Source organism: Oncorhynchus tshawytscha, linkage group LG18, assembly GCF_018296145.1.
Source record: "Oncorhynchus tshawytscha isolate Ot180627B linkage group LG18, Otsh_v2.0, whole genome shotgun sequence".
In the NCBI taxonomy this organism is placed as follows: Eukaryota; Metazoa; Chordata; class Actinopteri; order Salmoniformes; family Salmonidae; genus Oncorhynchus; species Oncorhynchus tshawytscha.
In genome coordinates, this window is record NC_056446.1 from 39,784,019 (window position 1) to 39,856,107 (window position 72,089).

The 72,089-nt window shown below is 43.7% G+C and overlaps 3 protein-coding genes across 13 annotated transcripts in view; 1 reads left to right on the forward strand and 2 right to left on the reverse strand.

Annotated features, from left to right (window-relative positions):
- abcd4 (ATP-binding cassette, sub-family D (ALD), member 4) overlaps positions 1-8,355 on the forward strand; it is a 13,307-nt gene extending 4,952 nt beyond the window's left edge. For 4 of the 8 annotated variants that reach the window (XM_042301057.1, XM_042301055.1, XM_042301061.1 and 1 more), the window contains 12 exons: positions 5-99; positions 312-433; positions 1,632-1,723; positions 1,825-1,914; positions 2,568-2,713; positions 5,391-5,539; positions 5,881-5,917; positions 6,069-6,118; positions 6,558-6,610; positions 6,779-6,855; positions 7,208-7,323; positions 7,790-8,354. In XM_042301057.1, coding sequence (XP_042156991.1) covers positions 5-99; positions 312-433; positions 1,632-1,723; positions 1,825-1,914; positions 2,568-2,713; positions 5,391-5,539; positions 5,881-5,917; positions 6,069-6,118; positions 6,558-6,610; positions 6,779-6,855; positions 7,208-7,323; positions 7,790-7,858 — 1,096 coding nt within the window. In that variant the 3' untranslated portion in view covers positions 7,859-8,354. Of the gene's footprint in view, positions 1-4; positions 100-311; positions 434-1,631; positions 1,724-1,824; positions 1,915-2,567; positions 2,714-5,390; positions 5,540-5,880; positions 5,918-6,068; positions 6,119-6,531; positions 6,611-6,778; positions 6,856-7,207; positions 7,324-7,789 lie in introns of those variants that run through there. The other 4 variants (XM_042301058.1, XM_042301059.1, XM_042301056.1 and 1 more) reach the window with 3 other exon arrangements.
- Positions 8,356-10,673: 2,318 nt separating this feature from the next.
- On the reverse strand, positions 10,674-36,998 carry LOC112236688 (acetyl-coenzyme A synthetase 2-like, mitochondrial). 4 transcript variants are annotated; one of them, XM_042301051.1, is made up of 14 exons: positions 36,920-36,998; positions 33,430-33,526; positions 32,453-32,652; positions 32,012-32,187; positions 29,829-29,981; positions 28,375-28,522; positions 27,674-27,811; positions 24,269-24,361; positions 17,823-17,935; positions 16,986-17,112; positions 16,722-16,849; positions 14,213-14,276; positions 12,263-12,384; positions 10,674-11,454 (listed from the first exon to the last, which is right to left on the reverse strand). In XM_042301051.1, the coding sequence occupies exons 3-14, from the start codon at positions 32,568-32,570 to the stop codon at positions 11,278-11,280; spliced, it is 1,557 nt and encodes a 518-aa protein (XP_042156985.1). In that variant the 5' UTR covers positions 32,571-32,652; positions 33,430-33,526; positions 36,920-36,998; the 3' UTR covers positions 10,674-11,277. The 4 variants fall into 4 exon arrangements, with proteins under 4 accessions (XP_042156985.1, XP_042156988.1, XP_042156986.1 ...); XM_042301054.1 differs by lacking the exon at positions 36,920-36,998 and adding an exon at positions 36,009-36,262; XM_042301052.1 differs by lacking the exon at positions 36,920-36,998 and adding an exon at positions 36,003-36,262.
- A 2,229-nt stretch (positions 36,999-39,227) lies between these two features.
- LOC112236685 (visual system homeobox 2-like) lies at positions 39,228-47,569 on the reverse strand. Its single transcript, XM_024405282.2, has 5 exons — positions 47,129-47,569; positions 46,735-46,819; positions 45,473-45,596; positions 40,934-41,114; positions 39,228-39,888 (listed from the first exon to the last, which is right to left on the reverse strand). The coding sequence occupies exons 1-5, from the start codon at positions 47,451-47,453 to the stop codon at positions 39,506-39,508; spliced, it is 1,098 nt and encodes a 365-aa protein (XP_024261050.1). The 5' UTR covers positions 47,454-47,569; the 3' UTR covers positions 39,228-39,505.
- Between the last annotated feature and the right edge of the window lie 24,520 nt (positions 47,570-72,089).

The following is a 72,089-nucleotide window of genomic DNA, read 5'->3' on the forward strand; positions in this document are numbered from 1 at the left end:
ACAGAGCTGGCAAAGTGGAACACATGAGGACAGACAGGAGACTGCAGACGCTGCTGCGCTGCCAGAAGAGTCTGATGAACAAAGAACTCTGGCTGTACAGTAAGGACACACACACACACACCACACACACACGTACGTCTGATTGATTGTCTTAAAAAAAAATAATAATAATAATTCTCCGTTCATCTGAAATCGAGACCTCTAGAATTGTCCTAGTGCAAATGGTAGGATCTAAACTCCTCTCCTCTCTTTTCTCCTCCTCCTCCACCCTATTCTCTCCTCCTCTCCTCTGCTGTCCTCTCCTCTCTCAGTTGGAGTGAACACCTTTGACTACCTGGGTGGTATCCTCAGCTACATCATTATCTCCATCCCCATCTTTTCGGGTGTTTATAACAACCTCAGTCCAGGGGAGCTCAGTGCCCTCATCAGTAAGGTACAGTAGTCCAGGTGGAGCTCAGTGTCCTCATCAGTAAGGTACAGTAGTCCAGGTGGAGCTCAGTGTCCTCATCAGTAAGGTACAGTAGTCCAGGGGACAGTGTCCTCATCAGTAAGGTACAGTAGTCCAGGTGGAGCTCAGTGTCCTCATCAGTAAGGTACAGTAGTTCAGGTGGAGCTCAGTGTCCTCATCAGTAAGGTACAGTAGTCCAGGGGACAGTGTCCTCATCAGTAAGGTACAGTAGTCCAGGTGGAGCTCAGTGCCCTCATCAGTAAGGTACAGTAGTTCAGGGGACAGTGTCCTCATCAGTAAGGTACAGTAGTCCAGGTGGAGCTCAGTGCCCTCATCAGTAAGGTACAGTAGTTCAGGGGACAGTGTCCTCATCAGTAAGGTACAGTAGTTCAGGTGGAGCTCAGTGTCCTCATCAGTAAGGTACAGTAGTTCAGGTGGAGCTCAGTGTCCTCATCAGTAAGGTACAGTAGTCCAGGTGGAGCTCAGTGTCCTCATCAGTAAGGTACAGTAGTCCAGGTGGAGCTCAGTGTCCTCATCAGTAAGGTACAGTAGTCCAGGGGACAGTGTCCTCATCAGTAAGGTACAGTAGTCCAGGAGACAGTGTCCTCATCAGTAAGGTAGGCCATTGTTTTTCCCCCTCTCTCTCCACAGTTTACTTGTTGTCTTCCATGCCCTCATTACTGTCATTACCGCCTCTATCCTCTGGGTGGCAGTATATACCATATGCTATACATTAAAAAGGTTGTCTCTAAGTCACTGTATGTAATGTCCTGTCTTGGAGAGGAAGAGAACAGCAGGTTTACAGGTTCATAGAGATCCTGAACTAGGGGACCGTCAATACTTTCTCTTATTCTGCCTTGCAGTGCCTGACCACACACAGTCACAAATCTCTCTCTGCTCTCTCTCTCTCTTCTCTCTCTGCTCTCTCTCTCTCTCTCTCTCTGCTCTCTCTCTCTGCTCTCTCACCTCTCTCTGCTCTCTCTTCTCTCTCTCACCTCTCTCTTTCTCTCTCTCTCTGCTCTCTCTCACCTCTCTGCTCTCTCTTCTCTCTCTCTGCTCTCTCTCTCGCTCTCTCTCTCACCTTTATCTGCTCTCTCTCTCACCTCTATCTTCTCTCTCTCTCTCTCACCTATCTGCTCTCTCTCACCTCTCTCTCACCCCTCTCTCTCTTTCTCTCTCTCAGAATGCCTTTGTATGTATCTACTTGATAAGCTGCTTCAGTCAGCTAATAGACCTGTCCACCACTCTGTCAGATGTGGCTGGATACACCCACAGGTAACATTACGCATACTGATCAACCGTGTCTGTGTGTGTGTGTGTGTGTGTGTGTAGTAACACCCAGAAGCTTATTGTCATGCTGTGTGTGTTGTGGGCAGGATAGGAGAGCTGAGGGAAGTAATGGATGATATCTTGAGGACACGTTGTGACTACGACCCTGCATCAGGAGATTCCTACGACTTTGACAGGTAAAACAACAGCAGTATGTTCCGTTAAGCAGGCTTCCATGCTCCAGAGTACTCTAACAGGCTGCAGTATGTTCCGTTAAGCAGGCTTCCATGCTCCAGAGTACTCTAACAGGCTGCAGTATGTTCCGTTAGGCTTCCATGCTCCAGAGTACTCTAACAGGCTGCAGTATGTTCCGTTAGGCAGGCTTCCATGCTCCAGAGTACTCAGAGCACAGGAATGAGTTTTAAAGGTAGGACTACGAGTGCAATCACAAAGCGGAGAACGCTGAAAGGAACATAGCAAAAGATTTTCTCCCCTCTCCTATGTTTGGCATTTTTACATGTTAGTTATTTTGCAGATGCTCTTATCCAGAATGACATACAGGGGCAATTAGGGTTGGGGTGCCTTGCTCAAGGGCACATCGACCTTTTGGTTACTGGCACAATGCTCTTAATGCTCACAATGCTCTTAACCACCACTAACCGCTACCTGCTAGGCTACCTGCTAACCGCTAGGCTACCTGCTAACCACTAGGCTACCTGCTAACCACTAGGCTACCTGCTAACCACTAGGCTACCTGCTAACCACTAGGCTACCTGCTAACCACTAGGCTACCTGCTAACCACTAGGCTAACTGCTCCTCCTCTTCACCTCCCCTCCCCTCTCCATCCAGTGACAAGGTCCACAGTGGTCCAGTAGATACAGCCTTCATCCTGGACTGTGTGTCCTACAAGAGTCCCTTCTCTGAGCAGCTGCTGGTTGAAGAGCTGAGTATCAAGATCAGCCAGGGCTCCAATCTGCTGGTGGTGGGAAACACAGGTAGGTAGACAGGTATAATATACAGGTAGGGATAGACAGGTATATTATAATATACAGGTAGGGGTAGACAGGTATAATATACAGGTAGGTAGACAGGTATATTATAATATACAGGTAGGGGTAGACGGGTATAACATACAGGTAGGTAGACAGGTATAATATACAGGTAGGTAGACAGGTATAATATACAGGTAGGTAGACAGGTATAATATACAGGTAAGTAGACAGGTATAATATACAGGTAGGGTGGGACAGGTATAATATACAGGTAGGGTGGGACAGGTATAATATACAGGTAGGGTAGACGGGTATAATATACAGGTATAATATACAGGTAGGGGTAGATGGGTATAATATACAGGTAGGGGTAGACTGGTATAATATACAGGTAGGGGTAGACGGGTATAATATACAGGTAGGGGTAGACGGGTATAATATACAGGTAGGGGTAGACGGTATAATATACAGGTAGGGGTAGACGGGTATAATATACAGGTAGGGTGGGACGGGTATATTATAATATACAGCAGGTATGGATAGACTGGTATATTATAATATACAGGTAGGGGTAGACAGGTATAATATACAGGTATAATATACAGGTAGGGGTAGATGGGTATAATATACAGGTAGGAGTAGACTGGTATAATATACAGGTAGGAGTAGACTGGTATAATATACAGGTAGGAGTAGACTGATATAATATACAGGTAGTGGTAGACAGGTATAATATACAGGTAGGGATAGACTGGTATATTATAATATACAGGTAGGAGTAGACTGGTATAATATACAGGTAGGAGTAGACTGGTATAATATACAGGTAGGAGTAGACTGGTATAATATACAGGTAGGAGTAGACTGATATAATATACAGGTAGTGGTAGACAGGTATAATATACAGGTAGGGATAGACTGGTATATTATAATATACAGGTAGGGTAGACTGGTATAATATACAGGTAGGAGTAGACTGGTATATTATAATATACAGGTAGGGGTAGACTGGTATATAATAATATACAGGTAGGGGTAGACTGGTATAATATACAGGTAGGGGTAGACGGGTATATTATAATATACAGCAGGTATGGATAGACTGGTATATTATAATATACAGGTAGGGGTAGACAGGTATTATATACAGGTATAATATACAGGTAGGTAGACAGGTATATTATAATATACAGGTAGGGATAGACTGGTATATTATAATATACAGGTAGGAGTAGACTGGTATAATATACAGGTAGGAGTAGACTGGTATAATATACAGGTAGGAGTAGACTGATATAATATACAGGTAGTGGTAGACAGGTATAATATACAGGTAGGGATAGACTGGTATATTATAATATACAGGTAGGGTAGGCTGGTATAATATACAGGTAGGAGTAGACTGGTATATTATAATATACAGGTAGGGGTAGACTGGTATATTATAATATACAGGTAGGGGTAGACTGGTATATTATAATATACAGGTAGGGGTAGACTGGTATAATATAATATACAGGTAGGGGTAGACTGGTATATTATAATATACAGGTAGGGGTAGACTGGTATATTATAATATACAGGTAGGAGTAGACTGGTATAATATACAGGTAGGGGTAGACTGGTATATTATAATATACAGGTAGGGGTAGACTGGTATAATATACAGGTAGGAGTAGACTGGTATAATATACAGGTAGGAGTAGACTGGTATAATATACAGGTAGGAGTAGACTGATATAATATACAGGTAGTGGTAGACAGGTATAATATACAGGTAGGGATAGACTGGTATATTATAATATACAGGTAGGAGTAGACTGGTATAATATACAGGTAGGGGTAGACTGGTATAATATACAGGTAGGGGTAGACTGGTATATTATAATATACAGGTAGGGGTAGACTGGTATAATATACAGGTAGGGTAGACTGGTATAATATACAGGTAGGGGTAGACTGGTATAATATACAGGTAGGGTAGGCTGGTATATTATAATATACAGGTAGGGGTAGACTGGTATAATATACAGGTAGGGGTAGACTGGTATATTATACAGGTAGGGGTAGACTGGTATAATATACAGGTAGGGGTAGACTGGTATAATATACAGGTAGGGGTAGACTGGTATATTATAATATACAGGTAGGGGTAGACTGGTATAATATACAGGTAGGGGTAGACTGGTATATTATAACATACAGGTAGGGGTAGACTGGTATATTATAACATACAGGTAGGGGTAGACTGGTATAATATACAGGTAGGGGTAGACTGGTATATTATAATATACAGGTAGGGTAGACTGGTATAATATACAGGTAGGGTAGGCTGGTATAATATACAGGTAGGAGTAGACTCGTATAATATACAGGTAGGGGTAGACTGGTATATTATACAGGTAGGGGTAGGCTGGTATAATATACAGGTAGGAGTAGACTCGTATAATATACAGGTAGGAGTAGACTCGTATAATATACAGGTAGGAGTAGACTCGTATAATATACAGGTAGGGGTATTTTGTAAATGACATCGCCGAAGTCGAGGATCGGTAGGATAGTCAGTTTTACGAGTGTGTGGAGATGGCCGCAATGCTGCTGCCCATGTTCTCACAGATTACATAACAGGACAGATACAAAGAAGAGTCTAACTAAGTCTATGGCTCATCCCGAAACACAGGCACTGGGAAGACCTCCCTACTGAGGGTCCTGAACCGCCTGTGGGAGGCCGACAGCGGCTATGTCCAGATGACGACGTGTTTCGGTCCCAGGGGAATCCTCTTTCTGCCTCAGAAACCCTACCTGACAGACGGAACACTCAGAGAACAGGTAATTACTATATTACCCAGAGACCCTACCTGACTGACGGAACGCTCAGAGAACAGGTAATTACTATATTACCCAGAAGCCCTACCTGACTGACGGAACGCTCAGAGAACAGGTAATTACTATATTACCCAGAAGCCCTACCTGACAGACTGAACACTCAGAGAACAGGTAATTACTATATTACCCAGAAACCCGACGGAACGCTCAGAGAACAGCTCGAAAACATGAATTTGTTTGTTTTGTTCATTCCTACTTTGCTCACAACCCTACTCACCAGTTGAGGAAGATCGCACTAGTGTAACAAAATTTAACTAACTCGTTTTTTTTTCTCTCTTCAACAGGTGATCTACCCTCTGAAGGAGATCTACCCTGTATCAGGTATGGTCTTGTAAAAATGGCCTTCTCAGGGACACATTTTGACATTAAGAGAAAGTGTCACGAGGAGGCAATAGTAATCCATATACCCCCCCCCAAAAAAAAAAATAATAATAACTTAACTGTTAAAGCCATGACGGTTGTCTTTTCACAGGGTCAGTGGACGATGAGAGAATCATACAGTACCTGGAACTAGCTGGAGTGGTACGTTTATATTAACATACTTTTTTATTATGAGCAGAGTAGAAATACTGGTCTGCAATAGAGCAGAAAAGTCAATAAAAATAACATGGTAGTCTAACTGGTAAACGTCTCTACATAACATGTCCAGGAGTGCAACATTGAAAACTTGGACTTTAAGCAGAATTTTTTGTTTTACCTTTATTTAACTAGGGCAAGTCAGTTAAGAACAAATTCTTATTTACAATGACAGCCTAGGAACAGTGAGTTAACTGCCTTGTTCAGGGGCAGAACGACAGATTTGTACCTTGTCAGCTCTGGGGTTTGAACTTGCAACCTTCCTGTTAACTAGTCCAACGCTCTAACCTCTAGGCTACCCTGCCTCCCCACTTACAGTTTTACTCTGTATATTTTTCCTAAATTTACGCTATTCTAAGGATATGACCCCTCTCTGATGTTCTAGTCTAGTCTCCTGAAGAGGACAGGAGGACTGGATGAGCCTGTAGACTGGAACTGGTAAGGAACAAACAAATGTGGTCTTGACTTTCTGGTACCCGTAGTTACTACAGTACATCTATACAGCCACGTCCAAAATGATGGGAACCATTTGACAAAGATAAAAGACTCTAAAAGTCTCTCTCTCTCTCTCTCTCTCTCTCTGTCTCTCTCTCTCTCTCTCTGCAGGTATGATGTTCTGTCTCCAGGGGAGATGCAGAGGCTTTGCTTTGCCCGACTCTTCTACCTGCAGCCTAAATACGCAGGTCTGTTGCCGACCCACGTTACCATCGATGCTGACCATATGATACAATGTATCTAAGTGTGTAATGACTACATTAGAACTACGGTGGAGATCAACTCTATTTCAACTTTTGGTTGATTCAAGACATCAAATACAAAAATCAGTGAATAAACAGGAAATTTAACTTTTTTTTTTTTTTTTTTTGTCAGTGTTGACTGAGGCTAGTGCTAACTCCGTGTGTGTGTGTGTGTGTGTGTGTGTGTGTGTGTGTGGCTGTGTGTGTGTGTGTGTGTGTGTGTGTGTGTGTGTGTGTGTGTGTGTGTGTGTGTGTGTGTGTGTGTGTGTGTGTGTGTGTGTGTGTGTGTGTGTGCCAGTGTTGGACGAGGCGACCAGTGCCCTGACAGAGGACGCAGAGGGGCAGATGTACCGAGGCTGTAAGCAGCTGGGAATGACCCTGGTCAGCCTGGGACACCGCAGAAGCCTGGAGAAGGTACACAAGTTGACATAAGTATTATGTAGTGCTTGTTAATGTGTTATGAAGTGCTTATGTATGTGTTATGAATATGTTATGAAGGGTTAAGAATTTGTGTCATGAAGGGATATGAATGTGGTATTTATGTGTTATGAATGAGTTATGAAGGGTTATGATTGTGTTATGAAGGGATATGAATGTGGTATGAGTTATGAAGGGATATGAATGTGTTCTGTTATGAAGGGTTATGAATGTGGTATGAAGGTTTATGAATGTGTTATGAATGTGGTATTTGTGTTATGAAGGGTTATGAATGTGGTATTTGTTATGAAGGGTTATGAAGGGTTATGAATGTGGTATTTGTTATGAATGTGTTATGTGGTATTTGTTATGAAGGGTTATGAATGTGTTATGAAGGGTTATGAATGTGTTATGAAGGGTTATGAATGTGTTATGAAGACCCTTCTGACTGTTCCCCCTCCAGTACCATGACGTCTCATTGAAACTTTGTGGAGAGGGACGCTGGGAGCTGACCAAGCTTAAACAGGAGTGATGCTTGAAACAATGACTGGTCACAACCAAACCTTAACACAACCAAAATGTAAATGACCACAACCCAACCTTAACACAACCACAATGTAACTGACAATCACTTATTAACCAAAACCAGTGTTAATTTTGGCACTCTTTTACATTTAGTCTTAGTCATTTTGACTAAAATATAATAAAATTTTGGTCACATTTTTGTCATTTGAATAATAAATTAGTCTAGTTTTTGTCAAAATGGCAAAGATTGGTCCATTTTAGTCAACTAAATGCCTTATCATTTTAGTCATATTTTAGTCACGTCACATTTGTAAATATACAATGCCTTCAGAAAGTATTCACACCCCTTGACTTTGTCCACATTTTGTTGTTTACAGCCTGAATTTAACATGGATTATATGTAGATTTTCTATGTCACTGGCTTACACACAATACCCCATCATGTCAAAGTGCATTTTTTTTAATATTTTTTTTTACTAATTAATAAAAAATGAAAAGCTGAAATGTCTTGAGTCATAAGTTTTCAACACCTTTGTTAATGCAAGTCTAAATCAATTCTGGAGTAGATTAATAAGCCACATAATAAATTGCATGGACAAAAACATGATGTTTGAATGACTACCTCATCTCTGTACCCAACACACATACAATTATCTGTAAGGTCCCTCAGCCGAGCAGTGGATTTCAAGTACAGATCCAACCACAAAGACCAGGGAGGTTGAAGTCAGGGATCTGTGCAGGCCAGTCAAGTTTTACCCACACCGATGCCTGGCAAAGAAGGGCACATTTATTTGTAGATGGGTAAAAAAAAGCAGTCATTGAATATCCCTTTTAGCATGGTGAAGTTATTAATTACACTCTACATTTACATCTTATGCAGAGTGACTTACAGTTCATTCATCTTAACTTAAGCTATAAAGTATGTGGACTCCTGCTCGTCTAACATCTCATTGCATAATCATGAGCATTAATATGGAGTTGGTCCCCCCTTTGCTGCTATAACAGCCTCCACTCTTCTGGGAAGGCTTTCCACTAGATGTTGGAACATTGCTGCTATAACAGCCTCCACTCTTCTGGGAAGGCTTTCCACTAGATGTTGGAACATTGCTGCTATAACAGCCTCTACTCTTCTGGGAAGGCTTTCCACTAGATGTTGGAACATTGCTGCTATAACAGCCTCCACTCTTCTGGGAAGGCTTTCCACTAGATGTTGGAACATTGCTGCTATAACAGCCTCTACTCTTCTGGGAAGGCTTTCCACTAGATGTTGGAACATTGCTGCTATAACAGCCTCCACTCTTCTGGGATGGTTTTCCACTAGATGTTGGAACATTGCTGCTATAACAGCCTCTACTCTTCTGGGAAGGCTTTCCACTAGATGTTGGAACATTGCTGCTATAACAGCCTCCACTCTTCTGGGATGGTTTTCCACTAGATGTTGGAACATTGCTGTGGGGACTTGCTTCCATTCAGCCACAAGTATTATTGAGGTCGTGCACTAATGTCGGGGTGATTAGGCCTTCAGGCTCGCAGTCGACGTTCCAATTCATCCCAACGGTGTTTGATGGGGTTGAAGTCAGGGATCTGTGCAGGCCAGTCAAATTTTTCCACACTGATCTCGACAAACCATTTCTGTATGGACCTCACTTTGTGCAAGGGGGGCATTGTCATGCTGAAACAGGAAAGGGCCTACCCCAAACTGTTGCCACAAAGTTGGAAGCACAGAATCGTCTAGAATGTCATTGTATGCTGTAGCGTTAAGATTTCCCTTGAACGCAACCCCAACCTAACCACAATATAACTGACCACCACTCAACAGAAGACAACCACAATGTGCCTGCACCACTCTCCAAGTCATACTAACTAGTATTGGTAACTAACATCTCTCTAAATGCAGCTCTTTATATATTTTTTTATTTTTATATTGTGGAATATAAAGTGAACAGGTTAATGTGATGTATGATCGTGTCGTTTATTTTTTTAAATTGGACATTAAAATGTGTATTTTTAATGAGACAGGAAGTGACCAGTAAAGAATGCTGCTTATTGTTGCTTTATTACTCAAATTATAATCTGTATAAAACAAAGTTAAATGATATAATCTGCTTTTGCATCATGCACTAAAAACAGAAGTTTTTTTAATTGGACATTAAAATGTGTATTTTTAATGAGACAGGAAGTGACCAGTAAAGAATGCTGCTTATTGTTGCTTTATTACTCAAATTATAATCTGTATAAAACAAAGTTAAATGATATAATCTGCTTTTGCATCATGCACTAAAAACAGAAGTTTTTTTAATTGGACATTAAAATGTGTATTTTTAATGAGACAGGAAGTGACCAGTAAAGAATGCTGCTTATTGTTGCTTTATTACTCAAATTATAATCTGTATAAAACAAAGTTAAATTATATAATCTGCTTTTGCATCATGCACTAAAAACAGAAGTTTTTTTAATTGGACATTAAAATGTGTATTTTTAATGAGACAGGAAGTGACCAGTAAAGAATGCTGCTTATTGTTGCTTTATTACTCAAATTATAATCTGTATAAAACAAAGTTAAATGATATAATCTGCTTTTGCATCATGCACTAAAAACAGAAGTTTTTTTAATTGGACATTAAAATGTGTATTTTTAATGAGACAGGAAGTGACCAGTAAAGAATGCTGCTTATTGTTGCTTTATTACTCAAATTATAATCTGTATAAAACAAAGTTAAATTATATAATCTGCTTTTGCATCATGCACTAAAAACAGAAGTTTTTTTAATTGGACATTAAAATGTGTATTTTTAATGAGACAGGAAGTGACCAGTAAAGAATGCTGCTTATTGTTGCTTTATTACTTCTCAATTCATAATCACTCATCCAGGCACCTAAGAAATAGAGCACGAAGAATAGCATGCAATAATCAAGACCATTTTACTAACTTATTTTTATTTTTTTTATGTTCTCATATCAAAACAAATGTTTTTTTGGTCACATACACATATTTAGCAGATGTTATTGCGGGTGTAGCGAAAATGCTTGTGTTCCTAGCGCCAACGGGTGCAGTAATATCCAACAATTCACAACAATACACACAAATCTAAGGTTCTCCCAGCGTAGTCCACATCCCCGTAGTTTGTGGAATGGATGTGGACGCAGGGTTACCGAGGTCTATTCAACGTGGTTAAACATTCAGACCGTTGCCCATAGACATAATGTATGCAACTGGTATGATGATTCTCTAATGGTCATGACAGAAGCATCTGTGCTACACAATACATTTGAATCTGAATGTTCTATAACTTAAAGGGGCACTTCACCAATGTTTAACCTCATATTCATTGTCTCCAGCACCATATCATTGAAAACTGTTTTTTTTTTGTTCTGTCGTCGTCCCCCCCAAAAAATATAAATTGGTGGTGTCCCTTTAATACCCTGTTACTGCTGCTTGCCGTCGCCACAGAGACGTCGGTGACCGCTGATGACCTCGTGTACGGAGTCAGGGTCGTCTAGCGTGCTGAGGTCCCCCAGCTCGTCCGTGTTCCGCTCTACGACCTTCCTCAGGACACGACGCATGATTTTTCCCGAGCGAGTCTTCGGCAGACACCTCACCACCTACAGAGATAAAAGCCACCGTTTTGAAAACTTTAAAAGTGTATCTTTCCTTCCTCCCTTCATTAAAAAAAAAAAAACGTTTTGAAATGGGGAGGGTACTACTTTAAGTTTACCAGAACACAGCTTTTCGTTTTTTTCTGTTGCAAAAACATTTTTTTTTTGCTACAGTGTGACCTACTTAACACAACCCAGCTAGCTGTTTGTGCCTGTTAATGTTATAAGTCATGTTCAGGACAGTCTTGTGAGACTTTAGGACATTGTTTATGACCTAGGCAAATCAAATGTTATTGGTCACATACACATGGTTAGCAGATGTTAATGCGAGTGTAGCCAAATGCTTGTGCTTCTAGTTCCGACCTTGCAGTAATTTCTAACAAGTAATCTAACAATTTCACATCAACTACCTTATACACACAAGTGTAAAGGAATGAATAAGAATATGTACATATAAATACATGGATGAGCGATGGCCCTAAGGCATAGGCAAGATGCAGTATATGGTATACAGTACAGTATATACATATGAGATGAGTAATGTAGAGTATGTAAACGTTATAGAAAGTGGCATTGTTTAAAGTGACTAGTGATACATTTATTACATCCAATTATTAATTATTTAAGTGGATTGAGATTTGAGTCAGTATGTTGGCAGCAGCCACTCAATGTTAGTGATGGCTCTTTAACAGTCTGATGGCCTTGAGATAGAAGCTGTTTTTCAGTCTCTCTGAGGGAAGGTTCAGAGAGTTCAAAGATTGAAAGTATCACAAGTGAAAGGACCCCACTAGACTACCAGTATTAGTGGTACTACCTGAATGAAGTCTGGGCAGGCGTACTTGGCGATGCTCCTGGACACCATCTCTCTGAGCTGCTGAGCTAGAACATCCTCTTCAACCATCACTGCCTTCTTCAACACCACAAACACATACACACCTGGTCAGAGAAGAGGACAGTAGATCACCTATATGGCCGTAAAGGCTGCGTTTACACAGGCGGTCCAATTCTGATCTTTTGCCCAATTATTGGCAAAAAAAAAGGTGATCTGATTGGTCAAAAGATATCTAGAATATCTGTTTGTTGTTTACTATTGTCTAGCATATGACATGCTACATCATTTGCACAAGGTCACTTAAAGGTTATGTCAAGTTCACGTACAGTTGTTTGGATCAAGGTGGTGAAATAACGACGTCAACTGTATATTTGTTCTTGACAGGGTAGGGGAGGGGCGAATTACTTGTAATCTGATTACAAACTGCAGTCAGGTAGGGGAGGGGCGAATTACTTGTAATCTGATTACTAACTGCAGTCAGGTAGGGAGGGGCAAATTACTTGTAATCTGATTACTAACTGCAGTCAGGTAGGGGAAGGGCAGATTACTTGTAATCTGATTACAAACTGCAGTCAGGTAGGGGAGGGGTGGATTACTTGTAATCTGATTACAAACTGCAGTCAGGTAGGGGAGGGGCGAGATTACTTGTAATCTGATTACTAACTGCAGTCAGGTAGGGGAAGGGCAGATTACTTGTAATCTGATTACAAACTGCAGTCAGGTAGGGGAGGGGCAGATTACTTGTAATCTGATTACAAACTGCAGTCAGGTAGGGGAGGGGCGGATTACTTGTAATCTGATTACCAAAAAAGATCAGATTACTTTGGAAAAACTAGAGGATTACTTATTGGATTCATTTTAAATTCAGAAAGGATGTTTGCTAAAAAAAACACCTTTCTGTTTTCTCAGTGACGTTCAATTCAGCACTGACAAAAGGCACAAGTTTAAGTTTGTTTCACATGAGTGAGTCTGACCACCAATCAGAGACCACTATGATGACACACCAGATGATGACCACCTATCAGAGACCACTATGATGACACACCAGATGATGACCACCAATCAGAGACCACTATGATGACCACCAATCAGAGACCACTATGATGACCACCAATCAGAAACCACTATGATGACCACCAATCAGAGACCACTATGATGACACACCAAATGATGACCACCGATCAGAGACCACTATGATGACACACAAAATGATGACCACCAATCAGAAACCACTATGATGACCACCAATCAGAAACCACTATGATGACCACCAATCAGAGACCACTATGATGACACACCAGATGATGACCACCAATCAGAGACCACTATGATGACCACCAATCAGAGACCACTATGATGACACACCAAATGATGACCACCGATCAGAGACCACTATGATGACACACAAAATGATGACCACCAATCAGAGACCACTATGATGACACACCAGATGGTGACCATCAATCAGAGACCACTATGATGACACACCAGATGATGACCACCAATCAGAGACCACTATGATGACCACCAATCAGAAACCACTATGATGACCACCAATCAGAGACCACTATGATGACACACCAAATGATGACCACCAATCAGAGACCACCATGACCACCATGTGTTTAAAGGATCCTTTTTTGTCTTCTTCTAATGCCTCTTAAGGGGAAAGTAATCTAAAAGTAACTGAAAGTCATCAGATTACATTACTGAGTTTGGCTAATCCATAAATTACGTTATGGATTACAATTTTGGACAGGTTAACTGTAACAGATTACATTTAGAAAGTAACCTAGGCAACCCCGGTTGCTGATACATTTCCTTGAATTAGACACTAAGAGTAGAGAGTTAAGTGTAAATACAACAGGGTAAAAGTCAATTGGTATAATCATGTAACCATGGTGCACGTCAAAGTTCCACGATGTCACTCACCCTCTCCTTTGATGTCATGGGAATAGCCAATCGCAGCAGACTCAGCCACTCCAGGACACTGGTTCTAGGAGAGAATGCCATGGAATCAGTTCCAACTGTTAATAACGTTGACAAGGACATTTATACGATAAGCGACATTTATACGATATGCTTATCATTTCAGCTGATTTTTGTGTAGACTCGGGTAAAGTCCTGCAATAAGAAGTTATTTTGATAGGAACATTTGGACTCATGATCGTGATCAGTGATGTCGGGGACAGAGACCATACAATTATAGACCTCTTTGAGTTAAATAAATGTTAAATAAATGTTCAAAAATTAAAATGTGTTTTTCTGTAAAAGATGGGGTACGTGCGTTTACTCTCTGCTACACCACTGATCGTGAAGTTATTTTGAGAAGGACATTTGGTCACATCACGATCTTGTCTAGCCATCTTGTCTCAAGAGGACCACATTGGAAATACAGTGCCTTGCGAAAGTATTCGGCCCCCTTGAACTTTGCGACCTTTTGCCACATTTCAGGCTTCAAACATAAAGATATAAAACTGTATTTTTTTGTGAAGAATCAACAACAAGTGGGACACAATCATGAAGTGGAACGACATTTATTGGATATTTCAAACTTTTTAACAAATCAAAAACTGAAAAATTGGGCATGCAAAATTATTCAGCCCCCTTAAGTTAATACTTTGTAGCGCCACCTTTTGCTGCGATTACAGCTGTAAGTCGCTTGGGGTATGTCTCTATCAGTTTTGCACATCGAGAGACTGAAATTTTTCCCATTCCTCCTTGCAAAACAGCTCGAGCTCAGTGAGGTTGGATGGAGAGCATTTGTGAACAGCAGTTTTCAGTTCTTTCCACAGATTCTCGATTGGATTCAGGTCTGGACTTTGACTTGGCCATTCTAACACCTGGATATGTTTATTTTTGAACCATTCCATTGTAGATTTTGCTTCATGTTTTGGATCATTGTCTTGTTGGAAGACAAATCTCCGTCCCAGTCTCAGGTCTTTTGCAGACTCCATCAGGTTTTCTTCCAGAATGGTCCTGTATTTGGCTCCATCCATCTTCCCATCAATTTTAACCATCTTCCCTGTCCCTGCTGAAGAAAAGCAGGCCCAAACCATGATGCTGCCACCACCATGTTTGACAGTGGGGATGGTGTGTTCAGGGTGATGAGCTGTGTTGCTTTTACGCCAAACATAACGTTTTGCATTGTTGCCAAAAAGTTCCATTTTGGTTTCATCTGACCAGAGCACCTTCTTCCACATGTTTGGTGTGTCTCCCAGGTGGCTTGTGGCAAACTTTGAACGACACTTTTTATGGATATCTTTAAGAAATGGCTTTCTTCTTGCCACTCTTCCATAAAGGCCAGATTTGTGCAATATACAACTGATTGTTGTCCTATGGACAGAGTCTCCCACCTCAGCTGTTTAGAGGGACGTTTAGAGGGAAAAAGTTTAAAGTTTAGAGGGACGGCCAGATCTTGGTAGATTTGCAGTGGTCTGATACTCCTTCCATTTCAATATTATCGCTTGCACAGTGCTCCTTGGGATGTTTAAAGCTTGGGAAATCTTTTTGTATCCAAATCCGGCTTTAAACTTCTTCACAACAGTATCTCAGACCTGCCTGGTGTGTTCCTTGTTCTTCATGATGCTCTCTGCGCTTTTAACGGACCTCTGAGACTATCACAGTGCAGGTGCATTTATACGGAGACTTGATTACACACAGGTGGATTGTATTTATCATCATTAGTCATTTAGGTCAACATTGGATCATTCAGAGATCCTCACTGAACTTCTGGAGAGAGTTTGCTGCACTGAAAGTAAAGGGGCTGAATAATTTTGCACGCCCAATTTTTCAGTTTTTGATTTGTTAAAAAAGTTTGAAATATCCAATAAATGTCGTTCCACTTCATGATTGTGTCCCACTTGTTGTTGATTCTTCACAAAAAATACAGTTTTATATCTTTATGTTTGAAGCCTGAAATGTGGCAAAAGGTCGCAAAGTTCAAGGGGGCCGAATACTTTCGCAAGGCACTGTAAGTCCCAGACTGTATTGTGTGTTATCCTCCATGATTTAACAGTGGAAATAAGTCCCAGACTGTATTGTGTGTTATCCTCCATGATTTAACAGTGGAAATAAGTCCTAGACTGTGTGTTATCCTCCATGATTTAACAGTGGAAATAAGTCCCAGACTGTATTGTGTGTTATCCTCCATGATTTAACAGTGGAAATAAGTCCCAGACTGTATTGTGTGTTATCCTCCATGAGTTAACAGTGGAAATAAGTCCCAGACTGTATTGTGTGTTATCCTCCATGATTTAACAGTGGAAATAAGTCCCAGACTGTATTGTGTGTTATCCTCCATGATTTAACAGTGGAAATAAGTCCCAGACTGTGTGTTATCCTCCATGATTATGTATGGCTTTTATGTGTGCTTGTTTTTTTTTGTTTTTAAATGGTCGAATCAATAAACTAAACCAAACATGATTATGATCGTACATACCACCACATCTTCTAGTTCCGCAGTCCCAAGCCGGTGACCGCTCACGTTGATGACATCATCGAGACGGCCGACGATCTGGTAATAGCCTTCCTTGGAGCGGTGGGCACCGTCGCCGGTGAAGAAGAAACCTAATAGTGGTGTGGCGCAATTTAGGGGACAGTATTGATTATAGCAGAGCGCTAGTCTCAGCCTGAGAAAGACAGGAAATTGAGCAGATTGTAGAACGCTAGTTTTTAAAGTCTGGATGGGTTGGTTTGTCTGTACCTGGATAAGGATGAAAATATGTCTCTGTGAATCTCTGGTGGTGGTTGTGGATTGTCCGGGCCATACCAGGCCAGGCCTGGGAGATACACAAAGCTCCAGTCGAATCATTGGAACTCAGCACTTCACCCTGGATACAATACACAACATTACTATTTAGAAGAAAAAAAAATCCATACTCCTTACGTATTTTATTATTTTTATGACAGGATAGGAGACAAAATAGAGGGATCAGAAATGCGTAGGGGATTGAACAGGGATCGCCGTCACAGCAGGAGTCATGTGGTTCCGGAGGAGAGAGTGTTACCCGCTCGACCACACTCCGCTCCACACTCCGCTCCACACACAACACAATGTCTGGTTGAATAGACAGCAGAGTGACAGTATTGTGTGTGGAAGAGGGAAGTGGGATATCAGACTGCTTCCAAACAGACCAGACAGCTGGGAAGCCCCAACAACAGATTACCAGCTGGTCAGAGAATGTTGTGGCTCATAGTGAGGAGAGAAAGAGGGAGAGAGAAAGAGAGAGAGGGAGAGAAAAATAGAGAGCGAGACAGAGAGATAGGGAGGAGGGGAGAGAGAGAGAGAGAGAAAGAAAGAGAGAGAGAGAAAGAAAGAGAGAGAGAGAGAGAGAAAGAGAGAGAGAGAGAGAGAAGAGAGAGAGAGAGTGAAGAGGGGAGAGAGAGAGAGAGAAAGAGAGAGAGTGGGGAGGGGAGAGAGATAGAGAAAGAGAGAGAGGGAGGAGGGGAGAGAGAGAGGAGGTGAGAGAGAGAGAGAGAGAGAGGAGGGGAGAGAGAGCCCCCCCCCTCAATGGACTAGCACGCCATCGCCAGTCACTACCTCAGTATCCAGCAGTGCCGGCTTGATCCCGTAAAAAGGTCGCATGGCCATGCCCGGAACGATCTCCGCCTCTGGGTCTGATGGCCTGGGAGCGATGCAGATCCCACCGGTCTCTGGAGACACGGGAATAATACAGCAATGAGAGAGAACTGCTTTTCTAAGGAATCTAAAGCCCTGTATGAATACTGGAAAGTGCTCTCTTCACTGATCGGGATTTGACTGAATGGGCGAATGTCTTTTCAAGGTTTTGAACAAGGCCTAAACTTTGACCACACCATATTGTTGTGGCCCCTGAAGAGATCCCCCAAACAAAATGTCACAGTATAAAGACTAGAGTAAGTTCTACAATTAGGGATGGCAGGTTAGTGGAAAATAACAAAGAAGGAAAATATATTTAAAGAAATATATATGTAAAATAATACATAGATTTTATACATAGATTTACCCAACGAATATATGGGGGATTGGAAATGATGCAGACAATTACATTGATGGAAGCTACAATCTATCTGCAATTGTTAAAGCTGATCTTCCCCCTAAAAAAATACAATCAATAAATAAAAACACTAGAGAAAGTTAAGAGGAGATTAAAGGTTGATGAGGAAAAAGGAGACGGCAAAGAGAACCAGAACCAGTTTTTGTAAACTGTCAGCATAATAAACCCGGATCCTTTAGCTACAGATGTCGGTGAGAGAATTACGGCCGTGTTAAAAGTCAATTAAATGCAATTAGGTTTGACTCTATCCTGCGACCAGGCCATGCTAATCTACTAATCGGCTAATCTACCCTGCTAATCTTGCTGGTGTGGAGCTGGACTGACAGAGGATTGAGTCCCAAATGGCACCCTATGCCCTTTGGAGTGCACTACTATGGGTCCTAGTCTAAAGTAGTGCACTACTATGGGTCCTGGTCTAAAGTAGTGCACTACTATGGGTCCTGGTCTAAAGTAGTGCACTACTATGGGTCCTGATGAGAAGTAGTGCACTACTATGGGTCCTGATGAGAAGTAGTGCACTACTATGGGCCCTGGTCTAAAGTAGTGCACTACTATGGGTCCTGATCAGAAGTAGTGCACTACTATGGGTCCTGGTCTAAAGTAGTGCACTACTATGGGTCCTGGTCTAAAGTAGTGCACTACTATGGGTCCTGGTCTAAAGTAGTACACTACTATGGGCCCTGGTCTAAAGTAGTGCACTACTATGGGTCCTGATCAGAAGTAGTGCACTACTATGGGTCCTGGTCTAAAGTAGTGCACTACTATGGGTTCTGGTCTAAAGTAGTGCACTACTATGGGTCCTGATCTAAAGTAGTACACTACTATGGGCCCTGGTCTAAAGTAGTGCACTAATATGGGCCCTGATCTAAAGTAGTACACTACTATGGGCCCTGGTCTAAAGTAGTGCACTAATATGGGTCCTGGTCTAAAGTAGTGCACTACTATGGGTCCTGGTCTAAAGTAGTGCACTGTAAAATGAATAGGGTACTATTTGGGAGGCACCCAGGGTCTCCATAGAACTAGGACACCACAGATTAACATCCCACACAGGGGCAATGTGCCACCAGTCAGCCAGCCAGGCAGTCAGCCAGCCAACCAGTCAGCCAGCCAGGCAGTCAGCCAGCCAGTCAGTCAGCCAACCAGTCAGCCAGCCAACTAGCCAGTCAGCTAGCTAGCCAGTCAGCCAACCAGTCAGCCAGCCAGTCAACTAGCCAGTCAACCAACCAGTCAGCCAGCCAGTCAGCCAGCCAGTCGACTAGCCAGTCAGCCAGGCAGTCAGCCAACCAGGCAGTCAACTAGCCAGCCAGCCAGGCAGCCAGGCAGTCAGCCAGCCAGCCAGCCAGTCAGTCAACCAGCCAGCCAGTCAGCCAACCAGCCAGTCAGTCAGTCAGCCAGCCAGCCAGCCAGCTAGTCAGCAAGTCAGCCAACCAGTCAGCCAGCCAGTCAACTAGCCAGTCAGCCGGCCAGGCAGTCAGCCAGCCAGCAGTCAGCCAGCCAGTCAGTCAACCAGCCAGCCAGCCAGTCAACTAGCCAGTCAGCCGGCCAGGCAGTCAGCCAGCCAGTCAGTCAACCAGCCAGCCAGTCAACTAGCCAGTCAGCCGGCCAGGCAGTCAGCCAGCCAGCAGTCAGCCAGCCAGTCAGTCAACCCAGCCAGCCAGTCAACCAGCCAGCCAGTCAACTAGCCAGTCAGCCGGCCAGGCAGTCAGCCAGCCAGTCAGTCAACCAGCCAGCCAGTCAACTAGCCAGTCAGCCGGCCAGGCAGTCAGCCAGCCAGCCAGTCAGCCAGCCAGTCAGTCAGTCAACCAGCCAGCCAGCCAGCCAGTCAACCAGCCAGCCAGTCAACTAGCCAGTCAACCAACCAGGCAGTCAGCCAGCCAGTCAGCCAGCCATTCAGCCAGCCAGCCAGTCAGTCAGCCATTCAGCCAGTCAGCCAGCCATTCAGCCAGCCAGTCAGTCAACCAGGCAGTCAGCCAGCTAGACAGTCAAATCTCCTTATTTTCCCCTGTAATGGACTTTTTTTTGCACATAGATCAAACTGCCAGCAATTACCAATAATGCAATTTAGTGCTAATTGGAAAATCTGGACATAACGACATAATCCTCTGTTCTGAGGTAGGGTATTTGGGTCATATCTGTGTCATTAATGCTCCATGCTAAATTATGCATGTTTAATTATAAATATTAAAGGGGCAGCCTGGGATTGAAACAACAACCACAAATGGCAATACATCATTAATTTAAAAGTCTCAAAATTGATGTACCAATCCCAGATTGCCCCTTTAATATGCCCCTTGTGAGATAATTAACATTATTCCGGTGAATTTATTTTAATTACTCAATGACTGTAATTTGGTGCGATTGAGGACTGAAATATATAAGGTCAACCTGAATTTTTGTTAGATTAGCCTCAAATCAGATATGGTTTTAAAACATGTTTTTATTGCCCAGCGCTAAACTAATTTAGTGGAAGAACATTGGTTACAGGACTGTTATTGTAGGCTATTTTCCACTGATGTAATGATAGAATTGGTTACAATGCAGTAAACGATATAGCTTTCTATTCAAACAAAGGTGTGTGAGGTATTGACCCTAAAAAGAGTAAGTATGGAAAGCTAGCTAATGTACAATGTAACTGGTGGTGAGCCCTCAGAGCAGGCTAGCTAATGTACAATGTAACTGGTGGGGAGCCCTCAGAGCAGGCTAGCTAATGTACTGGTGGTGAGCCCTCAGAGCAGGCTAGCTAATGTACAATGTGGACCCTCTGAGCAAAAAAAAAGGAAAGAAAGAGAGAACATTTGACATTTTAGTCTTTTAGCAGACACTCTTATCCGGAGCGACTTACAGTCACAAAGAACAAGGAGAGAGAGTGAAATTGTATTGCAGCAAAGTGTTTGTCTGCCTCTGCTGCTGCCGCTCTGGGGTCAGATATCTGGCAGTATTAAAATAACATCTGGTTTGATGCAGTCCAGAAGGGATAAAAAAAAAACATTTAATTCGATTGGCCCGGAGAGCAGGGTGTGTAGAGTGTGTCTGTGTGTGTGGTTATGTGTGTGTGTGCGTGTGTACGTAATAGTATATTTCTTGATGAGATGATCGGACAAGTCTCTCCCCTTTAAGACTGATTGTTCTTCCTGGTGGTTAAAAAGCACTCCCTAGAAAGTTCACGAACTCAACATTTCTGATTGTGCTTATGTTGGCAGACAACCAGACCAGCACCACACAGAGCAGTAGACCCAACTCAGACAGACCAGCTCACACTGTACAGTACACTAATCTACAACCATCAACAGAGAAGAGAATGGTCTGTGATACAAAGAAAATAAAAACTTTCCCCCACTCAACAAAAGAAGCTATAAAAAAAAAGCCCCTTCATAAGAACTAGTACTGAGGGAACCGAAAAGCCCTTCAATAAGCATTGCAGAACTATGTTTAGAGTGTTTGCAACACTAGGTTGAGCTGTCCCTTCAGGTTGTCACATGGGCTGTTTCTCAATATGCCCCGTTCTCTTGAGTACGTTCTCGTGAGGAACGAGAGTGAGGAGAACACATAAAACTATACATTTGAGAAACACTCCCACTACTGTATTACCTCACGCTGGGCAGCACTCCCCCTACTGTATTACCTCACGCTGAGCAGCACTCCCCCTACTGTATTACCTCACCCTGAGCAGCACTCCCCCTACTGTATTACCTCAGCACTCCCCTACTGTATTACCTCACGCTGAGCAGCACTCCCCTGTATTACCTCACGCCGAGCAGCACTCCCCTGTATTACCTCACTGTATTACCTCACGCTGAGCAGCACTCCCCTACTGTATTACCTCAGAACTCCCCTACTGTATTACCTCAGCAGCTCCCCCTACTGTATTACCTCAGCACTCCCCCTACTGTATTACCTCACGCTGAGCAGCACTTCCCCTACTGTATTACCTCAGCACTCCCCCTACTGTATTACCTCACGCCTCACCCTGAGCAGCACTCCCCCTACTGTATTACCTCACGCTGAGCAGCACTCCCCTGTATTACCTACTGTATTACCTCAGCACTCCCCTACTGTATTACCTCACGCTGAGCAGCACTCCCCTACTGTATTACCTCACGCTGAGCAGCACTCCCCTACTGTATTACCTCAGCACTCCCCCTACTGTATTACCTCACCCTGAGCAGCACTCCCCCTACTGTATTACCTCACGCTGAGCAGCACTCCCCTACTGTATTACCTCACGCTGAGCAGCACTCCCCTACTGTATTACCTCACCCTGAGCAGCACTCCCCCTACTGTATTACCTCACGCTGAGCAGCACTCCCCTACTGTATTACCTCAGCACTCCCCTACTGTATTACCTCACGCTGAGCAGCACTCCCCTACTGTATTACCTCACGCTGAGCAGCACTCCCCCTACTGTATTACCTCACGCCGAGCAGCAGCACTCCCCCTGTACCTCACTGTACTTACCTCACGCTGAGCAGCACTCCCCTACTGTATTACCTCAGAACTCTCCCTACTGTATTACCTCACGCTGAGCAGCACTCCCTCTACTGTATTACCTCACGCTGAGCAGCACTCCCCCTACTGTATTACCTCACGCTGAGCAGCACTCCCCTACTGTATTACCTCAGCACTCCCCTACTGTATTACCTCACGCCGAGCAGCACTCCCCCTACTGTATTACCTCACGCTGAGCAGCACTCCCCCTACTGTATTACCTCACGCTGAGCAGCACTCCCCCTACTGTATTACCTCACGCCGAGCAGCACTCCCCCTACTGTATTACCTCACGCTGAGCAGCACTCCCCTGAGCAGCACTACTGTATTACCTCACACTGAGCAGCACTCCCCCTACTGTATTACCTCAGCACTCCCCTACTGTATTACCTCACGCTGAGCAGCACTCCCCCTACTGTATTACCTCAGACTGCACCTCCCCATTCACTAAACCTTCTTCCAGCCAGGACAATGACAACAATAGAGACCAAAACAAGATATACACAAAGCAAGTGTTTTACTTCATAATTATCAGCTAGATATGTGAATCGTAATAATCTAGCTAGCCAGCTAGTTAAACAGGCAAAAATGACCTAAAACGAATGTTATGCAAGGTAGATCTTCATTTTTTTGTGGGTATCTACCAATTCTTTATGGCTAGCTAGCTAGCCAGTTAGCCCTATTGGCTTACTATGGACTTACAGTACCCATTCACTGAACCGTCCCCCTGTACGCTGAGCAGCACTCCCCCTGTATTACCTCACGCTGAGCAGCACTCCCCTACTGTATTACCTCACGCAGCAGCACTCTTCTAGCCAGGACAACAATGGCAATAGAGACTAAACAAGATATACACTAAGCAACTGTTTTACATAACTGTCAATTAGCTATACGTGAATCGTAATAAAGTAGCTAACCAGATAGTTTAACAGGCAAAAATGACCTAAAACTAATAGTATGCAAGATAGATGTCAATGGGTAGCTAGCTAACAATTCTTTGTTGCTATCTGGCTAGCTAACAGTACTAGTAGCTAGCCAGTTATGGGCTTCCTATATACGGTACATAGGCAGGTAAACATGCCAAAAATAACACAGCATGTATTTATTAACGTATCCAGATGAAATACTGTAGTCAGGCAACATACGAGATGTGAATAGGCAACATTTAATTCCGAAGTCTGAGTGGATTTTCTCTCGCTTCAGGTCAAATAATGGCTGCCATTGATTTCAAGAAAAATGAGCTTCATTTTTTTGACATGGTTAAGTCATATTTCTTTGCGAGAAGTGCCCTCCATGCTCTGTTTCGAATACTTTGATTTCCCTCCCGTGCTCAAACTTGCGTGCTTATGCATTTTAAGAAACATCCTGATCTCATACAGTATTCTGCATACAGCACATTCTGTGTAAGAAATTAAGTTGTAGTAAATCTACGTTTTAAGTAGCAAGGTTAAAGGTCAGTCATTACCTGTCTGCCACCAGGTGTCGACCACAGGGCAGCGTCCGTCCCCCACCACCCGATGATACCACTCCCAAGCTTCTGTGTTGATGGGTTCACCCACTGCAGAGGAAACAGGAAAGGACAGGGTTAACAGCACCACAGGGAGACAGCACCACAGGGGAGACAGCACCACAGGGTTAACAGCACCCCAGGGGAGACAGCACCACAGGGAGACAGCACCACAGACCCCAGGGATTAACAGCACCACTGGGAGACAGCACCCCAGGGAGACAGCACCAGGGAGACAGCACCACGGGGACCGCAACACAGGGTTAACAGCACCCCAGGGAGAGACAGCACCCCAGGGAGACAGCACCCCAGGGAGACAGCACCCCAGGGAGACAGCACCACAGGGAGACAGCACCACAGAATTAACAGCACCACAGGGTTAACAGCACCACAGGGTTAACAGCAACACAGGGAGACAGCACCCCAGGGAGACAGCACCACGGGGTTAACAGCACCACAAGGTTAACAGCACCACAGGGAGACAGCACCCCACAGGGGTTAACAGCACCACAGGGTTAACAGCACCACAGGGTTAACAGCACCACAGGGAGACAGCACCACAGGGTTAACAGCAACACAGGGTTAACAGCAAAACAGGGAGACAGCACCAGGGTTAACAGCAGGGAGACAGCACCACAGGGTTAACAGCACCACAGGGTTACAGGGTTAACAGCACCACAGGGTTAACAGCACCACAAGGAGACAGCACCACAGGGAGACAGCACCACAGGGTTAACATCACCACAGGGTTAACAGCACCACAGGGTTAACAGCACCACAGGGTTAACAGCACCACAGGGTTAACAGAACCACAGGGTTAGACCGCACCACCACAGGGAGACCGCACCACAGGGTTAACAGCACCACAGGGTTAACAGCACCACAGGGTTAACAGCACCACAGGGAGACAGCACCCCCAGGGAGACAGCACCACAGGGAGACAGCACCACAGGGTTAACAGCACCACAGGGTTAAAATCAAATCAAATCAAATTTTATTTGTCACATACACATGGTTAGCAGACGTTAATGCGAGTGTAGCGAAATGCTTGTGCTTCTAGTTCCGACAACGCAGTAATAACCAACAAGTAATCTAACTAACAATTCCAAAACTACTGTCTTATACACAGTGTAAGGGGATAAAGAATATGTACATAAGGATATATGAATGAGTGATGGTACAGAGGAGCATAGGCAAGATACAGTAGATGGTATCGAGTACAGTATATACATATGAGATGAGTATGTAAACAAAGTGGCATAGTTAAAGTGGCTAGTGATACATGTATTACATAAGGATGCAGTCGATGATATAGAGTACAGTATATACGTATGCATATGAGATGAATAATGTAGGGTAAATAACATTATATAAGGTAGCATTGTTTAAAGTGGCTAGTAATATATTTACATTTCCCATCAATTCCCATTATTAAAGTGGCTGGAGTTGAGTCAGTGTCAGTGTGACAGTGTGTTGGCAGCAGCCACTCAATGTTAGTGGTGGCTGTTTAAACAGTCTGATGGCCTTGAGATAGAAGCTGTTTTTCAGTCTCTCGGTCCCAGCTTTGATGCACCTGTACTGACCTCGCCTTCTGGATGATAGCGGGGTGAACAGGCAGTGGCTCGGGTGGTTGATGTCCTTGATGATCTTTATGGCCTTCCTGTAACATCGGGTGGTGTAGGTGTCCTGGAGGGCAGGTAGTTTGCCCCCGGTGATGCGTTGTGCAGACCTCACTACCCTCTGGAGAGCCTTACGGTTGTGGGCGGAGCAGTTGCCGTACCAGGCGGTGATACAGCCCGCCAGGATGCTCTCGATTGTGCATCTGTAGAAGTTTGTGAGTGCTTTTGGTGACAAGCCAAATTTCTTCAGCCTCCTGAGGTTGAAGAGGTGCTGCTGCGCCTTCTTCACAATGCTGTCTGTGTGAGTTGACCAATTCAGTTTGTCTGTGATGTGTATGCCGAGGAACTTAAAACTTGCTACCCTCTCCACTACTGTTCCATCGATGTGGATAGGGGGGTGTTCCCTCTGCTGTTTCCTGAAGTCCACAATCATCTCCTTAGTTTTGTTGACGTTGAGTGTGAGGTTATTTTCCTGACACCACACTCCGAGGGCCCTCACCTCCTCCCTGTAGGCCGTCTCGTCGTTGTTGGTAATCAAGCCTACCGCTGTTGTGTCATCCGCAAACTTGATGATTGAGTTGGAGGCGTGCGTGGCCACGCAGTCGTGGGTGAACAGGGAGTACAGGAGAGGGCTCAGAACGCACCCTTGTGGGGCCCCAGTGTTGAGGATCAGCGGGGTGGAGATGTTGTTGCCTACCCTCACCACCTGGGGGCGGCCCGTCAGGAAGTCCAGTACCCAGTTGCACAGGGCGGGGTCGAGACCCAGGGTCTCGAGCTTGATGACGAGCTTGGAGGGTACTATGGTGTTGAATGCCGAGCTGTAGTCGATGAACAGCATTCTCACATAGGTATTCCTCTTGTCCAGATGGGTTAGGGCAGTGTGCAGTGTGGTTGAGATTGCATCGTCTGTGGACCTATTTGGGCGGTAAGCAAATTGGAGTGGGTCTAGGGTGTCAGGTAGGGTGGTAGGTTAACAGCATCACAGGGTTAAACAACCTAGAGGGTTCCATTCCACAGTGAATGGAAATGATAGGAGGAGCCCTCCAGGTTTTAACACTCCCATGCCTCGGTGTTGGATGGGTTCATGGGGAAGAGGACATGAAGAGGACAGGAAGAAGACAGGACCTGTTTACGATGTGCTGTCTAGATAACTCCATGCCCCGGCTACTACTACTACAGTATACTATTACACTGTAGACTGCTGTCTATGGATCCATCACACTGTAGACTGCTGTCTATGGATCCATCACACTGTAGACTGCTATCTATGGATCCATCACACTGTAGGGCTATTGTCTATGGGGTGTATGGTATTCAGCAGGATATTCTCCTGAGGTCTATGATGAGGTTTATGGTATTCAGCAGGATATTCTCCTGAGGTCTATGATGAGGTTTATGGTATTCAGCAGGATATTCTCCTGAGGTCTAATCAAACCAAATCAAATGTTATTTGTCACGTGCCAAATACAACAGTGAAATGCTTACTTACCAGCCCTTAACCAACAATGCCTTACGTTTTTAAGAAGAAAAACTGTTATGTAAAAAATATATAAGTAAAAAAAGAAAAGAAAAGTTACAAATAATTAAACAGCAGCAGTCATAAAACAAAGTAGCAGAAACATTATATACAAAATAAGCTACAAATAATGCGAAAAAACAATATCCCAATTCAGCCATCTCCTTCGGCACAATTCTCAACATAAAAAAGAGAAAAAGAGTCCTGTTGTTGTAAGGTTTGACCTACCAGAGCCCAGGGTTTTTAAGGAGGAGCGGTTGTAATTCTGCACCCACTCGTCTCCGTATTTCAGCAGCAGCCTGATGGCCGTGGGAGCACCGTAAAACTGGTTGATCCCCAGCCTCTCCACCATCTCCCAGTACCTGCCTGTAACATCACCAGATGTGTTGGTGTCGTACTGTCACTCTTAGAAGACAGAAAAGGTTCATTCACAGAACATACAGAGAACTGTTTTAATGTTAACTTATTTTACACATTGCTAGGCAGCGCATAAAACCTAATGTTTGGGCCTAAAACTTTTGTTGTGTCTTACAGGCCTCAATGCTGAACTTTTCACAAGACAGAAATGTTCCCTCAAGAAGAAAAGGGTTCCATAAGGGGTCTTTGGCTGTCCCCATAGGAGAACCCTTCCTTCCTGGTTCCCTTTTTGGTTCCAGGTAGAACTCTTTTGGGTTCCATGTAGAACCCTATGTGGAAAGGGTTCTACCTGGAAACCAAACGGGAACCAAAAATGGTTCTTCAAAGGGTTCTCCTATGGGGACAGCCAAAGACCCCTTTTAGGTTCCAGATAGCACCTTTTTCCTAAGAGTGGAGGCCGCCTAATGAATATACTCAAGGGAGTTACATTTATAGTGGAATGGTGAGTTCAGATTTAAGTTGTAAACACGTTGAAGTACAGGTTGTAAAAAACCTTAGTAGTCTATTTTCACCTGGGTTGGGGTATACTGGTGTACTCTCAAACAGCACGGTGGTTCCTCCATTACACAGAGGGCCATAGACGATGTAGCTGTGACCTGTTATCCAGCCGATGTCCGCCACACAGCCAAACACATCCCCGTCATGGTAGTTGAACACATACTGAAGGAGAGAGGACGATAGAGGAAAGAGGTTAGGCAATAGGTACTGGTCTAGATCAGGGGTCTTCAACCCACCCAGGTAAACCGGAGACTCAGGGGTCTTCAACCCACCCAGGTAAACCGGAGACTCAGGGGTCTTCAACCCACCCAGGTAAACCGGAGACTCAGGGGTCTTCAACCCACCCAGGTAAACCGGAGACTCAGGGGTCTTCAACCCACCCAGGTAAACCGGAGACTCAGGGGTCTTCAACCCACCCAGGTAAACCGGAGACTCAGGGGTCTTCAACCCACCCAGGTAAACCGGAGACTCAGGGGTCTTCAACCCACCCAGGTAAACCGGAGACTCAGGAGTCTTCAACCCACCCAGGTAAACCGGAGACTCAGAGGTCTTCAACCCACCCAGGTAAACCGGAGACTCAGGGGTCTTCAACCCACCCAGGTAAACCAGAGACTCAGGGGTCTTCAACCCACCCAGGTAAACTAGAGACTCAGGGGTCTTCAACCCACCCAGGTAAACCGGAGACTCAGGGTCCCTCGTCACACTGGATGTTAACATAAAAAAATATATATATTTTACGTCTTGTCTTATCATCAGGTGAATGGTAATGGCAAGGAGAAGTCATTAACATTTTACAACGAATAGATTTGGTAGATAGATGTTCATTATTTCGACCTCCCCTAACTTTAATTGGAAGAGGAAGTTCATCTCTAACTTAGCCTATTAGCTAGAAAGGTAACTAAGAGCAGCTGTTTAGCTGGTTAAAGGTTAGCCATGTTGGAAAGGAAAGGTAACTAAGAGCAGCTATTTAGCTGGTAAAGGTTAGCCATGTTGGAAAGGAAAGGTAACTAAGAGCAGCTATTTAGCTGGTAAAGGTTAGCCATGTTGGAAAGGAAAGGTAACTAAGAGCAGCTGTTTAGCTGGTTAAAAGGTTAGCCGTGTTGGAAAGGAAAAGTAACTAAGAGCAGCTGTTTAGCTGGTTAAAAGGTTAGCCGTGTTGGAAAGGAAAGGTAACTAAGAGCAGCTGTTTAGCTGGTTAAAGGTTAGCCATGTTGGAAAGGAAAGGTAACTAAGAGCAGCTGTTTAGCTGGTTAAAGGTTAGCCATGTGTTGGTAAACATGCACACCAGCCTGGTTCATACAGGTGTTTTTTCTATAGGGTTTACCCTGTGTGTGTTTACCAGACCCTCACCCTGTGTGTAAGGGAGGTGTACAGCAGGTAACCAGACCCTCACCCTGTGTGTAAGGGAGGTGTACAGCAGGTAACCAGACCCTCACCCTGTGTGTGCGTGTGTTTACCAGACCCTCACCCTGTGTGTCAGGGAGGTGTACAGCAGGTAACCAGCTTGTGTATGAACCAGACCCTTAGGTTTCCCTGTGCTGCCTGACGTATAGAGCAGGAACAAGACGTCCTCACTGTCCATGGCAACGGGCTCACACACCACATCCTCCTTCATCATCTCCTGTTAAAGGGACAAAGAGTTCAGCCCCGTAGAAACAGTTCAGCCCCGTAGAAACAGTTCAGCCCCGTAGAAACAGTTCAGCCCCGTAGAAACAGTTCAGCCCCGTAGAAACAGTTCAGCCCCGTAAAAACAGAATCCCTAAAACAGGTTTCCTCATTCAAGGGAATTCTGCATTTATTCAAGCCAATGGGACAATAACATTCCTGCTGGCCAAACCCTCCCCTTACCCGGTCGTGGCCGGCTGCGACAGATCCTGGACTCAAACCAGGATCTCTAGTGGCACAGCTAGCACTGTGATGCAGTGCCTTAGACCACTGCACCACTCGGGAGGCCAGGTTAACGTGTTTAAAGGTCTTGCTCACATCGGCTACGGAAAGTGTGATCACACTGTCATCCGGAACAGCTAGTGCTCTCATGCATGCTTCAGTGTTGCTTGCCTTAGACCACTGCGCCACTCGGGAGGCCCCCTTTCTATTAATTATTTTTCTATGGTTCAGCCATTTTAAGTCTCAGTATCTCCTGTTCATAACAGACAAAGATGTCAGACATTTTTCCCAGGTATTTTTCAGATTTTATTGGACAGATAGAGAGGATGACAGTGGAGAAAGATAGAGATTGTGTCAAAGGGCAGTAGGCCGGATTTGAACCTATGCCGACACATCTGCAGCTTTACTGCTAGACCAACCAGGCCACATGATGTTTGTAATTTAAAGCCTCAATAATGTTTCGGAGAGGTTTCAACCAGTGGAGGCTGGTGAGGGGAGGACGGCTCGTAATAATGTCTGGAATGGAGTGAATGGAATGGTAGTAAAAACATGTGTTTGATATAATTCCATTCACTCCATTCCAGCCATTACACTCCATTTAGGGGGGCAGGTAGCCTAGTGGTTAGAGTGGAGGGGCGGCAGGTAGCCTAGTGGTTAGAGGGGCGGCAGGTAGCCTAGTGGTTAGAGGGGCGGCAGGTAGCCTAGTGGTTGGAGTGTTGGGCCAGTAACCGAAAGGTTGCTGGATTGAATCCTCGAGCTGACAAGGTAAAAATCTGTCATTCTGCCCCTGAACAAGGACACTGGCCATCATTGTAAATAAGAATTTGTTCCTAACTGACTTGCCTAGTAAAAATAAAGGTTAAATTTACATTATTACGAGCCGTTGGTTTAAACCCATATTCAGTCTCCTATATTCAAGTCAAAGTCATGGTCAAGACACAGGTGCATTCACTCAAAAAAAATGGACAATAATTTACTAAGCTGCTAGGTTTTCCACAAGGTGATACAGTAAGTGGTGATAAGAAGTGTCGGCAGAACTATTTGACTAGTTGTACAAAGATCCATGGAGCTAACGTATTATTTACTTTCTTCCCATTAAAAAAAATACATACTATTTTTCACACGTGATAAAATGATCATGCAATTTAACAAACAGTAAATCATTATTTAAGTACCTATTGTTTAAATACAAAAAGCAGTTATAAAAACAGTTGTAACCGATTATAAACACCAACCTCTTATGAACAGTTATAACCTCACCGGTAAGCTGTGTCTATTGGCTCACCTCCTCCAGTAAGCTGTGTCTATTGGCTCACCTCCTCCAGTAAGCTGTGTCTATTGGCTCACCTCCTCCAGTAAGCTGTGTCTCTATTGGCTCACCTCCTCCAGTAAGCTGTGTCTATTGGCTCACCTCCTCCAGTAAGCTGTGTCTATTGGCTCACCTCCTAAGCTGTGTCAGTAAGCTGTGTCTATTGGCTCACCTCCTCCAGTAAGCTGTGTCTATTGGCTCACCTCCTCCAGTAAGCTGTGTCTATTGGCTCACCTCCTCTGTGTCAGTAATTTGTGTCTATTGGCTCACCTCCTCCAGTAAGCTGTGTCTATTGGCTCACCTCCAGTAAGCTGTGTCTATTGGCTCACCTCCTCCAGTAAGCTGTGTCTATTGGCTCACCTCCTCCAGTAAGCTGTGTCTATTGGCTCACCTCCTCCAGTAAGCTGTGTCTATTGGCTCACCTCCTCCAGTAAGCTGTGTCTCTATTGGCTCACCTCCTCCAGCGGAACATCTCGGTCTGTCATGGCAACGGTGTTCTCTGTTCTCATGGCAACCAGGACCTGCTGGACTGAGGGACAGTTCTGGACGGCCTGGTCCACGGTTCTCTTCAGGTCAACCACCTTGCCTCCCCTCACACCCTGGTTGACCGTGATCACTGTGCTGGACTGGGCTGTAGCAGGGCCAGGTACATTGTACAGTCGATACAGAGAGATTGGTAGAAGGTAATGAAAAATACAGTAACTATTTGTGGTTCCTTCTGTCTTTTCTACACCTCATCAGCCACCTCACCATCTCTAATTTTTTGGGTTAGGCATAAGGTTAGCAATGTGGTTAAGGTTATGTTTAGGTTTACAATCTGATTTTATGAAGATAAGTTGTAGAAATAAGCAGGGCTTATGACTTAGCAACTTGGCCAGACAGTGACGACCCCTCACCGTCTCTGATGCGATCAGCCAGGGCCTCAGAGCTGAACCCGGCGAAGACCACATTGTGGGCCGCACCTATTCGGGCGCACGCCAACATGGAGGCCACTGCCAGGGGGCAGGGGGGCATGTAGATAGTCACACAGTCCCCCCTCCGCACCCCCTGGCGCTTCAGCAGGTTGCCCAGGCGACAGGTCAGCTCCAGTAGCTGTCTGTGGAGAAAAATGTCAATAAAGTTGGGTGATACGAAGGGGAATGAGGGTGTGAGGGGTGATGAGTATGTGTATTTATACTATCTATCCTTGTATGTAGATTACAGTAGTTGTGATAGGTCCTACTCTTTGAGTATAGATTACAGTAGTTGTGATAGATCTACTCTTTGAGTATAGACTACAGTAGTTGTGATAGATCTACTCTTTGTGTATAGACTACAGTAGTTGTGATAGATCTACTCTTTGAGTATAGATTACAGTAGTTGTGATAGATCTACTCTTTGTGTATAGACTACAGTAGATGTGATAGGTCCTACTCTTTGAGTATAGATTACAGTAGTTGTGATAGATCTATTCTTTGAGTATAGATTACAGTAGTTGTGATAGATCTACTCTTTGTGTATAGACTACAGTAGATGTGATAGGTCCTACTCTTTGCGATTATATTTTGGTTGTCTCAGTTATACATGAGGTAACCCCACCGAAACATTATTTTAGGTAAGAAATTATCTGAGTGATAACCCGCCATGCACCAGGGAACAACTAAACTACATGGATGTTCATAGTGTAGCGAATCCAGGGGGTAGTCCCGCCGGGACTCAAACCCAGGTCCAGCGACAGCCTTAACAGCTGCGTCAAGAAGTCCAAACCTCTTGATGAGGTCGCTTTTGTTGGGTCACAGTCGCTACAAAGACATGGATTTGCTGTATGAATGATAGTGAATTTAAAGTGTGTTCCCACATGAGATGTTGTATAGTGATTGTGATAGTTCCAGACCTGTAGGTGATCTTGACCTCAGTTCCAGGTTCATCTCTCTCCCAGATCAGAGCCACTCTCTCTGGACAAGTTTGAACGTGCCGATCCAAGCAGTTCACTGCACGCACGCACACACACACACACACACACGCACGCACACACACACGCACACACACAGACACACAAACACATGCTCACACATGCAGACACACACACACACATACGCACGCACACTCACACATACAGACAAGCGCACATACATATAGGTATGTACGCAGGCACACACACACACAGAGAGAAGTGAAAGTCAGTTTCAAAGCAGTTCAGCTCTGCTGTTCTTTTCAAACTAAATTAACTTGAGTATTCTGCCAATAGCTTGGTTGATTCCTGGTAAATACATTGGGATAAACGCTTAGGTCGTTCACAACACAAGAGAGCCTGTGTGTCAATGCGAATGTTCTCATGATAGATTCCATCAGTGTCTTCTCCTCCTGACTGAACCCAGTAATTGGTACTGTTTGTATTTATTAAGGATCCCATTAGTTCCTGCCAAGGAAACAACTTGAAACAACTCCTTGAGTCCAGCAACATTGAAGGACGTTACTCTGGGTGATTCTACTGGCAGAGAAATGGAACTGACAGGGGATATAGGACCAACTGGATGAGGTAGTTACTCTGGGTGACTCTACTGGCAGGGGATATAGGACCAACTGGATGAGGTAGTTACTCTGGGTGACTCTACTGGCAGGGGATATAGGACCAACTGGATGAGGTAGTTACTCTGGGTGACTCTACTGGCAGGGGATATAGGACCAACTGGATGAGGTAGTTACTCTGGGTGACTCTACTGACAGGGGATATAGGACCAACTGGTTGAGGCAGTTACTCTGGGTGACTCTACTGGCAGAGAAATGGAACTGGCAGGGGATATAGGACCAACTGGAGTACTATATTTAATACAGAATTATTATTTTCAAAATAAAGGTCAAATGTATTTCAACCAATCAAAACAACTCTATGGAGCTTTTTATTTTAAGGTTAAAAAAAAAAACAATCCACATGGTTATTACACTGGCTATGGCTCGAATATGGTTTAGATATAGCAGTACAAAAACAATTGAAAATATTTCTTACATATTGTATATTTTGTGGAGAAAATGTTATCTTACCAGATACATTGAGTTTTCCCCCTTCAAACCATTTTATTTTGCCTTGACTGAAGTCACAGTTCTGAACCGTGTGAAAAGGACTTATCCACGACAGCCTCTGGCGCGCCACTGCGCCCCAAAACCGGTCACTTTCGTTGACGGAGAATTTGTACAGTCCCGAATGATCACTGACACCTTGGAATGCAACTGCCTCCGGCATACATGATGCTATATTGTAGCTTCTGCCTAACTGTCGACAGCATTGAAAAACCCGTCGGTTTAATGACGAAGTGAGAGTCAACAAAGAGCCTCTCCAAAGCGAACACATCATGAAACGATGTTCTTTGTCATAAAGACAGTCTATTCCGAAGAAGATAGATCGTATCCTTTATCCACCAAAATTGTGAAACAACATTTAAAAGCATTAAAAAGCACATTTAAAATCACATATACATAATGACAACGGGTTTGTGTTTTATCAAACGAACGTTTAAGACTCCAGCAAAACTTTTTTTTTTGAGTGAGACATTCGAAGCAGATGCATTTAAAGGGAAGTCGGAGTGCATTGTGGGCCGACAATAAAGGCGCAGAAGTTGGACCAGCCAATGACAACAGATGACTAAAGTGGGGCATTTCCACCCCCATCAGAAAAAAATGTACTTGATTAGGCTATAGTATAGGCCAGTGGTCACCAACCTTTCCATTTATTTTTTACCCCATTTTCTCCGCAATTTAATGGTATCCAATCTTGTCTCATCGCTGCAACTCCCGTACGAACTCGGGAGAGGCGAAGATCGAGAGCCGTGCGTCCTCCGAAACACAACCCAAACAGGTCGCACTGCTTTTTGACGAAGCCTGTCGCACCAACGTGTCGGAGGAAACATTGTACACCTGGCGACCGTGTCAGCGTGCACTGCGCTCGCCCACCACAGGGGTAGCTAGTGCGCGATGGGACAAGGACATCCCTGCCGGTCAAGCCCTCCTTAACCTGGACGACGCTGGGCCAATTGTGCGCGGCCCCATGGGTCTCCCGGTCGCGGCCGGCTGCGACAGAACCTGGACTTGAAACAAGATCTCTAATGGCACAGCTAGCACTGCGATGCGATCCCTTTGACCACTCGGGAGGCCCATACCCAACCTTTTCTGAGTCGAGATCACTTTCACAGTCAAAAAGCAAGACGAGATCAACCGCTGACTTTAAAAAAAATGTAACATTAAGCTTATAAAACAGTTCTTTCGGAATGAGGTTTGGGTAGTAGGCCTAATACATTATCACAGCATATTGTCTGTGTGCTTGGCCTGCCAATATTGTTATTCTCAGACCATATTATATTTCAAAACTATAGCTTTGATAACAACATTGATCAGTTGGTGTAGCACTTGCAAGGCACCGAGGAGCATGAATTTAAATAATTTGTTTTTTTTATTTTACTGGACTGATGGTACCTGCACCTGTTAGTCATGGTGCTTCCAAGACAACTGAACAAAAAAAACCGAGGTCAAATCATGAGGCCAATGATCTTCAGGTCGGAAGGTCTGAGCTCCAGAAAGATGGCCGACTTTCCGACTTGCAATTCCGAGTTGGATGACCGTTCTTTCTCACGGTCCCTGCTCTCTCATTCCTTTCCTCCGGTGAGACTGACAGAGGATACACCTTCTTCCACACGATGACGAAACTCGAGTCACACTGCGTCTCCCTCATGCACAAATACATGTTGTTCCTACGACCAGAGAAAGTTAAAATATTCCTCTATAAATAGACACGACGAGCTGCTAATAATAATACAAACGCAGGGCTATTAATATACTTGGCTAGCAAGGAGGCTCGTGTTGTTTACATATTGCTTAACGTTTCCATACTGCTTTACTCATATGTATATACTGTATTCTATTCTACTGTATTTTAGTCAATGCCACTCCGACATTGCTTGTATATATTTATTTTACTTTTAGATTTGTGTGTACTGTTGTGAATTGTTAGATATTACTGCACTGTTGGAGCTATAGGAGGACAGGCTCATTGTAATGGCTGGAATGGAATTTGTGGAAAGATATCAGACATATAGAAACCACTTGTTTGACTCCGTTCCATTGATTCCATTCCAGTCATTGCAATGAGCCCGTCCTCCTATAGCTCCCCCCACCAGCCTCCGCTGTTGGCTAGTCATTCATCGCAGTTGCAGTGCCACAGGACGTACAGAGAAGCACGTTTTATGTTTTATAATAATGGTGAATAAAACACTGTTGACGGTGCTGAATAAAAACTTAAACATGAACTCCCTCATAAAAACAGCAGCTCTTTGCTGTTATTCTTAGACATTTTCTGTGTGGTCATGGTTTAAAAGTTATTCATTCTTACTTACGGTAGTAGCGTATCAAACTGTTCTGTGGTCAGGGGTAGTGGAAGCTCTTTTAGGCACGGTGATTTGAGCTATCCGATTGGCCAGCGCAGTAGGCACACTCGATTTAGCAACAGATCTCCTGGTCGGCTGGGTAGGCGGAGTTTGTATTTTCAGACAAATGAAATGGTTCGAAAAGAGAACACTTTGCTTACCCGGTGCGCGCGGGACTTCTGAATCAAGCGCGTCTACAGGCAACAGCGCAACAGAATAAAGACAATGAGCGCAAGACTTTATCGTTGGCTTTTCTACAGACATGTTTGGTGCTCCACTAGTAGATCGCGATCGACCGGGTGGTGACCACTGGTATAGGCTATTATATTTTGGTGAAATTCGAGTATACCTAAATTATAACCATGAGTCTATATGTCGATTATGCCTATTTCTGTCATAATATATCATGTGGTTTATATAATTATAGGCTACTCTTAATTAAATGTATTTAGATACACACAAAAAACACCCAGGAAATCTTCCATCTGAATAACAATAACATTTTTATTACTATTTAAATATACAGAACACATAGACAAAAAACAAACACAGCTTGTTGATTTCCAACTACATGAATGTAGCTATATGTCATAATTCTAATATTTCTATCATAGGTAAGATGAATTCCACCACACACCATATATACAAAGGTATGTGGACACCCCTTCAAGTTAGTGGATTCGGCTATTTCAGCCACACCCATTGCTGACAGGTGTATACAATCGAACAGACAGCCATGCAATCTCCATAGACAAACACTGGCAGTAAAATGTTCCGTACTGAAGAGCTCAGTGATTTTCAACGTGTGTCTTTCATTGGATGCCAGCTTTCCGACAAGCCAGTTCGTCAAATGTCTGCCCTGCTAGAGCTGCCCCCGGTCAACTGTAGGTGCTGTTATTATGAAGTGGAAACATCTAGGAGCAACAACTGCGAAGTGGTAGACCACACAAGCTCACAGAACGGGACCGCCTAGTGCTGAAGCACGTAGTGCATAAAAAAATGTTTGTCCTCGATTGCAACACTCACTACCGACTTGCTCTGGAAGCAACGTCAGCACAAGAACTGTTTGTTGGGAGCTTCATGAAATTGGTTTCCGTGGCCGAGCAGCCGCACACAAGCCTCAGATCACCATACACATTGCCAAGTGTCAGCTGGAGCAGTGGAAACGGGTTCTCTGGAGTGATGAATCACACTTCACCATCTGGCAGTCCGATGGACAAATCTGGGTTTGGCGAATGCCAGGAGAAGGCTACCTGCCCGAATGCATAGTGCCAACTGTAAAGTTTAGTGGAGGAGGAATAATGGTCTGGGGCTGTTTTTCATGGTTCGGTCTAGGCCCCTTAGTTCCAGTGAAGGGACATTTTAACGCTACAGAATACAATGACATTCTAGACAATTCTGTGATTCCAACTTTGTGGCAACAGTTTGGGGAAGGCCCTTTCCTGTTTCAGCATGACAATGTCCCCTTGCACAAAGCAAGGTCCATACAGAAATGGTTTGTCGAGATTGGTGTGGAAGAACTTGATTGACCTGCACAGAGCCCTGACCTCAACCCCATCTTCGGGATGAACTGGAACGGCAACTGTGAGCCAGGCCTAATCGCCCAACATCAGTGTCCAACCTCACGAATGCTCTTGTGGCTGAATGGAAGCAAGTCCCCGCAGCAATGTTCCGACATCTAGTGGAAAGCCTTCCCAGAAGAGTGGAGGCTGGTTGTAGCAGCAAAGTGGGGACCAACTCCATGTTAATGCCCATGATTTTGGAATGAGATGTTAGACGAGCAGGTGTCCATTTCAAGGGGATAAGTCTATTTTGTGTAAAAAATGTTCATGCATCCTCTCAAGATGAGTCTCTTGATGTTCACATTATTCCACAGCATTTTTATCATAACATGTATCTTTCACCTTGTGTGGTTTGACTATTACCTCGGAAAATAATATGGGCCAGTACAATATGCAAAGACTGATCCCGGCACAGCCAGAAGAGGACTGGCCACCCCACATAGCCTGGTTCCTCTCTAGGTTTCTTCCTAGGTTTTGGCCTTTCTAGGGAGTTTTTCCTAGCCACCGTGCTTCTACACCTGCATTGCTTGCTGTTTGGGGTTTTAGGCTGGGTTTCTGTACAGCACTTTGAGATATCAGCTGATGTACGAAAGGCTATATAAATACATTTGATTTGATTTGATGTAACCAAATAGTTAAGTCTTCTTAAAGTTGTAAAATAGCAAGCTGCCAAATAGCTGCCAGATTACAACATAGTAGACAGGTATAGACCAGGGTATAGTTGTAGTAGTTTACTGAGTTGGAATTCCCATGATGGAAAATTTGATCTGGAGAAAATGAATCCCCATGACAGGAAGATTGTGGAGGTTGACGATATCCGGTATTGGTGTCATAGGAACATTATGACTATTTTTTTGCTAGAAAGAATAATGTGTATTGTAACTAATACTATCTTTTGTTATAATAGTATGGATGTCAGGAGTACGTAGACAGTGTTCTGTACAGAGAGGGCATCAACAGGCCCTAGCATAGTCTTTAGAAGAATGTGTTCATATCAGTGACTGGACTCTATCTTCTCTGCAGGATTCAACTGTCCTTCTGTCTGTTTGTCCTCTGTCTCCGTCGGCTGTCTCTGCCCCACTGGTACAGCCCCTGAAACTGTCCCCAGTGGTCCTCCATCAGAATGTGTCCCCAGCATCTTAGCGCTGTGTTCCAGAGCTTTAGCCCTGAGTGCTGCGATGCTATTCTCTCTCAGTTCCTCTTTGGATATGGGCGATCTGGTATTCTCTCTCCTCTCCTCCTCCTCCTCCTCTTCCTCCACCTTTCGCTCCACCTCTCTCTCCCTCTCTCGTTCCCTGGCAGGAAGTTTGGAGAGGGGAGCTTCCAGTTTCACAGGAGAGGTCGGAACAGGGGTATCTATGGACTTCTTGTGCATACCTGGAAGGAAAAGGAATCGTTTGTATTCCGGTAGGTAACAGAGTGAGAACACATCCCAATTGGAGACACACACACACACACACAACTAAAAACAGTGACGCTACAGTACTAGGAAACTAAAGCGCGTACTGAGCTGTAGCTGGCAGGTAGGTCTTGGTCAATTATTGTTTCTGACCTCCACCATGGTCATCATGGTGAGGAGGCAACATGGCAAAGGCACCTTCACTAACAGTTCACAGAGGTTTAAACTACTCATTGAACTATGGTATGTGGTTAGGTGTCACACCCTGATCTGTTTCACCTGTCTTTGTGATTGTCTCCACCCCCTCCAGGTGTCACCCATCTTCCCCATTATCCCTTGTGTATTTATACCTGTGTTCTCTGTTTGTCTGTTGCCAGCTCATCTTGTTTGTCAAGTCAACCAGTGTTTTTTTTGTATCAACACCTGCTTTTCCCCAGTCTCCCTTTTTCTCGTCCTCCTGGTTTTTGACCCTTGCCTGTCCTGACCCTGTACCCACCCGCCTGACCACTGCCTGACCTGACCATTGGAATACCGACCTCTGTCTGACCCTGTACCCACCCGCCTGACCCTGACCCTGAGCCTGCCCGCCGTCCTGTACCGTTGCCCCTGTTGCTGTAGTAAATAGTGTTACTTCGACACGGCCTGCAGCTGGGTCTTACATTGATACCTGATAGTTCGGTAAAGCAAGCCGTCCACCTTAACGTTCTCAGTCGTACATACTGCACTATCTACATCCAAGTTGTTTTTTTGTTTTTTTAATGAGCAGGGCCATGATCTCAATGTCAGACTTCATCCCAGGGCTTGTCGGGAGTTGATAAAAGTGTCAATGACGGGTGTTAATAATGTGATAATCTTTATTTTATCAGATTGAATTAACATCCCTGCCCGTCATCCTATCTGTCAATTGAGTAGTATAGATCAATGAGACAGTGACAGCGTACTGTGGATAGTCACACACGCACGCACGCACACACGCACACACTCCACCCCACCCCACCAACCCACATTAACGCAGTACCTTACCAAGTAGCCATGGGGCACAGGAGTCCATGATACCGTCCTTGGCTGACTTGAGGATGGACTCAGGCAGAGGGATGGAGTGGCGGACCATGGCACCGTACAGGCCGTACTCCGCCATCACACTGCTGTGACCCCAACACTTCTCCCTCTTCCTCCACTTGGCACGGCGGTTCTGAAACCAAACCTGCAGGGAGAGAGGAAGGGACAGAGGATGGAAGTTTAGGTTTATTTTAACATCTTGATACATATGCAGAAACATCGTATCAAACTTTATTTGTCACATGCGCCGAATACAACAAGTGTAGACATTACCGTGAAATGCTGACTTACAAGCCCTTAACCAACAGTGTAGACCTAACAGTGAAATGCTTACTTACAAGCCCTTAACCAACAGTGTAGACCTAACAGTGAAATGCTTACTTACAAGCCCTTAACCAACAGTGTAGACATTACCGTGAAATGCTTTACTTACAAGCCCTTAACCAACAGTGTAGACCTAACAGTGAAATGCTTACTTACAAGCCCTTAACCAACAGTGTAGACCTAACAGTGAAATGCTTACTTACAAGCCCTTAACCAACAGTGTAGACCTAACAGTGAAATGCTTACTTACAAGCCCTTAACCAACAGTGTAGACATTACCGTGAAATGCTTTACTTACAAGCCCTTAACCAACAGTGTAGACCTTACTGTGAAATGCTTACTTACAAGCCCTTAACCAACAGTGTAGACCTAACAGTGAAATGCTTACTTACAAGCCCTTAACCAACAGTGTAGACCTAACAGTGAAATGCTTACTTACAAGCCCTTAACCAACAGTGTAGACCTAACAGTGAAATGCTTACTTACAAGCCCTTAACCAACAGTGTAGACATTACCGTGAAATGCTTTACTTACAAGCCCTTAACCAACAGTGTAGACCTTACTGTGAAATGCTTACTTACAAGCCCTTAACCAACAGTGTAGACCTAACAGTGAAATGCTTACTTACAAGCCCTTAACCAACAGTGTAGACCTAACAGTGAAATGCTTACTTACAAGCCCTTAACCAACAGTGCAGACTTTACCGTGAAATGCTGACTTACAAGCCCTTAACCAACAGTGTAGACCTAACAGTGAAATGCTTACTTACAAGCCCTTAACCAACAGTGTAGACCTAACAGTGAAATGCTTACTTACAAGCCCTTAACCAACAGTGCAGTTCAAGAAGAGTTTAAAAAAATATTTACCAAATAGACTAAAATAAAAAGTAATAATAAAAACGAACACAATAAGAATAAGAATAACAAGGTTTTATACAGGGGTACCGAGTCAGTGTGGGGGGGTACAGGTTAATTGAGGTAATCTGTACATGTAGGTGGGGGTTAGGTGACTATGCATAGATAATAAACAGCGAGTAGCAGCAGTGTACTAAAGGGAGGGGGGTGTATCAATCTAAATCGTCCGGGGAAATGTTATTAATTTTTCAGCAACCTTATGGCTAGGGGGTAGAAGCTGTTGAGGAGCCTCTTGGTCCTAGCAACACATCTGCCACACTGATCCTCAACACTGGAGACCCTCGGGGGAGTGTGCTCAGTGCTCTTCTGTACTCCCTGTTCACCCACGAGTGCGTGGCCAGCCACAACACCATCATTAAGTTTGCAGACGACACAACAGTGGTTGGTCTGATCACCGACAATGACGAGACAGCTTATAAGGAGGAGGTCAGAGACCTGGCCAGGTGGTGCCAGAATAACAACCTATCCCTCAACGTAACCAAGACTAAGGAGATGATTGTGGACTACAGGAAAAGGAGGACAGAGCACACCCTCATTCTCATTGACGGGGCTGTAGTGGAGCAGGTTGAGACCTTCAAGTTCCTTGCTGTCCACATCACCAACAAACTAGAATGATAACCCCAATCTCATGGAGATCTCACGGGCAGCGGCCCCTATCTCTTGGTGATAGGTCTGATGATAGCCCCTATCTTATGGAGATAGGTCTGATGATAGCCCCTGTATCATGGAGATAGGTCTGGCCCCTATCTATTGGTGATAGGTCTGATGATAGCCCCTAGGAGCTAGGGTTAGGGTTAGAATTACATTAAGGGTTGTGCAAGACTGTGTGTGTGTGTGTGTGTGTGTGTGTGTGTGTGTGTGTGTGTGTGTGTGTGTGTGTGTGTGTGTGTGTGTGTGTGTGTGTGTGTGTGTGTGTGTGTGTGTGTGTGTGTGTGTGTGTGTGTGTGTGTGTGTGTGTGTGTGTGTCCCCAGCAGCTGAGCTGAGAAAGTAAAGGACAGGAGGGTGACCCTAGGGGCGCATGGAGGATGATTGAAAAATACGTAAAAAATTTTTTTAGAGACAATCAATGGATGGACGACAGACAGGCGCTCAAATATCACCAGGGCAATTAGAGAGCTAGAGCCCAGGAGAGCCCTGCCATTGACCCAAGCTAATTAATTTCAACTGTAGTTATCATTTAATTTCTGGCTCAAACTTTGTGCCTAACAGTGCATTGACACTAGGACGCGGCCTCGCGTGGTGAAACATCGGAAGCCATTCACTTTCAATGAAAGGAAAGAGAGAGAAGGGAGAGTGGACGGGGGACCATTGAGGGATGTCAGCATGGCCGTGGGAGCTGAACAAGGCGGGACTAAAGTTTTTTGTTTTTTTAATGTATAATAATAATAATTAAAAACAAATACAAATACAAATAAATAAGGGCAGCAAGTAGCCTCGAGGGTGGAGCGTTGGGCCAGTAACTGAAAGGTTACTGGTTCAAATACCGGAGGCAACAAGGTGTAAAATCTGTCGCTGTGCCCTTGAGTAAGGCACTTCATGCTAATTGCTCCAGGGGTGCTGTACAATGGGGACCCTGACCGTGTCCCCACTCTCTGTGTGTGTCTCTGGGGGAGTTGGGATATGGTGACCCTGACCGTGTCCCCACTCTCTGCGTGTGTCTCTGGGGGAGTTGGGATATGGTGACCCTGACCGTGTCCCCACTCTCTGTGGGTGTCTCTGGGGGAGTTGGGATATGGTGACCCTGACCGTGTCCCCACTCTCTGCGGGTGTCTCTGGGGGAGTTGGGATATGGTGACCCTGACCGTGTCCCCACTCTCTGCGGGTGTCTCTGGGGGAGTTGTGATATGGTGACCCTGACCGTGTCTCCACTCTCTGTGTGTGTCTCTGGGGGAGTTGGGATATGGTGACCCTGACCGTGTCCCCACTCTCTGCGTGTGTCTCTGGGGGAGTTGGGATATGGTGACCCTGACCGTGTCCCCACTCTCTGTGGGTGTCTCTGGGGAGTTGGGATATGGTGACCCTGACCGTGTCTCCACTCTCTGCGTGTGTCTCTGGGGGAGTTGGGATATGGTGACCCTGACCGTGTCTCCACTCTCTGTGGGTGTCTCTGGGGGAGTTGGGATATGGTGACCCTGACCGTGTCCCCACTCTCTGTGGGTGTCTCTGGGGAGTTGGGATATGGTGACCCTGACCGTGTCTCCACTCTCTGTGGGTGTCTCTGGGGGAGTTGGGATATGGTGACCCTGACCGTGTCTCCACTCTCTGTGGGTGTCTCTGGGGGAGTTGGGATATGGTGACCCTGACCGTGTCTCCACTCTCTGCGTGTGTCTCTGGGGAGTTGGGATATGGTGACCCACTCTCTGCGTGTGTCTCTGGGGGAGTTGGGATATGGTGACCCTGACCGTGTCTCCACTCTCTGCGTGTGTCTCTGGGGGAGTTGGGATATGGTGACCCTGACCGTGTCCCCACTCTCTGCGGGTGTCTCTGGGGGAGTTGGGATATGGTGACCCTGACCGTGTCCCCACTCTCTGCGTGTGTCTCTGGGGGAGTTGGGATATGGTGACCCTGACCGTGTCCCCACTCTCTGCGTGTGTCTCTGGGGGAGTTGGGATATGGTGACCCTGACCGTGTCCCCACTCTCTGCGTGTGTCTCTGGGGGAGTTGGGATATGGTGACCCTGACCGTGTCCCCACTCTCTGTGGGTGTCTCTGGGGGAGTTGGGATATGGTGACCCTGACCGTGTCCCCACTCTCTGTGGGTGTCTCTGGGGGAGTTGGGATATGGTGACCCTGACAGTGTCTCCACTCTCTGCGTGTGTCTCTGGGGGAGTTGGGATATGCAAGAAACACGTGTGTAAAAGAACAAAAATACCCCCCCCTCAAATTAAAAATGATTAAAATCCTCCACGATATCTCGACGCAAGTGACTAATCGAAGATTACCCCTTTCTGGATTGGCTGACAATGACTGTTGATACGTAGCACTACCTAGCATTCTTGCTAGCACCCACATGAGGGCGAGGCTAGCGTGGCTAGGAGAGTGCTGCTTGTATAGTGTAAATGGTAAGCATCTCTATGCTCCCCCTAGATGGATGGATGACTGAGTCCCAGGGGGAATGGTGCCAAGATAGAGGAGGAAATTGGGTGTGAACTGAGCAGAGAGGGTATGGTGATAATGATAGACACACTGACACACACACACACAAACATACACACAAACATACTGACACACACCACACATCGCCAGGTTACAGTATGTTATGCACCTGTATCCTGTCCTCTGGAAGTTCAGTCTTCATGGAGAGCATCTCTCTGGCGTAAACATCAGGGTAGTGGGCCTCGTTGAAAGCCTTCTCCAACTCATCCAGCTGATCTGATGTGAATATAGTCCTGATAGAAACATTATAGAGGGGACACACACACACACACACACACACACACACACACACACAAACAAACAAACAAAGTTATTCTTGGTGACAAACATTTGCATAGCATTGAATTGTGCCTTCAAGTGTCAAGTCCATAAAAACTGGTCTCCCTTGTAAAAGAGGTATTCTGATCTCAATGAGAAAATCCTGGACAAATTAAAGGCTCACATAAAAAATAATATATACAGTATAGATTATTTTTTTTTTTTTCTTTTTTTTTTACACATTTGTCCTTAAATATATCTATTTCATGAAGTGCTGTGTACATCAAGCACAAGGCATCACACACTTTCTACTCTGAATCAAATCTAAGATAATAACAGTTATTATGTTTTATATGTATTTGTGTATATATATATATATATATAAATATATATATAAAAGGATAAGCATGACATTTAACTAGTTTGGTTCATATGGCAGTGGGACACAAAACAAATGATTTAATAATTCCAAAAATGAAAATGTTGATTTAGAAGAAATAAATTAAATTTGAATTAAGTTTCATAAAATAAATGACATTATCAGGACATAATTTACACATCATTATTTGAAGCATGATTTATTTGCTTGACGTAGGCTACTTGTAGAATATAGAGCATCAGAAATATTGACACCTTGTAGGCTATCCTATGTTGAATACTGTTATCCAAAGAAGAAAGGGACACTCTACTTCGTTTTCTTTGTTGCAATAGACAACTGTATCGAAAATGTCCACCTCTTGACTAATTAGTCTAATATATATATATATATGTATATATATATATTATATAGCCTATATATATATGCTTCTATATATATATTTTGGCTATATACCATCTGGTCTTTATTTTCGAGGAATTCAAATCATTTAAGAAATCTCTTTCAATTCATACTTGATAATTATTTGTTTATTTAGACGTTTTCGTTCAAATACATGTTGTTATAAAATTGAGGAATATTGTAGGCTATATTAATTAGAAAATGTCTCTTTCCAAATGCTTCACAAACAAGTTCTCACGGCATTTTCTTTACTTATATAAGCCTCAATGGCATACAGTCCAATTCAAAGACAGTGCGATAAATATTAGTTATATAGTTATCCTTTAGAGTTTTACCTGTGTCGTCTCTTCTTTCTCTTCTTGTTTTGGTTCATCGATGATTTGGAAAATGTCTTTTCACTGGAGGATATGTCATCTGAATCTGGAAATAAATAGCCATAGTTTATCATTAAATAAATAGCCACAGGTCTACTGCCAATACTATTACAATGTAATACTTATTAACTGTTATCGTACAGTGTAGAAATATATTCAAAAACAGGATAAGAGAATTTGCAATCGTTAAGACAAAAATTACATTTTCAATTTACAATTTATTGAAGATAAAAACATAATCATTAAAATTTAAATAAATAAATACATGTCAAATCAATTGCTTATTTTCTACTTAAAATATATATACTTTTAGAATGTATAGGTCTATACGCTAGCCTATAGTTTACGCATTTACCAGAGCAGTTTGCGGAGTAGTGCGCATCAAGCTGTCCCATTGCCCTGGCCCCGTTGAGCGGCTGAAGGTGAACACTCTTCGCCTCCTGTAACACCTCCAGAAAGGCAGGCTGGCTGTAAAACGAATGAATTCCTCCTTCTGGACCAATAATTCCCATCCCAATCCCGACTCCCGCCGAGTCCAAAACCGATCTAGCCGCCAGAAGGTGCGCCCTGTGCGGCAAAGATTCCAATGGACGCCGCGTAACCGCGGGCGGCTCCTTATTCAAGCCCAGAATCTCCTGGATTCCGAATCCTGTGCATTTGTGCGTCGTAGTCAAACGCATTTTTTTGACGGTTGTTGCTGGAGTCCGGATCCCACTAGGTTTAGAGGCGAATACTTTTTTTTTCTCCAGTTTATTCAAAAAAAGTCTGAAAGAACAGTCACCTTCTTTTTCCCCCGTTATGGCGTCAGACTGTTATCTCTGGTGGTGTTCCCTGATTGGTTCCCTGATTGGCTCAGATTTTTGTTTTTAATCCAACAGGTTCCTCGTTTCTCTCAGCCAATCACCACAGAGAGAACTTTAACGCCGACAGAACACAGGGGTCGAGCGATTCTTTCGTGACTGCAGATCGATTCAAATGGAAATACATTGGAAGACTTGGGTTCTGTTTAGACTCAAGGTATTTCCAGACAACATGGTTTATTAGACCACCATAAAAAAACGAAGTTACTGCAAACGGTCCAGAATTTGGTGACATTAATCAGGATGCAGGATTTTTTTTTTTTTGCCGCCTTCAATGTGGTTCACAAAATAATGTACTTTTCTCTTGACATACATGCTTCTTCTATATTTGAAGTTATTAAGTGGTTTCTTCTGTTCAACTGAGTTGAACATCGATACATCCTTCAACATTGTTATGTTTTCTGTCTGAGTTTAACGAAATGATGGATTATATGCATGTATGCATTTGGTAAGGTTGACTAACAATGAATCATGCTTTTACATGAGATGACGCTTGAAGGGATGAGTTCATTCTAAACTATATCAAGTATCCAATTATGAACCACATAAATTAATATGAAGGTAAACCATTACTTTTTTTAATGCTGCGATATAGTTGCCTGTCTACCCAAACTCCCAAACGCTACACCACGCCCACGGATGTTAGTTACTTCACCACAATGAGTCTGGATCTGAGTAGCCTACCTCCCTGACGATTTCTAGAATGGAAATACATTCTAGATGGTCTGATTGGTACCAGAAACCGATGGGGTTGGGCCAGAGCCAGAACACATGCGGTTTGAAAATGAGTCATTGTCTTTGATACTCTAATTGGTTAGAGATGATCCAATCACTGATGACTTTGTTTGGTACATCACCGCAAAGGACTTCATTGATGGCAGTCTCAGACTGAACTATGCGTCGAGCAGCGGAATAATTCAGTTTGAGTTGTCAGGCAAGCGATAAAGACTATCCAAACATCAATTCTGTATAGTCTACTTAATTTTCATCTAATTGTTTCAGGTTTCTCTCAGGGATGAAGTGATATTCAGTATAATTTAATCTCAAAGATACTTATAAAACAACAAATGACTCTCGCTGTCCAATCATGACCGTTCAACTGAACCCTGAACTCACACAATAAATGGCCGCAACGGATTGAGTAAAACCTTTAATCAATAAATCAATCAATACAAACAATGTTCGGGGTATTACTTTCACTGTAGCCCGGGCTCTCCATCTGTCTATCCCTGTCTAGATGATTTCAGGGCTTTAATCTCGCAGCCATCGAGTCGTAAAGTATCCAACCAGCCGGATAAAACCGGATAAAACGGTTTAATTTGGACATGGTTTGGTCTCTGCCTGACTGGCTTTGAAAATCATATCGTCCCCATGTCAGTAATATAGAACAAAATATGACACAATGTTACACAATATTGAAACTGGAAAATGACCAATACACTAATCTATGGTTGTATTGTATATTTGGTATTTTCTCTAGTAAGGAAGAAAAAAACAATAAAGGAAAAAACATGTTGATAATATTATTATTATTATTATTATTATTATTATTATTCAGCAATACAACATTTAATAATTGTAAGGCTACATTTAGTTATGTCTGTCATAATTGCAGTGCTTTTTGTGTCTTGTTGTGTTTCGATTTGTAGGTATAACTTGACTGGATCTTATATAGGCTATTTGACCTTAATCCGACTAAGAAGATGATGCAAATGCACATTCTTTAATCTTGATTAATTAATTAATTGGCCAACCACTGATTTAGCCTATCAAATAAAGAATAAAAAAACTTCTAGTTCTTAATTCCAAAAACACCACTAGAACTAAAATGGCAGGTCCCAATTCAAACAGTTTATAGCAAGTTTACAGACTAACTCATTTATTTGTTAAAAAGGCACGCAATAAACATTCATCCTTAACGTCTAATCATGTGGCTAGGCGAGCGATTTGCAAATTGTAATTCGTTTTGCACACTAAGTGTTTTGTCTTTGGTGTTCAGAATGAGTCAGTCTGCGCATCTGTTGATGTTGACTTTTTTACTGACAGGTCACATGATTAAGAGGACAAGGTGTTGAGAGTATTTAGGACACACACACACACACACACACACACACACACACACACACACACACACACACACACACACACACGCACGCACACACACACACACACACACACACACACACACGCACGCACGCACGCACGCACACACGCACGCACACGCACGCACGCACACACACGCACGCACACACTCTCACATAAACAACTGACTTTACAGTAATACCCTACAATTACCACAAATAATGAAGGAAATGATTAAATGTTTCTTATAGAGAGATGTTGGTGATATTTCACCACATTACTATACTTATAGGACTATGGAGTGTATGAATTAATAAAGAAAGGATGATGTTGATATGAAAAATTCAATCCCATTTGGAAAATGATGCTGACGACCCTTGACAGCATGGTCAAACAAAGACACCCTAAAAGCTTAGAGGTTTTATTATCAAGTCAAAGATATCTTGAGATGTATTCCATTCCATTCACCTCCTTCTCATGATAATATATGTTTTGTAACCGTTTTTGTCGTTTTAAATGGAGGAGATATTTTGCGAAAATTAAAATCCCCATTTGATTTGCTCGGTAAGAGTGGGAAATAACCCCTCGTTTAATTTTACATAACTAATCCTTTCAAATCCGCTATTATTCAATTAAGGCGGAGTTTGATTCGCTCATAGATCATTTCTGGCACACTTCTGGACATCTGGACACGTAATTATGTCGAGGACAGATACAATTTATGGAAATGAGCAGACGCCTTTCGATGGAGGCAGGAGATAACACCGACCTTATCAAAGTGCCATGTGGCAATGCATAAATAAATCCGTGATTTATCCTGGACCCGTTTGGCGTCGCAGGTCACGCGTCAGGCTGTCAATCTAGAACCGCGCGTGTGGGATGTTGTGATGGTGGGCTGCTGCCGCTACATCACCAAACCACGCAGTGTGCATTGCGTGACACTATTTGCCTCAGCATTTAGGAAACAGCCGTGCACATAATGTGGGAAATATTATAAATTGCTGCCAGAATCCTTTTCACGCGCACTTACACACAAATGCATAATAAAGAAAGATACTCAATGAGAATCCCGTTTGATCCGAGCTATGGTTTTATACTATTGGGAGACGTGAAAACCTGTTAAAATTCCACAGGCATTTCAATACCAACAGAATACAGGTCATAAGGTATATTTTATACTAGGCTACTATTTTTCACCATCCCAGAAAGCAAAATGACATTGAAAATACATATTTTCCAGATGTTGACATCACATGTATTTCAGGTACTGAATGAAAGGTTATAAGAAGTTGAAAATACGTATTTTCCGGAAGTTGAAATCAGATGCATTTTAGGTGCTGAAGGAAAGGTAAAAATACATATTTTCTGTCCTTCGAAAATATGTCATTTACAGACATTGAAAATATGTATTTTTCGGTCATATTCTATGGCTAAATTAACAGTGGTATTCATTCTTAATTAAGTATATCAGAATAATCATTTCCACATCTCTTAATAGGAAAGAGGAGCCACCTGAAGACTGCAACAAAATATGTATTGTTGCTCCCATCTGTCACATGCACTAATGTTAGCTTTTCAAATGGTTTAAAACGGCCAGTGGTGATGTTTAAAGTACTCCAATATACACACTAAACCAACAGACCACTTCAACTACAAAAAACATTCTGAGTACCAGTTACAGATTTTTTGTTCTTGCCATGACTGTAATATGTTGTTGTTTCTCTACCTTAGTTGAATGCACTGACTGTAAATCACTCTAGATAAAAGCATCTGCTGAATGACCAAAATGTAAATGTAAAAAATAAAAATAAAAACACTTGCAAAGAATGCTGGGCATTATTCTAATGAGCTCCACCCAAACAAGTTCAAATTTGGTTGGTGCGGACAAGATCCAAATCATAGACATCTAGGCTATTTTTTTTTACAAGTTTGAACATCACAGTACAGTAGAGCACAGTAGAACCAGTGGTGGAAAAAGTAACCAATTGTCATACTTGAGTAAAAGTAAAGATACCTTCAAAGAAAATGACTCAAGTAAAAGTGAACGTAGCCCAGTACAATTCAACTTGCGTAAAAGTCTAAAAGTATTTGGTTTTTAAATATACTTAAGTATCAAAGGTAGAAATAAAAGCATAAATAATTTCAAATTCCTTATATTGAGCAAACCATACTGTACCATTTTCTTGTTTTTTAAATTTATGGATAGCCAGGGGCACAGTTCAACACTCATAATTTACAAATGAAGCATCTGTTTAGTGAGTCTTCCAGGTCAGAGGCAGTATGACCAGGGATGTTCTCTGTTTAGTGAGTCTTCCAGATCAGAGGCAGTATGACCAGGGATGTTCTCTGTTTAGTGAGTCCTCCAGATCAGAGGCAGTAGGGTTGACCAGGGATGTTCTCTGTTTAGTGAGTCTGCCAGATCAGAGGCAGTATGACCAGGGATGTTCTCTGTTTAGTGAGTCTGCCAGATCAGAGGCAGTATGACCAGGGATGTTCTCTGTTTAGTGAGTCTTCCAGATCAGAGGCAGTATGACCAGGGATGTTCTCTGTTTAGTGAGTCTGCCAGATCAGAGGCAGTATGACCAGGGATGTTCTCTGTTTAGTGAGTCTGCCAGATCAGAGGCAGTATGACCAGGGATGTTCTCTGTTTAGTGAGTCCACCAGATCAGAGGCAGTAGGGATGACCAGGGATGTTCACTGTTTAGTGAGTCCTCCAGATCAGAGGCAGTATGACCAGGGATGTTCTCTGTTTAGTGAGTCTTCCAGATCAGAGGCAGTAGGGATGACCAGGGATGTTCTCTGTTTAGTGAGTCCTCCAGATCAGAGGCAGTAGGGATGACCAGGGATGTTCTCTGTTTAGTGAGTCCTCCAGGTCAGAGGCGGTATGACCAGGGATGTTCTCTGTTTAGTGAGTCTTCCAGATCAGAGGCAGTAGGGATGACCAGGGATGTTCTCTGTTTAGTGAGTCCTCCAGATCAGAGGCGGTAGGGATGACCAGGGATGTTCTCTGTTTAGTGAGTCTGCCAGATCAGAGGCGGTATGACCAGGGATGTTCTCTGTTTAGTGAGTCTTCCAGATCAGAGGCGGTATGACCAGGGATGTTCTCTGTTTAGTGAGTCTTCCAGATCAGAGGCAGTATGACCAGGGATGTTCTCTGTTTAGTGAGTCCACCAGATCAGAGGCAGTATGACCAGGGATGTTCTCTGTTTAGTGAGTCTTCCAGATCAGAGGCAGTATGACCAGGGATGTTCTCTGTTTAGTGAGTCCACCAGATCAGAGGCAGTAGAGATGACCAGGGATGTTCTCTGTTTAGTGAGTCCACCAGATCAGAGACAGTAGGGATGACCAGGGATGTTCTCTGTTTAGTGAGTCCTCCAGATCAGAGGCAGTAGAGATGATCAGGGATGTTCTCTGTTTAGTGAGTCCTCCAGATCAGAGACAGTAGGGATGACCAGGGATGTTCTCTGTTTAGTGAGTCCACCAGATCAGAGGCAGTAGGGATGACCAGGGATGTTCTCTGTTTAGTGAGTCTGCCAGATCAGAGGCAGTAGGGATGACCAGGGATGTTCTCTGTTTAGTGAGTCCACCAGATCAGAGACAGTAGGGATGACCAGGGATGTTCTCTGTTTAGTGAGTCCACCAGATCAGAGACAGTAGGGATGACCAGGGATGTTCTCTGTTTAGTGAGTCCTCCAGATCAGAGGCAGTAGAGATGATCAGGGATGTTCTCTGTTTAGTGAGTCCTCCAGATCAGAGGCAGTAGAGATGATCAGGGATGTTCTCTGTTTAGTGAGTCCTCCAGATCAGAGACAGTAGGGATGACCAGGGATGTTCTCTGTTTAGTGAGTCCTCCAGATCAGAGGCAGTAGGGATGACCAGGGATGTTCTCTGTTTAGTGAGTCCTCCAGATCAGAGGCAGTAGGGATGACCAGGGATGTTCTCTGTTTAGTGAGTCCACCAGATCAGAGACAGTAGGGATGACCAGGGATGTTCTCTGTTTTGTGAGTCCACCAGATCAGAGGCAGTAGGGATGACCAGGGATGTTCTCTTGATAAGTGTGTGAATTTGACCATTTTCCTGTCCTGTTAAGCATTCAAAATGTAACAAATACTTTTAGCTGTCAGGGAAAATGTAGAGAGTAAAAAATACATTATTTTCTTCAGGAATGTAGTGAAGTAAAAGTAAAAGTTGTCAAAAATAGAAATAATAAAGTAAAGTACAGATACTTCAAAAAACTACTTAAATAGTACTTTAAAGTATGTTTACCTAAATACTTTACACCACTGAGTAAAACGCAGTAGAGTACCACTGAGTAAAACACAGTAGAGTACACTACAGTATAGTATAATTTAATTTAGTAGAGTACAGCAGAGTATAGTACAATACAGTATAGTTTATGTCAGTAGAGTAGGGTACAGTAGAGTACAGTACAGTATAGTTTATGTCAGTAGAGTAGGGTACAGTAGAGTGCAGTACAGTACAGTACAGTTTAGTTCAGTAGAGGACAGTACAGTTTAGTTCAGTAGAGGACAGTACAGTTTAGTTCAGTAGAGGACAGTACTATTTCAGTAGAGTAGAGGAAAGTTTAGTTCAGTAGAGTAGAGGACAGTTTAGTTCAGTAGAGTAGAGGACAGTACAGTTTAGTTCAGTAGAGGACATTTTAGTTCAGTAGAGGACAGTACAGTTTAGTTCAGTAGAGGACAGTACAGTTTAGTTCAGTAGAGGACAGTACAGTTTAGTTCAGTAGAGGACAGTACTATTTCAGTAGAGTAGAGGAAAGTTTAGTTCAGTAGAGTAGAGGACAGTTTAGTTCAGTAGAGTAGAGGACAGTTTAGTTCAGTAGAGTAGAGGACGGTATAGTTTATTTCAGTAGAGTAGAGTAGAGGACAGTACAGTTTAGTTCAGTAGAGTAGAGGACATTACAGTTTAGTTCAGTAGAGGACATTAGACCTTCTCTTAACTAAGGGCATGTATAAGGCAAGGCAGGTTGATGTGGTCGGAGTGTTAAGGGCATGTAGGCAGGTTGACGTGGTCGGAGTGTTAAGGGCATGTAGAAGGCAAGGCAGGTTGACGTGGTCGGAGTGTTAAGGGCATGGAGAAGGCAAGGCAGGTTGACGTGGTCGGAGTGTTAAGGGCATGTATAAGGCAAGGCAGGTTGACGTGGTCGGAGTGTTAAGGGCATGTAGAAGGCAAGGCAGGTTGACGTGGTCGGAGTGTTAAGGGCATGTAGGCAGGTTGACGTGGTCGGAGTGTTAAGGGCATGTAGAAGGCAAGGCAGGTTGACGTGGTCGGAGTGTTAAGGGCATGTAGGCAGGTTGACGTGGTCGGAGTGTTAAGGGCATGTAGGCAGGTTGACGTGGTCGGAGTGTTAAGGGCATGTAGAAGGCAAGGCAGGTTGACGTGGTCGGAGTGTTAAGGGCATGTATAAGGCAAGGCAGGTTGATAGATAGTCTTGGTGATCTATTTACATATTATACAAAATTAACAAGTAGATTTCATCCCCATTCATACATGGAACAATCATTTCCTCTTATTCAATATACTCCAATGTGTAGTGCTTCTACTTAACCTATTTTTTATTAAATTTTTTGAATTTTACCCCCTTTTTCGTGGTATCCAAGTGTTAGTAGTTACTATCTTGTCTCATCGCTATAACTCGGGAGAGGCGAAGGTTGTGTCCTCCGAAACACAACCCAACCAAGCCGCACTGCTTCTTTAACACAGCGCGCATCCAACCCGGAAGCCAGCCGCACCAATGTGTCGGAGGAAACACCGTGCGACTAGCGTGCACTGCGCCCGGCCCGCCACAGGAGTCGCTAGTTCACGATGAGACAAGGATATCCGTACCGGCCAAACCCTCCCTAACCTGGACTACGCTAGGCCAATTGTGCGTCACCCCATGGACCTCGCGACAGAGTCTCTGGTGGCACAGCTAGCACTGCGATGCAGCGCCTTAGACCACTGCGCCACCCGGGAGGCCCTTACTTATTCTATTTCTATGCACACCGTGGCTCCTATTATGCACAGCCAGAATGACTTCTTTGTCCTCCAAACACGACGAGTTGAGTTTTTACCAAAAAGTTCTATTTTGGTTTCATCTGACCATATGACATTCTCCCAATCTTCTTCTGGATCATCCAAATGCTCTCTAGCAAACTTCAGACGGGCCTGGACATGTACTGGCTTAAGCAGGGGGACACGTCTGGCACTGCAGGATTTGAGTCCCAGGCGGCGTAGTGTGTTACTGATGGTAGGCTTTGTTTCTTTGGTCCCAGCTCTCTGCAGGTCATTCACTAGGTCCACCCGTGTGGTTCTGGGATTTTTGCTCACCGTTCTTGTGATCATTTTGACCCCACGGGGAGATCTTGCGTGGAGCCCCAGATCGAGGGAGATTATCAGTGGTCTTGTATGTCTTCCATGTCCTAATAATTGCTCCCACAGTTGATTTCTTCAAACCAAGCTGCTTACCTATTGCAGATTCAGACTTCCCAGCCTGGTGCAGGTCTACAATTTTGTTTCTGGTGTCCTTTGACAGCTCTTTGGTCTTGGCCATAGTGGAGTTTGGAGTGTGACTGTTTGAGGTTGTGGACAGGTGTCTTTTATACTGATAACAAGTTCAAACAGGTGCCATTAATACAAATCAAATCAAATCAAATCAAATTTTATTTTGTCACATACACATGGTTAGCAGATGTTAATGCGAGTGTAGCGAAATGCTTGTGCTTCTAGTTCCGACAATGCAGTAATAACGAGCAAGTAATCTAACTAACAATTCCAAAAAAACTACTGTCTTATACACAGTGTAAGGGGATAAAGAATATGTACATAAGGATATATGAATGAGTGATGGTACAGAGCAGCATAGGCAAGATACAGTAGATGATATCGAGTACAGTATATACATATGAGATAAGTATGTAAACCAAGTGGCATAGTTAAAGTGGCTAGTGATACATGTATTACATAAGGATGCAGTCGATGATATAGAGTACAGTATCAACGTATGCATATGAGATGAACAATGTAGGGTAAGTAACATTATATAAGGTAGCATTGTTTAAAGTGGCTAGTGATATATTTACATAATTTCCCATCAATTCCCATGATTAAAGTGGCTGGAGTAGAGTCAGTGTCATTGACAGTGTGTTGGCAGTAGCCACTCAATGTTAGTGGTGGCTGTTTAACAGTCTGATGGCCTTGAGATAGAAGCTGTTTTTCAGTCTCTCGGTCCCAGCTTTGATGCACCTGTACTGACCTCGCCTTCTGGATGACAGCGGGGTGAACAGGCAGTGGCTCGGGTGGTTGATGTCCTTGATGATCTTTATGGCCTTCCTGTAGCATCGGGTGGTGTAGGTGTCCTGGAGGGCAGGTAGTTTGCCCCCGGTGATGCGTTGTGCAGACCTCACTACCCTCTGGAGAGCCTTACGGTTGAGGGCGGTGCAGTTGCCATACCAGGCGGTGATACAGCCCGCCAGGATGCTCTCGATTGTGCATCTGTAGAAGTTTGTGAGTGCTTTTGGTGACAAGCCGAATTTCTTCAGCCTCCTGAGGTTGAAGAGGCGCTGCTGCGCCTTCCTCACGATGCTGTCTGTGTGAGTGGACCAATTCAGTTTGTCTGTGATGTGTATGCCGAGGAACTTAAAACTTGCTACCCTCTCCACTACTGTTCCATCGATGTGGATGGGGGTGTTCCCTCTGCTGTTTCCTGAAGTCCACAATCATCTCCTTAGTTTTGTTGACGTTGAGTGTGAGGTTATTTTCCTGACACCACACTCCGAGGGCCCTCACCTCCTCCCTGTAGGCCGTCTCGTCGTTGTTGGTAATCAAGCCTACCACTGTTGTGTCGTCCGCAAACTTGATGATTGAGTTGGAGGCGTGCATGGCCACGCAGTCGTGGGTGAACAGGGAGTACAGGAGGGGCTCAGAACGCACCCTTGTGGGGCCCCAGTGTTGAGGATCAGCGGGGAGGAGATGTTGTTGCCTACCCTCACCACCTGGGGGCGGCCCGTCAGGAAGTCCAGTACCCAGTTGCACAGGGCGGGGTCGAGACCCAGGGTCTCGAGCTTGATGACGAGCTTGGAGGGTACTATGGTGTTGAATGCCGAGCTGTAGTCGATGAACAGCATTCTCACATAGGTATTCCTCTTGTCCAGATGGGTTAGGGCAGTGTGCAGTGTGGTTGAGATTGCATCGTCTGTGGACCTATTTGGGCGGTAAGCAAATTGGAGTGGGTCAAGGGTGTCAGGTAGGGTGGAGGTGATATGGTCCTTGACTAGTCTCTCAAAGCACTTCATGATGACGGATGTGAGTGCTACGGGCGGTAGTCGTTTAGCTCAGTTACCTTAGCTTTCTTGGGAACAGGAACAATGGTGGCCCTCTTGAAGCATGTGGGAACAGCAGACTGGTATAGGGATTGGTTGAATATGTCCGTAAACACACCGGCCAGCTGGTCTGCGCATGCTCTGAGGGCGCGGCTGGGGATGCCGTCTGGGCCTGCAGCCTTGCGAGGGTTAACACGTTTAAATGTCTTACTCACTTCGGCTGCAGTGAAGGAGAGACCGCATGATTCCGTTGCAGGCCGTGTCAGTGGCACTGTATTGTCCTCAAAGCGGGCAAAAAGTTATTTAGTCTGCCTGGGAGCAAGACATCCTGGTCCGTGACTGGGCTGGGTTTCTTCCTGTAGTCCGTGATTGACTGTAGACCCTGCCACATACCTCTTGTGTCTGAGCCGTTGAATTGAGATTCTACTTTGTCTCTGTACTGGCGCTTAGCTTGTTTGATAGCCTTGCGGAGGGAATAGCTGCACTGTTTGTATTCAGTCATGTTACCAGACACCTTGCCCTGATTAAAAGCAGTAACAGGTAACGAGTGGAGGACAGAGGAGCCTCTTAAAGAAGAAGTTACAGGTCTGTGAGAGCCAGAAATCTTGCTTGCTTGTAGGTGACCAAATACTTATTTTCCACCATCATTTGCAAATATAGTAATTAAAAATCCTACAATGTGATTTTCTGGATAGTTTTTTCTTATTTTGTCTGTCATAGTTGAAGTGTACCTATGATGAAAATGACAGGCCTCTCTCATCTTTTTAAGTGGGAGAACTTGCACAATTGGTGGCTGACTAAATACTTTTTGCCCCACTGTATATATATATATATATATTTACAAAAATATATGGGGGATTGGAAATGATGCAGACAGTACAATCTACCTGCAATGTTAAAGCTGATCTATCCCTCTAACTAAACTAAAAATACAAAAAAGGAAGACCCACTGAACCATGCATGAGAGCACCAACTATTCCGGACGACTGTGTGAGTAGGACAGGAACCTTCCCTCTAGAAAATTCTGGCGTTTGATTGCCAATATGCAGAGGGAGTTGAAAAGAGAACACACAAAAGGCTGTTGTATAAAACACCTGTCCCGGATTACATCTTCAAACAAAGGGCAGTGACGCTTTCATATCAGTCTCTTGTATTGCTGTTCAGACATTTGCCCTAAACAAAAAAATTGACCTCTATACTCCTCAGTTTCTTTATGTTTGAGGCAGCCTTTCTCTGGTCTCGCCGTTTATATTTCAGGGAGTTGACACGGACTTCTGGACGTCCAAGTCGGCCAAGCATTGGTTCGGGAAGTTGGCCATCTTGTACATAAAGGCAGTGTTTCCATCCATTCCATCCGCGGTGGGATGCCTTCTCTCTCAAACAAGGGTTGGTCTTTGTTAAAGCTTCAGCCGCCTCGTCTAATTGGGAGTCGTTGGGGAATGCTGTGTACTGTACTTGATTATTTTCTCTGCCGTGCCTTCAACAATGTCAGATTTCAGCATTGGAACCAGAGATAAAGTTCCATTCGCACTGAAATCCGCATTTCCCCTTTCAAGTAGTATCTCTGTAAAAAAATGTGCATGAACACACCTTAACTATATCGAAACTAATTTTACACTTATAGTAATAATAATCATAATAGATAGATTCAATTCCCAGTAATCTGATGGGTGACATTATTAAGCTATTGATTGTCAATTGTGAATGAAGTTTTCAGCACCTAGGATAGCGCCTAGTGTGGCTTCGCTCATCTGATAGGCTACAGGTAGGCCTAGGCCAATTGTGGAGCTCCATGGTGCTGAATGGACAGGACAGGACAGAGGGGGGGGCTCTGATACATTTTGTGGAGGAATTCAGACATGTTGGTGGCACCAGAGCCATATATTTACAGATAGATCCCTCCGTCCCTCCACCTGCCCACCCCCTCCCTCCGCCACCCTTACCCCCCCCTCCACCACCCTTACCCCCCCCCCAACCTCCCTCCCTCCATCCCTCCCTCCCTCCCCCGCCACCCTTACCAAACCCCCCCCCCCCAACCTCCCTTCACCACCCTCCCTCTCTCCCTCTAGACTGGGCCATTACGGAGTAATTGTTATTTAATAGATTAAACATTCATGCTGGTCCAATCCCCAGAGAGGGGAGACAACATCCTCCCCACTATTCTCACCCAGTCCTCTACCACACACACACACACACACACACACACACACACACACACACACACACCTCGTTGACTCCCACTTAATGCTGGTGTTTGTGCTGAAAATTCAATTACCCAGTTATTGATATGTCTGGGTGGGGTGCTGCCATGCGAACATGGGGGATGATTTCCCAGGAGGCAACACGTCTATGCCTGGATCTAACTTATCATTTTACTCATCGCCACAGCACCGCAGAAAGGACATAAGGAGAGGTCTCACACTTACACACAAACATGCATGCACACACGGGGGGGGGAGGAGTCGGGAGGAGGGAGGGACACAGAGAGAGAGAGTCTGGTACCCACAGGTTAGCCACGTGTCTACAGAAAGACATCCAGAGGCCCCCACAGGTTAGCCATGTGGCATAGCATCTCAAAGCCACCACAGGTTAGCCATGTGGCATAGCATCTCGAGGCCACCACAGGTTAGCCATGTGGCATAGATATCCCGAGGACCCACAGGTTAGCCATGTGTCCTAGCATCTCGAGGCCCCACAGGTTAGCCATGTGGCATAGATATCCCGAGGACCCACAGGTTAGCCATGTGCCCTAGCATCTCGAGGCCACCACAGGTTAGCCATGTGACCTAGCATCTCAAGGCCACCACAGGTTAGCCATGTGGCCTAGCATCACGAGGCCACCACAGGTTAGCCATGTGGCCTAGCATCCCGAGGACCCACAGGTTAGCCATGTGGCATAGCATCCCGAGGACCCACAGGTTAGCCATGTGGCATAGATATCCCGAGGACCCACAGGTTAGCCATGTGACCTAGCATCTCGAGGCCACCACAGGTTAGCCATGTGTCCTAGCATCTCGAGGCCACCACAGGTTAGCCATGTTGCCTAGCATCTCGAGGCCACCACAGGTTAGCCATGTGGCCTAGCATCTCGAGGCCACCACAGGTTAGCCATGTGGGCTAGCATCTCGAGGCCACCACAGGTTAGCCATGTGGGCTAGCATCTCGAGGCCACCACAGGTTAGCCATGTTGCCTAGCATCACGAGGCCACCACAGGTTAGCCATGTGTCCTAGCATCCCGAAGGCCCCAGAGGTTGCAGCTGATCTCCCTCTAGTCACATCCCTCATCTCTGTCCTCCCTGGGGACCATGGTCCAATGATAAAAAGGCCTATAGCTAAGGCTGTGTGCGTGTATGGAGGGGGGCTGTGCATCTTATGACAGCAGCTGGACCTGCCAAACCCTCCACACGCCAGTGAACCCCCATGGGACTGGATAGATAGAGGACGGGAGGTATGGTGGGCTAGGGTGTGGGTGTCTACTGGGGCGATGATGTTTGTTAAACAGACTCTACCCACACAGCAAATTTGCAGGTGTTAAAATCTTGGTGTTGAGGTAAAACATGTTATATCTGGGTGTTTACTGTAGTGGGGTTAATACCAGGGGGTTAATACCAGGGGGATAATACCAGGTGGATAATACCAGGGGTTAATACCAGGGGATAATACCAGGGGATAATACCAGAGGGTTAATACCAGGGGATAATACCAGGGGTTAATACCAGGGGTTAATAGAATGGGGATAACACAAGGGGTTAATACCAGGGGTTAATACCAGGGGATAATACCGGGGATAATACCAGGGGTTAATAGAATGGGGATAACACAAGGGGTTAATACCAGGGGGATAATACCAGGGGATAATACCAGGGGTTAATACCAGGGGATAATACCAGGGGTTAATACCAGGGGTTAATACCTGGGGGTTAATAGAATGGGGATAAAACAAGGGGTTAATACCAGGGGTTAATGGAATGGGGATAACACAAGGGGATAATACCAGGGGGATAATACCAGGGGTTAATACCAGGGGGTTAATACCAGGGGGATAATACCGGGGGATAATACCAGGGGGATAATACCAGGGGGTTAACACAAGGGTAATAACAGGGGGTTAATTAATACCAGTGGGTTGACACCAGTGGGATTGAAATTGACACCACATGCAGTGAATAAATGAAGTGTTATTTGAATCACAGTGGAATCAACACAGCGTGGCGTTGTTGTTACTCCACTGTGTTGAGTTCGTAATAAAATGGTGGTCCGATAGTCCAGGATTATGAAGAAAAACATTAAGATCCACAACATGTTTTCCATATGGGACAAAACTAGGTCCAGAGTATGACTGTGAAAATATAGGAGAGCCACACACTCTAGGAGCTCAGATGCAAAAATTTAATTACCAACGTTTGGACAGCCAAGCTGTCTTCATCAGGATAAAATCACAAACACTGCGGGAGGACTCGTTTATATACAGTGGGGCAAAAAAGTATTTAGTCAGCCACCAATTGTGCAAGTTGAGTTCATTTCTGTTATCTCTCTGAGTGTAAAATATGTGGGAGGGGCAACATTATCATATTTACCAGTATGCTTTGTTGCAGGTAGATTTGTTTTGAATAGTTTGTTGTAATTTCTATGTTTCTGCACGGACATTGATTGATTATTTAATTAATCGTATACGATAGAAAGATACTGTGCATTCGGAAAGTATTCAGATCCCTTCCCCTTTTCACCGTTTTGTTACGTAACAGCCTTATTCTAAAATGGATTACATTATTTTAATTCATTTAATTATACTCATCAATCTACATACAATACCTCACAATTAAAAAGTGAAAACAGGATTGTAAAATGTTTTGCAAATGTACTAAAAACTAAAAAACAGAAATACCTTATTTACATAAGTATTAAGACCCTTTGCTATGAGACTCGAAAATTGAGCTCAGCTGCATCCTGTTTCCATTGATCATCCTTGAGATGTTTCTATAACTTGATTGGTTTTGCTAGGGGGAAGAGACATCCAGGTGGGCCCGGACGGGGGCGGGACGGGGGCCGGTTACCTTCGGAATCATAGCTTCGGCCTAAAAATAAAAACCTGTGGAACTGGCTTCAAGCTCCAGATTTGAAAGTGAGTGGCACAAGGGGAAAGACTGTAGCAACTATTACAGACACACCTACTCCACCTTTAGCCCAGTGTTACATTTTAACCTTTATTTAACTAGGCAAGCCAGTTAATTAAGAACAAATTCTTATTTACAATGATGGCCTTGGAACAGCAGAACAAGGAACTGCCTTGTTCAGGGGCAAAATGACAGATTTTTACCTTGTCAGCTCGGGGATTCGATCTAGGAACCTTTCGGTTACTGGCCCAACACTTTGACCACTTGGCTACCTGCCGCCCCCTAATAACAACAGTAGAGACCTTCACCCTGTTATAAACAACATTAGAGACCGTAACCCTGTTAATAACAACAGTAGAGACCTTCACCATATTAATAACAACAGTAGAGGCCTTCACCCTGTTAATAACAACAGTAGAGACTAAGGTCTTCACCCTGTTAATAACAACAGTAGAGACTTAGGTCTTCACCCTGTTAATAACAACAGTAGAGACCTTCACCATGTTAATACCAACAGTAGAGACTAAGGTCTTCACCCTGTTAATAACAACAGTAGAGACTTAGGTCTTCACCCTGTTAATAACAACAGTAGAGACTTAGGTCTTCACCCTGTTAATAACAACAGTAGAGACCTTCACCATGTTAATACCAACAGTAGAGACTAAGGTCTTCACCCTGTTAATAACAACAGTAGAGACTTAGGTCTTCACCCTGTTAATGACAACAGTAGAGACCTAGGTCTTCACCTTGTTAATAACAACAGTAGAGACTTAGGTCTTCACCCTGTTAATGACAACAGTAGAGGCCTTCACCCTGTTAATGACAACAGTAGAGACCTTCACCCTGTTAATGACAACAGTAGAGACCTTCACCATGTTAATACCAACAGTAGAGACTAAGGTCTTCACCCTGTTAATAACAACAGTAGAGACCTTCACCCTGTTAATAACAACAGTAGAGACCTAGGTCTTCACCCTGTTAATAACAACAGTAGAGACTTAGGTCTTCACCCTGTTAATGACAACAGTAGAGGCCTTCACCCTGTTAATGACAACAGTAGAGACCTTCACCCTAATAATAACAACAGTAGAGACCTTCACCCTAATAATAACAACAGTAGAGACCTTCACCCTAATAATAACAACAGTAGAGGCCTTCACCCTGTTAATAACAACAGTAGAGACCTAGGTCTTCACCCTGTTAATGACAACAGTAGAGACCTTCACCCTGTTAATAACAACAGTAGAGGCCTTCACCCTGTTAATAACAACAGTAGAGACCTAGGTCTTCACCCTGTTAATAACAACAGTAGAGACCTTCACCCTGTTAATAACAACAGTAGAGACCTAGGTCTTCACCCTGTTAATAACAACAGTAGAGGCCTTCACCCTGTTAATAACAACAGTAGAGACCTAGGTCTTCACCCTGTTAATGACAACAGTAGAGGCCTTCACCCTGTTAATGACAACAGTAGAGACCTTCACCCTAATAATAACAACAGTAGAGACCTTCACCCTGTTAATAACAACAGTAGAGGCCTTCACCCTGTTAATAACAACAGTAGAGACTAAGGTCTTCACCCTGTTAATGACAACAGTAGAGGCCTTCACCCTGTTAATAACAACAGTAGAGGTCTTCACCCTGTTAATAACAACAGTAGAGACCTAGGTCTTCACCCTGTTAATGACAACAGTAGAGGTCTTCACCCTGTTAATAACAACAGTAGAGACCTTCACCCTGTTAATAACAACAGTAGAGGCCTTCACCCTGTTAATAACAACAGTAGAGACTTAGGTCTTCACCCTGTTAATAACAACAGTAGAGGTCTTCACCCTGTTAATAACAACAGTAGAGACTTAGGCCTTCACCCTGTTAATAACAACAGTAGAGACTTAGGCCTTCACCCTGTTAATAACAACAGTAGAGGCCTTCACCCTGTTAATAACAACAGTAGAGGCCTTCACCCTGTTAATAACAACAGTAGAGGCCTTCACCCTGTTAATAACAACAGTAGAGGCCTTCACCCTGTTAATAACAACAGTAGAGACTTAGGCCTTCACCCTGTTAATGACAACAGTAGAGGTCTTCACCCTGTTAATAACAACAGTAGAGACCTTCACCCTGTTAATAACAACAGTAGAGGCCTTCACCCTGTTAATGACAACAGTAGAGACCTTCACCCTAATAATAACAACAGTAGAGACCTTCACCCTAATAATAACAACAGTAGAGACCTTCACCCTAATAATAACAACAGTAGAGGCCTTCACCCTGTTAATAACAACAGTAGAGACCTAGGTCTTCACCCTGTTAATGACAACAGTAGAGACCTTCACCCTGTTAATAACAACAGTAGAGGCCTTCACCCTGTTAATAACAACAGTAGAGACCTAGGTCTTCACCCTGTTAATAACAACAGTAGAGACCTTCACCCTGTTAATAACAACAGTAGAGACCTTCACCCTGTTAATAACAACAGTAGAGACTTAGGTCTTCACCCTGTTAATAACAACAGTAGAGGCCTTCACCCTGTTAATAACAACAGTAGAGACCTAGGTCTTCACCCTGTTAATAACAACAGTAGAGGCCTTCACCCTGTTAATGACAACAGTAGAGACCTTCACCCTGTTAATAACAACAGTAGAGGCCTTCACCCTGTTAATAACAACAGTAGAGGTCTTCACCCTGTTAATAACAACAGTAGAGACCTTCACCCTGTTAATAACAACAGTAGAGGCCTTCACCCTGTTAATAACAACAGTAGAGGTCTTCACCCTGTTAATAACAACAGTAGAGACCTAGGTCTTCACCCTGTTAATGACAACAGTAGAGGTCTTCACCCTGTTAATAACAACAGTAGAGACCTTCACCCTGTTAATAACAACAGTAGAGGCCTTCACCCTGTTAATAACAACAGTAGAGACTTAGGTCTTCACCCTGTTAATAACAACAGTAGAGGTCTTCACCCTGTTAATAACAACAGTAGAGACTTAGGCCTTCACCCTGTTAATAACAACAGTAGAGGCCTTCACCATGTTAATAACAACAGTAGAGGCCTTCACCCTGTTAATAACAACAGTAGAGACTTAGGCCTTCACCCTGTTAATAACAACAGTAGAGGCCTTCACCCTGTTAATAACAACAGTAGAGACTTAGGCCTTCACCCTGTTAATGACAACAGTAGAGGTCTTCACCCTGTTAATAACAACAGTAGAGACCTTCACCCTGTTAATAACAACAGTAGAGACCTTCACCCTGTTAATAACAACAGTAGAGACTTAGGTCTTCACCCTGTTAATGACAACAGTAGAGGTCTTCACCCTGTTAATAACAACAGTAGAGACCTTCACCCTGTTAATAACAACAGTAGAGGCCTTCACCCTGTTAATAACAACAGTAGAGACTTAGGCCTTCACCCTGTTAATAACAACAGTAGAGGCCTTCACCCTGTTAATAACAACAGTAGAGACTTAGGCCTTCACCCTGTTAATAACAACAGTAGAGGCCTTCACCCTGTTAATAACAACAGTAGAGACTTAGGCCTTCACCCTGTTAATAACAACAGTAGAGGCCTTCACCCTGTTAATAACAACAGTAGAGACTTAGGCCTTCACCCTGTTAATAACAACAGTAGAGACCTTCACCCTGTTAATAACAACAGTAGAGACCTTCACCCTGTTAATAACAACAGTAGAGACTTAGGTCTTCACCCTGTTAATAACAACAGTAGAGACTTAGGTCTTCACCCTGTTAATGACAACAGTAGAGGCCTTCACCCTGTTAATAACAACAGTAGAGGCCTTCACCCTGTTAATAACAACAGTAGAGGCCTTCACCCTGTTAATAACAACAGTAGAGACTAAGGCCTTCACCCTGTTAATAACAACAGTAGAGACCTAGGTCTTCACCCTGTTAATAACAACAGTAGAGACTAAGGCCTTCAGTCTTTTAAATCCATAAGAGTTTGTGGAAGGAGGATGCAGAAATGCGACATTGGCGGTGGATTGAAACGCATCCAATGCAACAAAAAAAACATATCTCTAGCTTAAATTGTTGAATGTTTATGGAGAATTTTTATCTTATGCTAATTCGATTTCCACGGGGGCGCGGACATTGACCTAAGAGGTTAATAATAACAGTACAAAAGACCTATCTTGAGCTTGGTTGGATGTCGCTCTGAATTTTCAGAACAATTCAGACATTCTAGCTAATACCCCCATCTAGTGGAGGTTTTGGAACATTACAGGCTGTTACAACTGAAAATAGTCCAGATTTGATATAAATACAACATGTAAATCAAATCTGGACAATTTTCAGTTGTAACAACCCGTAATGTTCCAAAGCTTGTATATTAGTAGCAGTTACAGAAATTCAATCAAACATTATTAAGCTTATTTAAAAGGTTAAAAAATATATATAAATCTATGGTGACATTCATAATGAACAGAATAATCAACCGTATCTTACTCATCTTACCAAATAAGGCTTAATAAATGTCTGCATCTATAACGCACGTAAGAAGAAAAAATACAAAATGTCGAAAGCGTTTTTTAATAAAAAAAATAAAAAATGAAATTACAATGATGAATACGTCTTACAAAACACTCTGCACTGTCATAGATTCTCCTCTTTAACTCAGCAGTTGTCAGTTTAGAAGTCTTAGTCCAGTGTACTGGGGGAAGAGTGGAGAACAAAAGGGGTCATTCATATCCAGGACCCTGGAGTTCAATTAGCAGAGGCCTTCTATACAGACAACAAAACAACCACACACACATCAGACAACATGACAGACCATTCAATCATTCTATAGCAGACCTTACAGATGAAATTGTTAAATCAGGGTGAGTTTAGATGGACACGATGATTATACCAACTATTTCTGACCTGATTCAATTTCAGTTCACAGATCTAAAGGACAGAATATGTGGATATAATTTGTCTTATGCTCCAATTGTCCTACGGATGGATTGGTGCTCTCGTCCGTCTTTGATTAGACCCATATCTATCCAGTCTTTAAGAACTCTGAACGTTGAAGGTGTGGAAGCTATGGACCAAAATGGAACTAAAAGGAACCAATCCTGGTGAATCTCGCCTGCTGGTGGGCGGTTCTTCCTGGTTGTGTAAACAGTAACTGTGGCAACCATGACGGTCAGTGCCACAAAGACAACTATGCCATAGGGTAATTGGACACCGTTACTGCTACCTGGACAATAGGACAAACAGGGATCAAACACAAACCTTGATGTTTTAAACTCAGAAACTATGTTTAAAGTGAAAAGTAGACAGGTGTCCATATGAAACAAGGTTTTAAGAAGAGGACTGACCACCCCACATAGCCTGGTTCCTCTCTAGGTTTCTTCCTAGGTTCTAGCCTTTCTAGGGAGTTTTTCCTAGCCACCGTGCTTCTACACCTGCATTGCTTGTTGTTTGGGGTTTTAGGCTGGGTTTCTGTACAGCACTTTGAGATATCAGCTGATGTACGAAGGGCTATATAAATACATTTGATTTGATTTGATTAGTGGATGCTGAAGCCCAGCAATCTTCTACTCCTGAATAATGTTCATGAGCTGAGAAACATTTGCCCTCTGACCACTAACATTTCTAGTTGTGAATAAATGACGACTGGTTGCTCAGACTATTTACTAATTATCACGTTACCAAGTGTACCTGGAGGATTGGTATTTGGCGTCACAGAGGGAGCAGGACTTGGGCCTGTTGATCACATTAGAAAATGAGTGAATACCAGCGGTGGCTGGTGGCACTTATAAATGGGAGGATGGACTCATACTGTATACTGGATGGAACAGAATAAATGCAATGGTATCAAACACATAAATCGTGTGGTGTGTTTTATACCATACCATTTACTTACTGACAGTTGTGGGTGCTTGCGTGGTATATTGTTGTCTGTACCTTCTTGTTGTATTTCTGCTGTTGTCTGTGCTCATTGATGTTTGTACCATGTTTTGTGCTGCTGACATATCGTGTTGCTACCATGCTGTGTTGTTGTCTTAGGTCTCTCTTTATGTAATGTTTTGTTGTCTCTCTTGTCCTGATGTGAGTTGTCCTATTATTATTATTATTTTTAATCCCAGCCTCCGTCCCCGCAGGAGGCCCTTTGCCTTTTGGTAGGTCATCATTGTAAAATAAGAATGTAAGAATGTAATAAGAATGTGACTTTCCTAATTAAATAAAGGTGAAATAAAATGTAAAAAATAATAAAACTCCATTCCAGCTGTTTGTATGATCCCGTCCTGCCTTATACCAGCCTCCTCTGGAATACAGACAACTAACATGTTGTCAAATAGTCAGATGGATGACTTGTTGATGAAATGGGGAGATATTTATGATAATGTTTACCTCAGTATGTAGAGATGAGGCTCTGGAAGAACTCTAGCCAACCTAGTCACCTGACACCTCCATTTCCTGTTGTTGTCGAAGGCTGAACATAACTAAGCTTAGGAAAACGTAATAATTACACGAAAATTCAGGGTGGATGCTCTTCAAAGTAAATCTAAACTCTGTTAAAACTCAATAAATTATTTTATTAATCATATTGACTCAGGTTAACATGCCCACCACCACCAACATTAGACAACTATACAGAAAGCCCTTAAATTGCTGAAGTAAGTCAATCAAATCAATGAGAGAATAATCAAATCAACTGATAGCTGACACAGACACGGTGGTCCAAAAGGTTGTGAGTTCAAATCCCAGGTAAGGACACTTTTGTAATGGTTTTCTAGGTGTGAAGGAGAGTCGGACCAAAATGCAGCGTGTAGATTGCGATCCATGTTTAATGAACGTAAAACACGAATCAATAACAAACACTACAAAACAAAGAACTTAACGAAAACAGCCTATACTTGTGTAAACTAACACTGAGACAGGAACAACGACACATAGGACAATCACCCACGATAAGCTCAAAGAATATGGCTGCCTAAATATGGTTCCCAATCAGAGACAACGATAAACACCTGCCTCTGATTGAAAACCACTCCAGACAACCATAGACTTTGCTAGATAACCCCACTAGCTACAATCCCAATACATACACACCAAAACCCCAAGACAAAACACACCACAATACAAAAACCCCATGCCACACCCTGGCCTGACCCAATACATGAAGAAAAACACAAAATACTTAGACCAGGGCGTGACAACTTTGAATAATAATGACTGTATAAATGAACATGCACAACGTAATCATGTATGTCAACGATATGTTAAAAACACTCTTTGTTATAAGCACGGTGTGCAAGTGAGTATCCTTGACAACAGAAAAAAGAGCTGTGAATGGATCAGTGGTTCACCAATCAGGGCCTCGATAGGCTTGGCAACTGTAACAAGGGGTGATGTGCAATGAATTTTCTTTGGGACACATAACTGCTCTTGTAACGTTCCCGGGAAACGTGTCTAGAACATTAATATCTTATATTGATGGAATATTGATGGAATATTGATGGAATATTCTCCCAACCAACAAGAAAAAAATTTTTTTAAAGGAGAAAAATAATATATATATATGTTTTTATTTTTCTGCTTCTGAAAGTGTGAAAAGAAAGACTATATTTCCTTTTATTGTGAATTCTGTGGTCAAACTAAAAGACAACTAATGACCATGACTCTCTCTGCCCATCCTCAGATAAACAGAAGTGGTCTGAGCTGAAGGACCAGTGTTGCTGGCAAAGACATACAGTTCCTTGAGAAAGTGTTCACACCCCTTGACTTTTCCTAAATGTTGTTGTTACAGCCTGAATTTAAAAAGTGTGAAATAATAGTGTTTAATAACATGATTTTTGAATGACTACCTCATCTCTGTACCCCCACACATACAATTATCTGTACGGTCTCTCAGTCGAGCAGTGAATTTCAAACACAGATTCAACCACAAAGACCAGGTATGTTTTCCAATGCCTTGTAAAGAAGGGCACCTATTGGTAGATGGGTAATTGGGAAAGCATACATTGAATATCCCTTTGAGCATGGTGAAGTTATTAATTACACTTTAGATGGTGTATTAATACACCCAGTCACTACAAAGATACAGGCGTCCTTCCTAACTCAGTTGCCGGAGAGGAAGGAAACCGCTCAGGAATTTCACCATGAGGCCAATGGTGACTTTAAAACAGTTACAGAGTTTAATGGCTGTGATAGGAGAAAACTGAGGATGGATCAACAATATTGTAGTTACTCCTCAATACTAACCTAAATGACAGAGTGAAAAGAAGGAAGCCTGTGCAGAATACAAATATTCCAAAACATGCATCCTGTTTTAATGTACTAAAGTATTTGTGGCATTTTTTTTGACACTTTCTTTCCTGAATTACATCCAGGATAAACCCTAGCCGTCTACCCAGAGAGACAGATACAGTAACATCCAGGGTAAACCCCAGCCGTCTACCCAGAGAGACAGATACAGTAACATCCAGGGTAAACCCCAGCCGTCTACCCAGAGAGACAGATACAGTAACATCCAGGGTAAACCCCAGCCGTCTACCCAGAGAGACAGATACAGTAACATCCAGGGTAAACCCCAGCCGTCTACCCAGAGAGACAGATACAGTAACATCCAGGATAAACCCTAGCCGTCTACCCAGAGAGACAGATACAGTAACATCCAGGATAAACCCTAGCCGTCTACCCAGAGAGACAGATACAGTAACATCCAGGGTAAACCCCAGCCGTCTACCCAGAGAGACAGATACAGTAACATCCAGGGTAAACCCCAGCCGTCTACCCAGAGAGAAAGTTATGCTATAAATACATCCAGGGTAAACCCCAGCCGTCTACCCAGAGAGAAAGTTATGCTATAAATTACATCCAGGGTAAACCCCAGCCGTCTACCCAGAGAGACAGATACAGTAACATCCAGGGTTAAACCCCAGCCGTCTACCCAGAGAGAAAGTTATGCTATAAATTACATCCAGGG

What these genes read in the sequence shown, in the direction of transcription:
- LOC112236685 (XM_024405282.2), bottom strand. Translation starts at nt 47,453, where the DNA reads ATGCGTTTGACTACGACGCACAAATGCACAGGATTCGGAATCCAGGAG. An exon ending in TTCCAGAGGACAGGATACAG is followed by an intron (nt 41,115 to 45,472) that starts GTGCATAACATA and finishes CTCTCCCTGCAG; the next exon opens with GTTTGGTTTCAGAACCGCCG. An exon ending in CTGTGCCCCATGGCTACTTG is followed by an intron (nt 39,889 to 40,933) that starts GTAAGGTACTGC and finishes TTTTCCTTCCAG; the next exon opens with GTATGCACAAGAAGTCCATA.
- LOC112236688 (XM_042301050.1), bottom strand. Translation starts at nt 34,887, where the DNA reads ATGATGTGTTCGCTTTGGAGAGGCTCTTTGTTGACTCTCACTTCGTCA. An exon ending in GGCTGATCGCATCAGAGACG is followed by an intron (nt 32,188 to 32,452) that starts GTGAGGGGTCGT and finishes GCCCTGCTACAG; the next exon opens with CCCAGTCCAGCACAGTGATC. An exon ending in CGGAACTAGAAGATGTGGTG is followed by an intron (nt 14,277 to 16,721) that starts GTATGTACGATC and finishes ATTCTCTCCTAG; the next exon opens with AACCAGTGTCCTGGAGTGGC.